Source organism: Takifugu flavidus, chromosome 17 (genome assembly GCF_003711565.1).
Source record: "Takifugu flavidus isolate HTHZ2018 chromosome 17, ASM371156v2, whole genome shotgun sequence".
Lineage (NCBI taxonomy): Eukaryota > Metazoa > Chordata > Actinopteri > Tetraodontiformes > Tetraodontidae > Takifugu > Takifugu flavidus.
The window spans coordinates 9,362,986-9,435,074 of record NC_079536.1 but is presented as its reverse complement, the minus strand read 5'-3'; the positions used below and the strand labels follow the sequence as shown (position 1 = coordinate 9,435,074).

Below are 72,089 nucleotides of genomic sequence, written 5' to 3'. Positions count from 1 at the left end.
TCCCCATCACAACTCCAGAACTTTAAGGTGATTGCGTTAACCTCTAAATCACTGTGATTAATCAGAATCTTGGGAAATGAAGAATGTATTATGTAACTAAAGATGGGAAAAAAAGTGTGTGCAATCATAGCTGATTTATTTTATATGATTATGTGTTTATCTAAAAGGCCATGATCCGTATGCTGATGTCATGCAAAATAATTTAAAAAAAAACACGTATCATGTGGCTGTAGTACATAGTATGACTGTAGGGAAGTTGAATGTGGAGCTGAAATTCATCAGTTAGGAACCCTCCCTCAGCTCCCTCATTCAACCTAGATGGTAGCCTATTAAACTGACATGGCAAATGGAATCTCTTTGCTCTACAAATAATCAGCATGTGGGCGTATACTTAAAGGCTGTTGCTATAATTATGATGGATGCCTTTTGTTGCTGTTCTTATGTCAAAGTAATGCTCCAAGGCAAAAAGTGCCTTGTGAGACACTGTGCAGTGTGAAGTTCTGCAGAAGAGTATCTGGATGCAGATCTGAGTGTGAGTGTTAAGAGAGAAGTCCCCCACATTGGAATAATTATTTCATTAAACAAAATAATATGTTGAATTACACACACTCTGACAATAGTACATCACTTGATGATGGTGCCTTAACAAAAACATTCAATAATTCAACAACCATTGAAAAAACGAATTGCCTCAGTGTAAACAACAACCCCCAAATCCCCCTATACAATAATATACCAGTGGAGCTGTTTGTAAAAACCTCTCAGTTTTCCCAAATATGTAATTGCAGAGGACACAATTCCTTCTGATAAATTTGTCTTGTGTTGGAATAGAAAAAATCTTATCTGTCATTAGTGTTCCTGTTTTGTTTGTCTTTACTCCATATTGCAACAGTCCCTTGGAAAGGCAAATGTACTGTGTGGCCTCAAATCCCCAAATGGCCTGTTTATACAATTTCTTGTTGTTTTTAAACCCAGAAAACTTATGACACAACTAATCATCACACTATGAATCCTGAGTTTCTTTTTTTCCTCCAGTGGACTACTTTCATTGTATTCCCAGGCTCAGGAACTTTGGATATCTGGCTAATGTTGATGAAAACAAAGTGCTGAGCAGATTAAAACCTATACAAGAGCAGGCGTCCAAGCATTCCTCTCTGCAGTTTCAATTATTCCCTGCAAAACAGTATCAGAAAATATATACCAATGCTGACTTTGTACAACTTGAGTCAATATTTTCAAACCCGTCTCATTCCTTGTTTGATTTTGCAGACATCAGTGGACATCTATGGTAAAGCCCTGGCGGTAAAGCCCTTTAATACTCACTAACTGGGAGGAGAGTGGGGAGGCAGTGGAAAATGACCGGTAAACTAGCCCTCTAAAGGGTCTTTTGCTATTTTGGTGGTCCTTCCACCCTCAGATTTTATGGAACAGTCTAGTCTCTATATACTCGTGGGGTTTTCTTCGACAGCAAAAGCAGCCAGTAGAAGTGGAATGCTGTAATGTCTTGCATATGGGGAGGAACCCCACAATGATGGTCTATTCTTTTGTTAAACAATGACAGTCCTGGAGCTCAGAGTGAAGTAAAGACTGGCTCAATAGGCTTAAAACACAAAAGAAAACTGAATCCCATTCTACAAAAAGTCCATCTTCCAATTGAGTATCATGGAGGTCACTGTCCCTGAGCTGCAGCTGGACTGCACATTATTGCTATTTACAGAGGAGCAGGGAGGTGGTGGAGGTGGCAGCTGGGAGAGTTGGTTACTGGCGCCAGATCACAGGTTGTATTTACAGAAACCTCAGAGCAAAGCAGAGCGTGCCAAGCAGCTCAATATCTACCCTGCAACATGAAGCCATTCTGCTCCATTCATGATTTCAATGTCACAGCACTGAGGGCTCCTGGCCCAGAGCTGTCAACCAGAGAGCAATGTTATGAAAGATCCCCCCTGCTAGCACACATTTCTGTGTGAAATTTCAAAATAACAACAAAAAACAAAAGGATGTGTGTAGAGAAATACCACAGGCCTGTTTGTGTTCACTGACAATATACTGGGGCTCAGTTCATCTCACATTTGGTGCCTTTTCCACATTCACAGTTTCACACATGTCAGCTTTTAAAAATTACTTTTACTCAACTGCAAGTGAAAACAGATCTGGTCAGACCATGCAAAGAATGAGAACGCGTTTCAATTCAAACTCAAATTCAAATGTTTATGTGTATGGTACTTTTCATACATTAAGTAGCATAAAGGGCCTCACAGAGAATAAAAACAACAAAGAAAAACAACCCCCCAAAAGTATACATTTACAGAGATCCACAAAAACATATACAACCTCATATACACATGCATACTATGGTTAAAAAGCCAGCTTCAGAGTACCTCTGGGTCTGCGAGGGTTGATAGAATAAATGTAGGTCAGATAAATAAGAATGCTCGAGACTGTTAAGACATTTAAAAACTAATAAAAGACCCTTAAAATCAATCCTGAGGTGCACAGGGAGCCAATGCAGTGACTTTAAAACTGGTGTAATGTGCCATTGCCTTCTGGTCATCATTATCCCATGTGTGGCTGAATTTTACAGTAATTGTAGATTAGAACGCTATGTTGCAAAGACCAGAGAAGAGGGCATTACAGTAATCTAAGCAACTGGAGATAAAAGCGTGCATCAGCATGTCTGTAATGACCTGAGAGAGAGGCATCCGCATTCTGACTGTATCCATAATATGGTAAAAACATCAATTTCATGTTTTTGATGCGTAATATAAAACTAATTTCAGTCAAACATCACATCCTGATGTTTCACAGATTGTGATTGTTTAGGATCCTGTAGTTTTGGTTCAAGTATCTCTCTGGGTTTCAGGACCAATGACTGTATTCACTGTTTTTTCCTGGTTGAGCTGTAGGAAATTTTCTGACACAAATGATTTGATAGCTAAAAATGCAGTTATCCAAGGTAGTTTTCTCTGTCAACTGGACTGTGTTTTTTCTCTGTGAAGACGTTTCGCCTTCTATCCAGAAGGGGTCTGAGAGGGGTCCCTGGTTTGTTCTGAATTCAATGGGGACCGAGCTTGAAAATATAGCCCCTGTGGACCACTGGCATGTTAATGATCTGAGTGGTCACCTGAGAGTCGTTGGCAGGGTCGTTGGTAGGTTCGTTCACCTAGTTTCGGTTGAGGCAGACCCTTTGTCTGCTGGCTCACATGGTGGTGAGTCACCGGGTCTCTTGGAATGGTGTGGACATTTGGTTTGTTGTTGGAAGGAGTGGAGGACTGCATTGTACGTGGCTGATAGGAAGTGCCTCAGCTCACCACCTCTGTTTAAGGATGGTTTTTCCAATTTGACATGGATAGCTTCCAGCGACACCCCTCTCAAACCAGCGGTCTTCTCTGGCCAGTATCCGTACTTGGCTGTCCTCGAAGGAGTGCCCGCTCTCCTTTAGGTGTAAGTGGACTGCTAAGTCAATCAATCAATCAATCAATCAATCTTTATTTATATAGCGTCTTATACAATCAAAATTGTTTCAAGGCGCTTTCCAGAATCCCAGGGCCTGACCCCAGACAAGCAACAGTGGCAAGGAAAAACTCCCCTTTAACAGGAAGAAACCTTGAGCAGGACCAGGCTCATGTAGGGGGACCCTCCTGCTGATGGCCGGCTGGGTAAAGAGAGAGGAGAAGGGGGAGGACAGGTAGAGGATAGGATAGGTAGGAGAGGAGAGGGGTAGAGGAGAGGAGAAGTAGAGTGAAGGCGAGGTAGAGGAGAGGAGAAGGAGGAGGAGGGGAAAGAGGAGAGGAAAGAAGAGGAGAGGGAGAGGAAAAGGAGAAGGAGGGGGAGAGGAGAGGAGAGGAGAGGAGAGGGAGAGGAGAGGCACAGAGCACAGAAACACACACAAAAAATATGATGCACAATCACTTCAGCGGGGCCGGAGGTCATTATGCAGCTCCGAGGGCGGCAATACCTGTAAATAAATAGGGGGGGCGGGGGAGGGAAGCAGAAAAACTACACAAGAATCAGCATAACTAGTCTGCTTGATGAGGAGAGGAAAGGAGAGGAAAGGAGAGGAAACCATGACCCAGTGTAGTGACAGAGGCCTGTCAGTCCTGACCTGAGGAGGTGGCACGTCTGTGTTGTGCCATTCTCCTGTGGAGAGGTTGTTTGGTTTCCTGTCTTGGCCTTCAGGTGTACCAGTCTCTGTCTCAGAGTGTTGCTAGGTTTGACCTGAACCGGTATGTCGTGTTTCTGGAGGATCCTCCTAAACTTCTCAGAGACCCCGGACAGATAGGGGATCGAAACGTTGTGGCGTTTGTTTCTCTCCTCTTCTTTGCTGGGGTCTCGTTTTCTTGAGGTCTTGGTGAAGGCCCGTTCTGGGTAGTCACATGTTTTGAGAGCTGTCTTAATGTGGTCCTGTTCCTTCTTCCTGGCTTGGGATGTGGTGGGTATTTCTTTTGCCCGGTGTTGGAGGGTTTTTGATCACTCCCAACTTGTGTTCCAGTGGGTGGTGAGAGTCAAACTGGAGGTACTGGTCAGTATGGGTAGGTTTTCTGTAGACTTCAATGGTGAGGTTTCTGTCCTCAGTGAGCTTGCCCGCGCAGTCCAGGAAGGCCAAACTGTTTCCTTTGACATCTTCCCGGGTGAATTTTACATGTCCGTCTGTTTTGTTGAGGTGATTTGAGAACGCTTCCAATTCTTGTGTTCGAATTTTGACCCAGGTGTCGTCCACATACCTGAACCAGTGGCTTAGCGCAGTTCCTGTGAAGGATGTCAGGGCCTGGGATTCAACCTTCTCCATGTATAGATTGGCAACTATGGGGGATAATGGTGAGCCCATGGCACAGCCATGTTTCTGCATGTAGAAGCCTTCTCTGTATTGGAAATAGGTGGTGTTCAAACACAGGTCCAGCATGGTGCAGATTTGGTCCGGTGTTAAGGTTGTTCTTTCTGGAAGATTCTTGTCCAATAGAAGGTGCTTGTGGATGGTGTCTATTGCGCTGGTGGTAGGGATGCACGTGAAAAGTGACGTGACGTCGTAGGATACCATAGTCTCTTCTGGATGTAGTTTGAGTCCACTGACCTTTTGAGCAAAGGGAGTTTTTGATGTGGTGTGGGCTGTTGTCAACCATGGGAGACAAGATGGAGGCCAAGTATTTGGAAATGTTATATGTTACAGAATTGATGCTACTTACTATTGGTCTGGTTTGTGGATCTTGGGCAATCCATAAATGCAAGGGATTGCTTCTCCTGGATATAGATGGTAGTATTGTGGTCTGTCAATGGCTTGCTCCTTTTCCAGTTTATGGAGTAAGTCCACCACCTTCTTCTTGTATGAGCTGGTCGGATGTCGCTTGAGTTTCTCATATGTATTGGTGTCTGTCAGAAGATTGATTATTTTGGTGTCGTAGTTAGTGGTATTGAGTAAGACCGTGCACCTACCTTTGTCAGCTGGTAAGATGGTGATGTCCTTGCCCTTGGCTAAGGATGCAATGGCTCTTTTTTCCACGTTAGTGATATTGGAGGTTGGAGGTTTAGCACTAGCTAATGCAGCTGTTACCTTGAGTCTAATCTGTTCTGCTTCTGGGAGTTTATTGTTTGTGATGGCTGTCTCAGTGGCTGTGTTGAGTTCGATAGTCGGTACCTCTTCAGAGGTGACTGAAAAATTCAGATCTTTGGCAAGGACTTCCTCTTCGGTTTGTGTAAGCTCCATGTCTGATACGTTTTTCACCTATTTCTCCCGTTGTGAAACTAGGTGAATGAACTTACCAACGACCCTGCCAACGACTCTCAGGTGACCACTCAGATCAGGGGTTATATTTTCAAGCTCGGTCCCCAGTGAATTCAGAACTGAAGAAGCCTTCTGGATAGAAGGTGAAACGTCTTCACAGAGAAGAAACACAGTCCAGTTGACAGAGAAAACTACCTTGATGACCTGGATGATTGAAAATCTACACAGACAAAAAAAATGCAGTTACAATAAAAAGGGCATAAATCACCCTTGTGTCATAAGCACATATAGTAATACACATATACATAGCGTAGCCATGAAAGCTGATGCCGGGCTTCTTGATAACATCCCCAAGAGGAAGCATGTAACGATTTAAATTAGTTGGCCCTAAAATTGCCCCTATGGGAGCCCTACATTTCGTGGGTTCCTGAGGAACATGTTTCCACAATTATGGAGACGCTTCAATCAGTAAGGTAAGAGATGACCCAATTAAGAAGGGAGGCCCACAATTTTCTTCATTTAGTATTTGATAAAATGTGTTGGCCTACTGCACCAAAGGGGGCAGTTAGATTCAAGACTGTAAGAGTGTGGTAAGTAAATTGCATTTAAACTGGATTTGGGATGATATTGTCTGGGTAATGTTTGCCAAGAAAAATAAAATGGGACAAGATTGTTAATACAGAACTACAGCGTTATACTAATCTGTACAGTTAATATATATCATACACACACACATATAAAAAAGAAATCTCTTCCTCGCCCTCCTGGGCGGTGCCTCCTTTGTAGTGGAATTTCCCCTACGCTAATACACTCAAACTTATGTTTTCATTAAGTCAATATACCTATGCCAGTGCCAATGAATTGAAGTGCGGGGATACCACAACAAAGTCGAATGATGAGTCAGGGTCAGCTGGTTCACGATCCAAACGATGGTTTATTGTCGATCCACAATTCACCATGCATGAGAAGTAGCCCGGGCTAAGTCTGAAGTCTAACAAGAATCACCCCTCTTTTATACTATTCGGAGTCTGGGGCTACTCCGCCCCGGACTCCTCCTTTTGGTTAGCTACGTCTAACCCATTTTCCACCCTTAAGTACCATTTAACATACTTATCAGAAGTCAGGTGTACCTTACAGGGTTTTTTTTAAACAGACGCCTCCTTATTCAAACAGACCATACCTCGGCTACCCTCCTACTTTTCTATTAACCCTTTGTTAGCTTCAGCACATGTTCAAACAGGGATACATACACATAGCAATTTACCGCCGGTGTTCAAATAGTGACATGCATACATACAGCCGGTAGTCAAACAGCAATAGTGACAGCTCGTACATCAAGTATGGTTCACCCATAGGCTATGTTGATTCTCTAAGTATGGTTCATGCATAGGCTAAGTATGGGTCACACATAGGTTATGTTGGCTCTCTAACTTCTCATGATTCTATATGTAATTTTAAGCACTCAACTGCCTTAATCACAAGGTCTACTTACTAGACCAAAGGGTAAATATTAAAACCACACATTTTGCCTCTGACGCCTTATGCCTTTTACCCTTTTACTACTTTTACCTTCCTACTCAGGTCCTCTACCAGAGGCCTGGGAGTCTGAGGGTTCTGCGCAGGATCTTAGCTGTTCCTAAGACTGCGCACTTCTGGACAGAGATCTCTGATGTGGTTCCTGGTATCTGTTGGAGCCATGTACTCAGGTTGGGTGTTACTGCCCCTAGTGTCCCAATCACTACTGGGACCACTGATGCCTTCATGCCCCACATTCTCTCCATCTTCTCCTTCAGCCCTTGGTACTTCTCCAGCTTCTCGTGTTCCTTCTTCCTGATGTTGTTATCACTTGGGATTGCTACATCTATCACCACCACTGTCTTCTGGTGTTTATCCACCACCACTATGTCAGGCTGGTTGGCCACCAACATCTTGTCAGTCTGGATCTGGAAGTCCCACATGATCTTGGCCTGATTGTTCTCCAGCACTTTCGGGGGTGTCTCCCACCGGGACCATGGGACTTCAAGTCCATACTTAGTGCAGATGTTCCTGTACACTATACCAGCCACCTGGTTATGCCGCTCCATGTATGCCTTGCCTGCTAACATCTTGCACCCTGCTGTGATGTGCTGGACTGTCTCAGGGGCATCTCCACACAGTCTGCACCTGGGCCTTTGTCAGCCACTGGTATGTTTCCTCGATATCAGCCACTTCCTCAATTTGTCGGTGGTACATTCCATGCATGGGCTTGTCCTTCCATGATAGCCCCTCAGGTTCCTCCTCCTTGGTGGGCTTTTGTTGCCTGAAGCATTCACTCAGCAGTGGGTCAGTGAGGGCCATCTTCTTGATGTACTCTCAGAGGCTTGTTGTTTCCTCCTGGACAGTCGTTCAGACACTTACTAGTCCAAGTTCCACAGCTTCATGGAGTTCTGGATGAACTCTCAAATATATATATAATATATATGTGTGTGTGTTTGTTTGTGTGTGTGTTATATATGTGTGTTTGTGTCTCAGATAAACATATTAATACTGAAACACCTAGATGCATAGATTTGCTAATTATCACATTAATTTGAGTTATCTATCTCTGTCATCCTGTGGTCTTTTTAATACATGCTGCGATGAAGATGACAGCTCTTAGGTGTGCCATACATTTTTATTGCATGACATATGTATTTAAACAAAGGCATGGCTCAGATCAGTTTTTGGGCAGTTAGAGCAGCAGTAATTGAGTCATTAGTATTCTGCAGTCTTGGTTTCAGCAGAGGAATGATTCATTGATGCTCTGTGTTTGACTGATCATGCTGCCTCCACTCTGTCAGTGGGCTCACGCTAAACACTGAACTGGCAAGAATTTGTAATTTCAATAAATGAGTTGCTGGAAGTCATGCCTGAATTCTGCATGTGCATCATTGGAGTTCTACTGATTCTAACTGGTATGCAGAGATGATTGCGTGGAGGTCACTGCACAATGGAACTTCCTCTCTGAGCTTCCCATGTCCCCTGTCATGTTGTTTACAGGACCATAAGAAGTGGTGAGGAAATTCATGAATTATATATCTGACATACCTCCACAGCACCATCTTACAGCGAATGGAGCAGATATAATGAGGGTGGGGGACTGGCCCTTTGAGAGTTGTGGACTAAGTCTTTGAGTCACTGCAGACCTCCAGAGTTGCAGCTCAGATGGGTTAGATTCCAGCCAGGATCCGCACAATCAAAAACAACAAACAATCCTACTCCTCTTGGCTCAAGTCTATGAGGGACTTCACCTCTACAAAAATACCGTCTTATATTTCTCTTTTACACACTGATTTGTATTTTGGGCTTAAAATGTCAACTCCTTTTTTTCCGACTCATGATACACATCTCTTGCTTAGTCCTTCCTTTTTCTTTCCACTTTGGTTTTGTTTCTCTCTTTTTGGCTCTGCCTCCATTAAATTTTTGCATCTGCTCAGGCAACATTTGCCAAGAACTCCTAATAATATCCCTAAGCGGAACATTCAGGTGAACATTTCTAAAGTGCTTGTCATGCCGACGGCTCTCACTCCACTCCTACAGAAGCATCCATTACAATAAAGTAAGCCATAAAACTGCTTTCCTGTGTCAAAGAGTCAAGATTTCTCTGCACAGACAAAGGTCTGGACAAAGGTTAAAGGTACTGTATGTCCTGCAGCTGCAGGAATGGATAAATACTGATATGTGACATGTTTACAGAAAGCGTAATATTCTCATTAAAGTGAGTTTAAACTGAAAGAAAATTCTCTGTATAAGCACTTAATGTTGGGGTCCAGGGTTCCGGGTTGTATGGTTTTTCCTGCAGGGAGCGTGGAGGAGTCGATGGGCAACAGCTGGCGCTGCAGGCAGGCGCACCTGTCAGCAAGTTCCATCAGGCCACCTATTTAAGGAGGGAGCGCCTGCCTACCAGTGTCAGAGCAGTTTGGTGTTTTTGGTGTCTTGTCGTTGGTGTGTTTCCTTGCCTGTTTGAGGTCTCCATACTGTCCTGCTACACTTGTGAAATGTGCAGAACCCGACTCCTGTGTTGGCTCTGTGCTGGATCTCTCTGTCAAATCAAATCAAATCAATCTTTATTTATATAGCATCTTTTACAATCAAAATTGTTTCAAGGTGCTTTCCAGAATCCCAGGGCCTAACCCCAGACAAGCAACGGTGGCAAGGAAAAAACTCCCCTTTAACAGAAAGAAACCTTAAGCAGGACCAGGCTCATGTAGGGGGACCCTCCTGCTGATGGCCGGCTGGGTAGAGAGAGAGGAGAGGGAGAAGACGGGCACAGAGCACAGAAACGCATACAAAAATACACTATTTATACAGCGGGTCAGTGGGGCCGGAGGTCATCATGCAGCTCTGAAGGCGGCGATAGCTGTAAATGAATACAGAAGGGGGGAGAGAAGCAGAAAAACTACACAAGAATCAGCATAACTAGTCTGCTTGATCATTGTATCCAAGGTAGTTTTCTATGTCAACTGGACTGGGTTTCTTCTCTTGAAGACATTTCGCCTTCTATCCAGAAGGCTTCTTCAGTTCTGAAATCGCTGGGGAGAGAGCTTGAAAATATATAGCCCCTGTGGACCATTTGGTCGACCCTGCTAACGACTCTCAGGTGACCACCCAGATCATTAGCATGCAAATGGTCCACAGGGGCTACACTGTAAAAACTATAACTCGTAATTGTTGATTTAATTAAAGTTTTCAAATTAAACTGACTCAGAAATAAAGCTTTCCATTTACAACCTACAAAAACTTGTTTGCCCAACCAATTTCTCTCGTTGTCCTAACTAAGATTTTATAAGCAGCACAATAAAGATTATCAACTTTTGAGTAGATTTTAAGAGTTAAGTTGGGAACCAGTGGGAAACCCCATAGATGACTGACGTGCGCATGCGCACATGGTCTCAACAAGTTTGAATTTGCTGTCGACCAAACGGACCTTCTACCGAACCTTAGCAGACCGGGAACTGAACTGATTCGTCCATTACGGATTTTCGCCTGGTCTGCAGTTTGACTGTCGTGCTTGGCCATTTTCTGGACAGAAGCGGGAGCTGACGACCATTTTGCCCTAGCAGGTAAGCTAATTAGCTTAAGTATGTTGTTAGCGTTTTCTACAAGCGCCTAACGACATTTCCAGCCCTTCACCTACTTCTATGCTAAGGTTTTATTACAGAGCATCGGCCCAGCTCGTTCGACCCCCGCAAAAAGTAATGTTTGATACTGTTTAATGTTAATCACGACTTTCATCACTAAATGGCGGTATCTCATCTTTACTGCACGTCGGCCGTGGTAAATTCAATGGTAATTCAATTTCCCCACGGGGATGAATGAAGTCCATCTTAATATCTTAAAGCTTATTAGCTTATTACTCGTTTTTTAATGTGTTTTAATGTTATCCTTGTGAGGAGACATGATGTTAACATGACCAACAAACTCCCGCCCATGTAAGCTACGTGGTGCAGGCAGGCGTCCTCGTGCACACGCTTTCATGGGTCGGTGTATGGCAGACATGTGCGCCAATTATACGACACTGATGTAAGTAACTTGCATATTAGCTAACGTTGTTTTTCTTTTGTTCAATAGACACCGTTTATCCGGTGCTGCACTGTTACTTTACAGTAATGTATAAAGCTAACTTTAACTTTACAGTTTGACAGCTGGTGTGACACTGTCTAATGTCCTTAATTACTGTAAGTTAACTGTTACATACAAATTAAAGTTGAGCTTCATGCTCTGTTATAAGATTGCTACATTTTCAGAGCTTTTTACATAATGGGGAAGGAGACAGAATATTTGAGGAATAATTGTGTGTTGTTGATGTCACATTACAGATAGTATTAATTTTTCATAGTTATTGTGTTTTTATCATAGTAACAAAGACAAATGTTTGAATTCACATTTGCATTAATGTTACACGTCACGTATGTTAGCAATTATATGCCTGATATAGTAGAAGATATAGTAGAAGAGTGGTCATATATAAGTTAATATGATTCCCTACATACTTTTTCCGTGTTGTCTCTGGTTTTGGCTTGTTGATGTGTTCAGCTCCTGCATCTAGGTATTCCTTCTGTGTGTTATATATGGATGTTTTATCCCATAATGACTGTTACAATTAGATTTCAGGCAAGTAGGGCTGCAGGCAATATTGATAAAATTCTTATCATGATATATATTTTTTTCATATCAGGAGATTTCAATCCCAATAATAAGTTTAACTTAATAGTCTAATATGTAATACTTCAAAGTCTCTTTAAACTTTTAAGTTTTCTTATAAGTACATTCAGAATATAATGTTTTTGACCAAATACTTTTATTAATATTGCAACAATATTGTAGTGATGACAGTTGGTGCTTTCACAAACTATGGACATAATGAGACTTTAAAATCAGTAATCATTAGTAATATGGATATAACAACTAAATGGGTAAAGGAAAATAATAGAACAGCAAGGACAGTCTGGTAAGTAAGGAATTACATTGGCCATTTGATATATCCTCTTCTCCCTGCATGACAAATTCACCCTGGATATTGCCTATTCAGTAATGGAGCATCACAAATTGGTTAAATAAAGCTGTATTGTTATTTTATGTTTACAGGGACTGTTGCAAAAGTGCTTTTAGCAAAACTGATTGTGTCCTATGGGTCTCTTGTGTTTCAGGGGTGGATTTCATGCAGTGCAGATTTTGCAAATTCACAAGCTCCAGTCAAGAGACTCTTCTGAAACATTTTCGCCTTCATCACAGACAAGGTGCACATTGGCCTTGCATTCACACAGACTGTGTATGTGTATATAAAACACCTGGAGCATTACGATCACACCTCTCAAGATCACACTCAATAGTGAAAATCCACAGAAATTCAACATTTCAATGTGAATTGTGTGATTTTAAGGAGATTTGCAGTGTGTCACGAATACTTGGCTCAAGGTAGCCATGACATACAAATGGGGAGACCAACGATGAGGATTTTCAACCCAACATAACATTTATTAAAGACCCAGTGGAATATAAAACAGAAAAGTCCAAATAGTCACAAAGAGGGAAACTCCAAACTCCTGCGGCCGTGACAAGCTCCGGGCTCATCTGACGAACTCCACTGCAGCACACCAGATAGGACGAGAGGGGGCCTCCTCGACGCTCTCCAGACAGGTTTTATACCTGGTCCCGTCAGGCAGCCAATCCCAGCAGATGGGCCACAGGTGAGCAGGTGAACATGCTGGGTCGACTGGAAACGCTTGGCACTCTCCTGCAGGTCAGCCAGGGAATTACTCTTCCAGCCAGCCCCGACAACAGTGAGGCACAACAGAGCCGTCACAAGTGAAAAAACTTTTTGGAACCATCTTGGACATCATTTAAAGAACCGAGAAACTGTACAATGTCCCTTTCTAAGGTGTACCTTTAAAACAAACATTCGCCCAACCCTCAGTTCTCACAGAAGTCGAAACCATAAAAATTGTACACTTGAGGATTTTCGAACAATTGCAAGAACTGTTCCTGAAGATGAGATAATTGAAACTGAGCAATCTGATAGTGAAGCAGGAACATCAGCTTATGATATTGTGAGACCAGATGAGGTTGAAGAGATTGTAGAGGATGTAGATAGTGAGACACCAGCAGATTAATATGGAAAAAGGTCCTCATTTGCAGCCGTATGGTATAGGTGTCAACTGTTTTCTAATCAGGTTTGACTATTCATTTTCTCCCACCTTTTCTCTCTCCTCTTTTCAGACTTTGTTACTTCGGGTAGTTCTTTCCTCCAGAGAAGCCCGGCGAGTCCAGCTTCCTGAAGTACCAGCATCTGTGGGGCAGTTGATTGATATACTTAAAGAGAGACTCGAACTTCGAGGTGATTTCTCACTACAGTTTGAGGATCCAGAGTTTGGAAATGCACTATGCAACCTGATGGCAATATCTGAATTACCAGCTGAGCGTGCAGTCCTGCATATAATGTGGGACTGTGATTCATCTCCACTTAACCAGTCCACTGCTTCAGTGTCCTCTTCTTCAGTCTTTTCCCAGGACACAGTAAGTGTTCATTCTGAAGATTTCAGGCCTAGCTGGACCGATTCTATCCAGATGAACTTAAGGCATGTCTCAGAGTGGCCCTCTCCATTTCCTATCCCCAAGTTTTCATATGATGTTGAACTGAAATTGTGTAAGGCTAATGTGACATACGAAAAATCTAAGAAGGGCCTTGCAGTGACAAGAGACATGAAGATGGAGATTTTGGATAAAATTGCAGCGGCAGTTTTTGAAATTAAAGGCTACCCCGAGAAAGATGAGCTTGAGTCAGTTGCTTCTGCGCTGGTTCTCAAGTATCCATGTCTGAAGGAGCCAGGTAGCATCACAGGCTACGAGGGATGGAAAGCAAGTATCAAGTACAAACTTGGAAACTACAGATCAAAGCTTCGTAGGGCAGGCTGTAATGAGGTAAATGTAAACAGGAAAAGAAAAGGGGGAGATGGAGAGGACAGTCCTTTCACCCTTAAAAAGCCCAAACGTGGAGAGGTCAATCATGTCCCAGATTATCCACAACACCATGATGATTCTACTCTTGAAGAGGAAAGAGTTGCTCTGGTCAATGAAATGCAGAAGAAACAAAAGAACATGACAGTCATACGGCAGAAGATGGCGCTGACATTTTCCCTCAGGCGGAGAGAGGTCGTGGAGTGTCAACCTTTGGTGTCTAAGGTCCAGGAGAGGTGGCCTGCACTGTTTTCCTCTGAGGAGGTAAGGCTGTCCTAGGCACAAGTTATTATACTAGATTGACTATAATTGAAGAAGTACAGTACCAGTATTTGCTGGGGTAATGTATTGGCAAACTTTATTCTACCTTGCGCTACCACTCCACTCAAGGCCCCTCCAACACACTGCACCCACTACACCCACTCCAAAAATGTGCAATGCCAGTGTTTTTGTTATGTTCTGTCCTCCCAAGGAGTGCATCACTTACTGCAACTGTAACGGGTGTCAAAATGGTCAATTTTTTATTGAATTGTCAGTCCTCAAGGTCCATGTTAACAAATGCCATAGATTTGTGACCTTTCCTAATATTCTTACCCTAAACATTTCACTCCTATAAGAGCCCATTTCTGCCTGTACAAGAATAAAAGAATCCCCATGCTAAATCGAAATTGGGAAATAAAAAGACATTATGAGACAAAAATTTAAAGTACCTGGAGAAAAACGACCAAATTTGGACTTTATCTCATAATTTTGACTTGGCATGGATTTTTTTTTCTTTTACTGGTGGAAATAGGGCTTCTGTAGACTGAGATGGTTCGGGAAAGAATACTAAGGCAGGTCACAGAATCTGATTGGTCACAGATTTCGGTGCAACACTGGAACATGATAATATGCATTTGCATATTGATACTGTTTTTTGTGGAGGGTATTTCCATTCCTGTGCAAAAGACGGATTCACAAGAGCTTTTTGAAGTAGGTTTTGCTGTTGATCACATGGTCAGGCATTGAACATGGGGCAGACTGCACAAGACAGCTACCCAGGAATTTTCTGTGCTGAATAAATGGCAATATCTTGTTGATTGTCTTGTTTAGATAGCTAAAGAATTTCATCGGATCACAAGCAAAGACCTCCTGGGGACTTTTAATGCATCCCTTGGCAAATTAGTGCCTGGCCTGCTGAAACTCTACCGGTCTAAGAAGGGAGCTCTTGGGGAGAAGATGGAAGACCTCCTGGATAAACTTGATGAACAGGTGAGTGAAGTGCTCCTTTGCCTGACATTTTTAGAAGAGTATGAATATACTTCTCTCATAAGAGAAACAGAAAAAGATGTTAGCTTCAGCAAAAACACATTAGTGGATGTGTGTCAGTAAAAATGAATGTCAGCATTCATTGCTTTATGTTGTTATTTGTGTTTATGTTGGTATTTGATTTAACAGAATTTTAATTTGTAAAAGTGAAGTAAAATTGTTAACATGGTTGCAGTGTTGTTGTATTTTTTATTTTTTTTTAAGTTATACATGTTGCTGGGTCCTTTATCTTCATTACTATAAATGAGTCCTGATTTTGCATTGTGTTTAAGTACATTATGTATATAATATTATATATAGAATATACTAATTGAAATGCTTGTTTTCCAATGAATACTCTTTAGACATCTGACATTGTGTCCCACCGAAAGACAGCAGCACTGAGAGGCCTGCCCATTTTCCTCCGAGAAGATGCAGCAAAGGTTTTCCTGAAGTGCTTGGTAAGTACAGACAAAGTAATGCAAGTAAAACTAATTCCTAATTCCCATGAGATGTTTTAAAGGATGAGTTCATCCAGAATGGAAATATACACCTCCTCAGTGCAGTCCAGATAATTTTATAGTGAGGATTGCAGTTGTCTATAACTCTCACTCCCTTTTTTCTGCTGAGAAGCAGCTGGGCATCGTTGGTGGGTGTTCCGTAGCAGAAAATACTTTTGTACAAAACTCATCACAAAGTTGGCAGGTGAAAGCTACTGTGTCATTAATTAAAGAAAAAGATGCTTTTTCTTATTAAAACCTCCATGAGTCAAATGACCAGCATGGTACAGAAGTTTAAGTTCATATCAGTAGAAATGTATTTTGTCTTTAGTTTTTCTTAGCTCTCAATAATACATCTGTTTTCTTCAGGACACTGACAATTTGGAACCAGTGCTGAACGGTGCATCTGTTGCCATCCTCACCATCCTACAAGATGACGATGCCGGTACATCTGTGTTAGAGCAGGTAGTTGTGTTGGAAGGGGAAATCGTGCTACATGACATTCCTGACCTCTCTACTGCCTTGGCATACCTCTTTGGCCTTCTGTATGCCCTCAACATTGATTATCCAAAGCAGACGAGGCATACCTTTGAAGCGATTCAGGCCATCTTTTTTGAGCTTGGCGGTTCTCGATGCTCACATCGCATAAGGGCCTTGAAAACAAAACTTTTGCTCTGACTATTAATGGGGAAGCCAGACATTACTTTAACTGTGTTCCTTAGCCTGTTCAAGTTTTTTTAGTTGAAAACAGTAGTTAAACCCCTTTGCCTCTGATATAATCATTTGCCAGTTAACAAGAGTTGCATATTTAGTGTTTGAACTGTTCATTATTGTCTATGTTGTTGACAATATATGGTGAGATTTTGCCATGTTGCCATGCCATTTTGCACTGTTCAACAAAATAAATAAGATTTCAGACAACATTCAGTTGTGCTTTGTTTTATTCAATATCTATTTATTGAGCATTTTTCAAATATAATGACAACAACATACATTTTCCTTTATTTATATAGGTAAATTTTCAACTCACTGGAGTAAAAATTGTATGTTTATTCAACAAGAATATCTGTGTTTGGTGAATTTAGGAATACATGGCATTGAAGGAATAATTGTATGTTTATTCAACAAGAATATCTGCATTTGGTGAAGGCAGAAATACATGGCATAGAAACCAGAATTTCTTTGTTAGCCTTCCAGGATTATCCTAATTAGGTGAACAAGAAGATCCAAGTTGGCAGAACTCTTGTCAGAACTTGTAAACCTTAGTTAAGTCAACAACAGTAGGCAAAAGTTGAGAAAACTCAAAAATCTCTTGCATCATGTTGCCTTGAAATTTTACGTTTTCTCAACTTTTTCTTTTTTACAGTGTATATATTTTCAAGCTCTCTCCCCAGCGATTTCAGAATTGAAGAAGCCTTATGGATAGAAGGCGAAATGTCTTCAAGAGAAGAAATCCAGTCCAGTTGACATAGAAAACTACCTTGGAGAGGAGAGGAGAGGAAACCATGACCCAGTGGTGTGACAGAGGCCTGTCAGGTGATCATGTTTCTGGACCCCGGCAGCCTTGGCCTATAACAGCATAGCTAAGATGTTAACCTAATGATTAGAAGACCCCTTAAGTATGATCATTTGTCTGCCTATAATAGCAACTGGAACTACAGAATTAGTAACAATAAGCTTTTTCAAAGAGGTAGGTTTTAAGCCTAATCTTAAAAGTAGCGATGGAGTCAGCCTCCCGTACCTGGACAGGGAGTTGGTTCCATAGCAGGGAGGCCTGGTAGCTAAATGCTCGGCCCCCCATTCTACTCCTAGAAACTCTGGGAACCACAAGTAGACCAGCATTCTGAGAGCAGAGCGGTCTATTGGGCTAGTAAGGTATTACTAGCTCCTCCAGGTAGGATGGAACTAGGCCTCTGAGGACCTTGTAGGTCAAAAGAAGAGTTTTAAAAATTATTCTAAATTTAACGGGCAGCCAATGAAGAGACGCCATTACAGGAGTTATGTGATCTCTTTTGTCAATACCTGTCAGAACTCTGGCTGCAGCATTTTGGATCAGCTGGAGGCTTCTTAAAGAGTTGTTTGGACATCCTGATAATAAAGAATTACAATAGTCCAGCCCGGAAGTAACAAATGCATGGCCTAACTTTTCAGCATCATGCCGCATCAGTAGTTTCCTGATCTTTGTGATGTTTCTCAAGTGAAAAAAGGCACTTCTCGAGACTGTTTTAATGTGTGAGTTGAAGGAGAGATTTTGGTCAAAAGTTACTCCAAGATTCCTCACAGAGAGACTAGATGTTAATGAAATACCATTGAGACTGATCATGTGATCTAATCTATCCCTGAGAGGTTCAGGACCAAACACCATGACCTCAGTTTTTCCTGAGTCAAGGAGGAGGAAATTTGAAGACATCCAGGACTTTATGTCTTTAAGACAGGTCTGAAGCTTCACTAACTTCTCTATCTCCTCTGGTTTCATGGATAAATAAAGCTGAGTGTCATCAGCATAACAATGAAAATATATCCCATGCTGCCAAATGATGTTCCCTAAGGGAAGCATGTACAAGGTGAAAAGGATTGGTCCAAGTACAGAACCTTGAGGAACTCCGTGGCTAACCCTACTGTATGAGGAGGGAACACCATGGACATGAGCAAACTGGTATCTAGCAGATAAATGTGATCTAAACCAGTCTAGTGCTGTCCCTTTAATCCCAATCACATGTTCCAGTCTCTGTAACAGGATGCTGTGATCAACTGTATCAAAAGCAGCACTGAGGTCCAGCAGAACCAGCATAGAGACCAGTCCATGATCTGAAGCTATAAGAAGATCATTAGTAACTTTAATAAGTGCTGTTTCTGTGCTGTGATGAGCTGTAAAGCCTGACTGAAACATCTCATAACAGGCTGTTTCTCTGCAGGTGCTCCGGTAACTGAGTCACCACCACCTTCTCAAGAACTTTAGAGATAAAAGGAAGTTTGGATCTTGGCCAATAATTTGCTAAGACATCAGGATCCAGTGATGTTTTTTTTAGCAACGGCTTAATCACTGCCACCTTGTAGGACCAGGGTACATAACCTGTCACTAAAGAGCCATTGATCTGGTCCAGGATAGAACTGCCTATCAATGGTAAAACATCCTTCAACATGTGTTGGGATGGGATCTAAAAGACACGTGGTGGACTTGGATTTCTGAATTAGCGAAGACGCCTCAGAAAAATATAGGGCTGAAGGAGTTTAAGGGCTCATTGGAGAACCTGTATGTTCCCACAGTCAGCATGTCTGGTGATGGTCCAGTTGTAGGGATGGCCTGGTTAGCTTTTTCTCTGATAGCTAGAACTTTATCAGTGAAGAAGCTCATGAAGTCTTCACCACTAAGGAAGAAGGGATACGTGGATCTAAAACACTGTGACTTTTGGTTAATTTGGCCACAGTGTTCGGACTTTTGAGTCTAGGCCCTCCGAAAAGGCCCACAGGAAGCACACGGAAGTAATAACTCGTGGTTATTTATGGTGTTCTTTTATTTTTAATCACTGTGACCACAGGTCATAAACCTGAAATTAATCCAAAATGTTATATAAAATTGTCACTAGACAGTAATCATTTAACTGCACATATAGTCTAAATGAATTATACTGGATCAAAATCACTAAATTATACAGCACAAAACCAGTATTTACCAGTAAAAAGTTAACATTTTACATGCAGAAGAAAGCTGGCTAAAGGTAGCCTGAGATGCTAACTAAGTTAGTTTATCGCGCTAGCGCGAATTAGCGTAAACGCTAATTAGCGATCAGCTTCTAGCAGTAATAACATGCTTACTAGAACAAACATTCTGTAAATATCACAGTAAACAGTTATCATCTTTTACATGTACAAATTATACTGTTATACTATTAACTAACTTAACATTAGCTCACCAATGGGCAGTGTGCTCCTGTATAGCTCCAAAGCAAATTTAACGGCTTGAGAGTAACCGTAAACCCGGAAGTCACTAAGCCCCTTTCACACTAAAATGCTAAACTTCAAAACAAATGAAAGAAGACTAAATCTTCAAATATCCTATTTAAACCTTTATAATAATGATAAATAACACAAAATTTTAAAGGACTTAACACAAAATTCAGAGGACTTAACACACAGTGCTGAAAAGAAACCTGGGGTTGTTCTTATTATCCTCAATTAAAGAAGAAAAATAAGCTGTTCTAGCCTTACGGAGAGCCTTTTTGTAAATTAATAAACTGTCTTTCCAGGCTACATGATAGCTGTCTATTTTACAAGAATGCCACTTTCTTTTTTAGTCTTTGTCATTTCTGCTTGAGGGTCCTCATATATGAATTATACCAGGGGGCACACCTCTGATTTACTATTTTCTTTTCAGGGGGGCAACAGAATCAAACGTGATTCTCAGTGAGGTTGCTGCACCTTCAGCAATAGAGTCAACTTCAGCAGGGCTAAGATTATAATGATTGATCCCTGGGGAAACACACAGTGGTCCTGGGATTAGCACAGGGATTGCTTCCTTAAACTTAGCTACAGCATTATCTGAAAGACATCTGCTATAGTAAGACTGTGCTCTGAGCATAGAAGAATCCTTAATCATAAATGTAAATGTGCGACCCGGAAGTTTGAACTAGTGCTTCCCTGCAGTCCAGGAGGACTGCTGTTTTTGTATTTGTTAAATAACTTATTTTTGGACTTTTTATCACTGCGTTCTTGCTTGCTTTTGGGTCCTGTTAAAACCCAAACCTTAACACTAATTTGGAATAAAAAGATATCAGTGCGATGGACTAAACCTTTTCATAACATCAGAAGAAAAGCTGTACCCATAAAGCACAAGTAATTTGGCTATTTAGGTGCTTGCCCTCTTACTTTCAGCCAAAATAACATTAAAATTAAACTTTTCTTGTTTGTTGTACTTATGTTTTAAGGTGCAGATTGTTTTAGATAGAAACATTTGTGTCGGCGCAATTGTCCTTTGTGATACATTTTGCAGCTCACTACCTCCTGCCTGCCTTCCTAACTGAAGCATGCATTTGATTGACGCTCAGTCACCACTATGTGACAACTCTTTAGACATCATGAGAGAGGATCTCCCACATGCAAGCCCGTTACAAACACAACATGCACGCATACACACACACACTTGTTCATTCAAGTACTTGTGTCTTTTCAGGACTTCAGGACATGATGCATTACCCTGCTCCTGTAGTGTGTCTATACATGCAAAACGATCTAGGGTAGCTGCAGCCTGCAGCTGCAGTGTTTTATGTCGCGCCAGAGTTACAATCTCTTGTTTTCTGATTAAAGGAAGGGAATTCAAAGAGCAACAAGCTGCAGAAGACAAGAATCGAGCCAACTGTGCAGCTCAGCAGTGACAGGTGAGAGAACATCATGGTAATTAAATAGAAAAATACTGTACAAAAGAAGGACAAAAAGGCAAAATATGATCTCTCCAATTTTTGTGGACTAGTTCCTTTGAGTTGGAGTAGCGCTATACTAAGAAGAGATGAAATTTGGTTCAGAATTTCATATTTCAAGAAATAATTGTAATAATTTGAATTCAACATGTGAACGAATCAGCGCGCATTTTAGTCCACCCTTAAACTCAAACTTCCGACATCTCCTTTTGGATATGACTTGTGGTCATTGTTGTGTAATCCAATTCATTAAAACTCCCTCATGTACAGGCAGGAAATAGACTTACAATCTCAGAATGACTAGTTTAGCCAAAGTTTGAGCTCAGTAAATCAATCCTTGAAGGACAGTTGCCAAATTTGACAGATTGTGAAAACACCTCTTTGATTACTTTTTACACTCCTCCAGCAGTGGCAGATAAATGCTGTTGGCTGTATAGGCAGTAGCAGATGCAGTTTGAACATAAGGCATTGGAAGAACTTGTCAATCATTCACACAAAACATACAAAAATTGGGGTTAAATGAATAACTAAAGCAGTTTTCAGCAAGATACTAAATCCATGGTAACAAATGTGAATGTGTCTTTCCTATTTGTTAATGTATAAAACAGACATGTATCGTCAGGACAGCCAGCGGAAAAAACACATTCATTATTCTGTTCTTCTCAATAGCAATACAGTTGCTTGCTGTGAGTGGGTCAGCAGCAGGTTCTATTCATGTAAATACATTCTCATCACCCTCAGTTATTTTGGAATTTTGTTTTGATAGCAAGGCCTGTGCAGACATTCTGGAATTCTGTGGTTTTGGTCGGTTTCAACATTCCAACTATGTGCTTGTCTTAAATTGCAGACTGGATGGCTAGTTTTTAGAGGTGCTTTCAGATAATATATGTTCTGTAGCTGGCTAAAGTCAGCATTAATGTCCTCTTTGTGGCTTATTAGTGGCTCCATGCTCTCTGTGTGTCTCCAGCTGTGAGGTTTCAGACTCCATGTCAGTGGTCCAGCTCATCCTCACCCCCCTGCTGGATTTACTAAGTTGGAGGAGGTGAAGTGGGGCTTGATAGGTAAAATGGGTGCCTGGTACTAGTCCTCCTCCCAGTACAAAGATCTTCAGCTTTTAGGCAGTTTAGCTCAAAAAGAAATGTTTAACCTACTTTTTTCAACCTCCATCCTCCTTTGTTTATGCAATAACAGTGGTTGAAATACATTTTAAGAACACATTAAAATAACATTTCATTATTGCCTGTATTTTACAGTTATATGCAAGATTTCTTTGTTTTGCCCACTGACTATTAAAAGTGGAACCTATTACACAGGTTTATGACTTCCTGGTTGTCTGCAGTAGGTCTTTAGAAAACACTAACTCATTAAAAGGCATGCTTAAAACTCTATTTGTACACCCATATTTTCTGCACCTGTAAGCCTTCCACCACAGCTGAGAATATATGTATTTGCCTGCCAAATGTTATTAAGAAGAGTGAGTGGTGTGATGACTGACCTGTAGTCAGTGCAACATGAAGCAACAAATTGAAACTTTCTCTTCCAAAAAACTCGGTTGCAAAGATAACCCAAGAACAAAATGTACTGACTCATTAAAATAACAGACTGTTTGCTGAGTGGAATGAGTGGAAGAGCAAGTAGCAGTGCAAAAAAAATGTGGACTTTTTATTATCAAAATGACTTAAGTGATGAAACAGTACTGCCATCACAGTAGAACACAAAACATCAGGGACTGCCTGCTGTTTAGGATTATTTTTATCAGTTCTTAGTGCTTTCTTCTGTCCACCTATCTTCCCTGCCTCTTTCTCCTCCTTGTCTCCTCCCTTCCTCCCTTCTCCTCCTGTCTCCTCCCTTCCTTCCTGAACCTTAATTACCTTCATGTGTCTCACCTGCATCTAATTTTCCCTAGTCCTTTGCATGGATTCCACCTCTCCTTCTCTCTCCTGTGGATGGCTGTCTTTTGTAAAAGTGTCCAACTTTAGCCCTCCTATTCATGTTTTTGTGTGCGTGATGAATATTGCTTGGAATATTGACCTGAATCTCTTTCTGTGCTGATTTAAATTTGTTTGCTGAATTGGACAGATTACTTGTAAAAACCCTGTTAAATGAATTAATAAAACTTTCCCACTGGTGCCTTGTCTTCCACATTGACTAAGTGCTTCTGACAGCCATTTCATTGGTTGTTGAGAAGTGGTGCACTTTGTAATAAAAGTAAAATAAAAAAAGGAAAAAACAAACACTCTAAAAATTCTTTAGTCATCATTTTATCATCCTGACATCCTTACACACTTTCTCTGCATTTTCAGACTGATAATTGGGCTAGCTGTGCTATAATTACTCATAACTTTCTGGATACAGCAGGACATCTACACCATAATCTGTATTTCCCCTTTGGCAGTCTTTGCTTTTCCATGTCTGGATTATTGCAGCTGTCTCACTGTCTGCAGTTCTCTTCTCAGATCCAAGAAGAATTGGGATGGCCTCTGAGTGTGTGTGTGTGTGTGTGTGTGTGTGTGTGTGTTTATTCTTGCTACATAGGAAGGATGTTTGTAGAGTTTACCTGTAAATTGAGGACATTTTTGGGAAATTAGGACACTTTAGCTGCTCATTACAACTTCAAAGGCCTGTTTGAAGGGTTCAGACTTGATTTTAGGCTTATGGTTAGAATTTGGCTGATGTTAACATTAAGGGGAAAGCGCCTGTATTTTGACTATCAATGTCCATAAAAAGACAAATGAAAAAAAACACAAATGAAAATGTGATTGTTTACACACAGATGAAATAATGCACACTGAGTGGAGTTCTGTAATATTTGCTGACAGACTACGTGCTCCAACACTGACGTCCACATAATTTGTGGCTAAATGACTAAAACATGATATTAAATGAAGGATTGTGTAGCGCACGCCCGTTATTACCTCTAGAGAAGCATCTTAAACCAGATTAAATTAAATCTGAGAAAAGAATAAAAGAGGCTGATGCAGTCCACAGCTCATGATTTTATAGTTTAGCTAAATATCCAGTGAAACAACTAATTAACCACGAGGACTGTATTTACGTGAACTGTTTCCTCTCAGAGGACTACCCGAGTTCAAAGAAATTCCATCAGAAAGTGGACCAGAGTGTAGTTAACAGTTAAAAGTTAACAGTTGATTCACAACATTCAAAAGAGAAATTGCTGTAGATTAAAAGTAGCAAAAGAGTACTTGTTTTTCCGCATATGAAGTAGCTATGAATTATAATGTATCTTTGCTCTCTCTCACCTTTAACATCAAGCATGCATATCCAACTGCACTGTTCTGTATACCATAAATGTACAAGGTGACTTTCTGATTAATATTTGAAGGGGTTGTGTTGGTGGCTAAACCTAAACATCCTTTTAGCCTTGAGTTAATTAATAGTTTTAGGTCAACGGTCAACAACATAATGGTGTGGAGAGGTGATTTATTTTATTAATTCTATGACAGATTTCAGCTTGTTTGACCCCCCCATCCCCCCCAGTCTTACGCGATTTCATCACAAACAATCAAACTTAGGTTAGTTGCTAAAACAAGAAGCTGGTAGCATGTTAAGGAGTGACTGTGATCTGGCACAGAAAAAAAATGCATCTTGTTTTAAGCTCAAACCAATGTACGTCCTGCCCACTCACACTGTTGCCTTATTATTAACCTTTTCTGACCATCTTCTTGTTCTCGTTTGCATATTTGCTTCAGATATGCACTATTCAGAAAGCAGGAGCACATAGTGGCTCCAATTTAAAGTTTTAATGAAGACTGGAGGTAATTAATTCATGAATTTAATTCTTATTCAGTTAGTTTTATGACTCTTGGTTAATTTAATACACTTTTCTTTGATATGGGCCAGGATGGTCAGTGCAGGGTCTATGGACACTCCAGGGTACAACTAAAGGTCATATTCAATGTCTGGACCTGGATCTCTGGTCTGGTGGTTTCTGCTCCGTTGAATAAATAAGTGAACTTTTTGTGTTTCATGTGCCCCTCTTCAGAATGACCTGTGGGATCTTGTCTCTGGCTTTGATCCCTGGTCCTTAGTGAGTTGGCTGGTGTGTTATCATCGATCGTCTGGCACTCTCACCTAAAATGTGGGAGCTAACCGATGGCCCTTTGCCACATCATTGTTTGTCTTCAGGACGGTTGGCCTCTAATTCTGTCCAACTCTTTGGAGATCAGGGGGAACTCTGCCCATGAACACTCCTGGCTGCCTTCTAATGGATCCACTGTGGTGCCACAGTCGTTAAATTAAGTGTCAAACTAATGATGTGATTCTACTAGGTTTGTTTTTTAGGTTGTTTATTAGTTGTCAGCATGCTTATAAAGCTGTATAAGGAATTATAGAAGGTAGAAAAAAAGCTCAGTTGCACAACCAGTACCTTTTTTGGCTCAATCCCAAGAATACATTGATGAAAGGAGCTAGTTGAAGATGAAACATTCAAAAGTAACTCCAAAACAAAATGAACCCAAGTTTGTCTTCACAAATCCAGCTCAAGGTGGATCAAAGTGAGTCCATGGACCAACACAAAGCACATCGCAGGTTCAGAAATGTGGGGCTTTACGTCACCCTCAAGCCCTCTTCCTTACACATATCTTAGGTTGTAATAATAACCACCAGTTGGGACTCAACTGGCCAACCCTTCAGTTCAGATCTCTGCTGCATACCATCAGACCTCATATAGATTTGTTTTTTCCACATATGTCCTAAGTTACGGTAGACCAGCTGGATAAAACTTTGCTACTTTACAATGGTGCTGAGTTAGTCTAATCACAGCTGTGTTATGTGTCCTTAAAATGGTATTTGAACAGATTTGGTGCCTCTGTTTGTGCAAAACTGAGTAACTGAGATAAGAGCTGCTGTGATGACAAATTGGCCTCAGTCTTTCGCGTGTGTGAAAAGCAATCATCTCAAATTGTGTGACGCACTTTGTTTTTTTTATTGCTTGTTGCAGACAAATACATCATCCCTGACCATAAGTTCATCATCACCTCCCAGCATGGATAGCTGCCTACTGTTGATTCAGTTTGATTATAGGGAGTATGGAGGAATGTAACAGTCAGGTTTGTGTTGAACTCACACTGTGGTGCCGTTGTTTGGGTTCAGGGCAGCTCTGTTAGGTAGATTCATCCCAGACAGGAGAGATTTTGGTCAAAAGTTACTCCAAGATTCCTCACAGAGAGACTAGATGTTAATGAAATACCATTGAGACTGATCATGTGATCTAATCTATCCCTGAGAGGTTCAGGACCAAACACCATGACCTCAGTTTTTCCTGAGTCAAGGAGGAGGAAATTTGAAGACATCCAGGACTTTATGTCTTTAAGACAGGTCTGAAGCTTCACTAACTTCTCTATCTCCTCTGGTTTCATGGATAAATAAAGCTGAGTGTCATCAGCATAACAATGAAAATATATCCCATGCTGCCAAATGATGTTCCCTAAGGGAAGCATGTACAAGGTGAAAAGGATTGGTCCAAGTACAGAACCTTGAGGAACTCCGTGGCTAACCCTACTGTATGAGGAGGGAACACCATGGACATGAGCAAACTGGTATCTAGCAGATAAATGTGATCTAAACCAGTCTAGTGCTGTCCCTTTAATCCCAATCACATGTTCCAGTCTCTGTAACAGGATGCTGTGATCAACTGTATCAAAAGCAGCACTGAGGTCCAGCAGAACCAGCATAGAGACCAGTCCATGATCTGAAGCTATAAGAAGATCATTAGTAACTTTAATAAGTGCTGTTTCTGTGCTGTGATGAGCTGTAAAGCCTGACTGAAACATCTCATAACAGGCTGTTTCTCTGCAGGTGCTCCGGTAACTGAGTCACCACCACCTTCTCAAGAACTTTAGAGATAAAAGGAAGTTTGGATCTTGGCCAATAATTTGCTAAGACATCAGGATCCAGTGATGTTTTTTTAAGCAACGGCTTAATCACTGCCACCTTGTAGGACCAGGGTACATAACCTGTCACTAAAGAGCCATTGATCTGGTCCAGGATAGAACTGCCTATCAATGGTAAAACATCCTTCAACATGTGTTGGGATGGGATCTAAAAGACACGTGGTGGACTTGGATTTCTGAATTAGCGAAGACGCCTCAGAAAAATATAGGGCTGAAGGAGTTTAAGGGCTCATTGGAGAACCTGTATGTTCCCACAGTCAGCATGTCTGGTGATGGTCCAGTTGTAGGGATGGCCTGGTTAGCTTTTTCTCTGATAGCTAGAACTTTATCAGTGAAGAAGCTCATGAAGTCTTCACCACTAAGGGAAGAAGGGATACGTGGATCTAAAACACTGTGACTTTTGGTTAATTTGGCCACAGTGTTCGGACTTTTGAGTCTAGGCCCTCCGAAAAGGCCCACAGGAAGCACACGGAAGTAATAACTCGTGGTTATTTATGGTGTTCTTTTATTTTTAATCACTGTGACCACAGGTCATAAACCTGAAATTAATCCAAAATGTTATATAAAATTGTCACTAGACAGTAATCATTTAACTGCACATATAGTCTAAATGAATTATACTGGATCAAAATCACTAAATTATACAGCACAAAACCAGTATTTACCAGTAAAAAGTTAACATTTTACATGCAGAAGAAAGCTGGCTAAAGGTAGCCTGAGATGCTAACTAAGTTAGTTTATCGCGCTAGCGCGAATTAGCGTAAACGCTAATTAGCGATCAGCTTCTAGCAGTAATAACATGCTTACTAGAACAAACATTCTGTAAATATCACAGTAAACAGTTATCATCTTTTACATGTACAAATTATACTGTTATACTATTAACTAACTTAACATTAGCTCACCAATGGGCAGTGTGCTCCTGTATAGCTCCAAAGCAAATTTAACGGCTTGAGAGTAACCGTAAACCCGGAAGTCACTAAGCCCCTTTCACACTAAAATGCTAAACTTCAAAACAAATGAAAGAAGACTAAATCTTCAAATATCCTATTTAAACCTTTATAATAATGATAAATAACACAAAATTTTAAAGGACTTAACACAAAATTCAGAGGACTTAACACACAGTGCTGAAAAGAAACCTGGGGTTGTTCTTATTATCCTCAATTAAAGAAGAAAAATAAGCTGTTCTAGCCTTACGGAGAGCCTTTTTGTAAATTAATAAACTGTCTTTCCAGGCTACATGATAGCTGTCTATTTTACAAGAATGCCACTTTCTTTTTTAGTCTTTGTCATTTCTGCTTGAGGGTCCTCATATATGAATTATACCAGGGGGCACACCTCTGATTTACTATTTTCTTTTCAGGGGGGCAACAGAATCAAACGTGATTCTCAGTGAGGTTGCTGCACCTTCAGCAATAGAGTCAACTTCAGCAGGGCTAAGATTATAATGATTGATCCCTGGGGAAACACACAGTGGTCCTGGGATTAGCACAGGGATTGCTTCCTTAAACTTAGCTACAGCATTATCTGAAAGACATCTGCTATAGTAAGACTGTGCTCTGAGCATAGAAGAATCCTTAATCATAAATGTAAATGTGCGACCCGGAAGTTTGAACTAGTGCTTCCCTGCAGTCCAGGAGGACTGCTGTTTTTGTATTTGTTAAATAACTTATTTTTGGACTTTTTATCACCGCGTTCTTGCTTGCTTTTGGGTCCTGTTAAAACCCAAACCTTAACACTAATTTGGAATAAAAAGATATCAGTGCGATGGACTAAACCTTTTCATAACATCAGAAGAAAAGCTGTACCCATAAAGCACAAGTAATTTGGCTATTTAGGTGCTTGCCCTCTTACTTTCAGCCAAAATAACATTAAAATTAAACTTTTCTTGTTTGTTGTACTTATGTTTTAAGGTGCAGATTGTTTTAGATAGAAACATTTGTGTCGGCGCAATTGTCCTTTGTGATACATTTTGCAGCTCACTACCTCCTGCCTGCCTTCCTAACTGAAGCATGCATTTGATTGACGCTCAGTCACCACTATGTGACAACTCTTTAGACATCATGAGAGAGGATCTCCCACATGCAAGCCCGTTACAAACACAAACATGCACGCATACACACACACACTTGTTCATTCAAGTACTTGTGTCTTTTCAGGACTTCAGGACATGATGCATTACCCTGCTCCTGTAGTGTGTCTATACATGCAAAACGATCTAGGGTAGCTGCAGCCTGCAGCTGCAGTGTTTTATGTCGCGCCAGAGTTACAATCTCTTGTTTTCTGATTAAAGGAAGGGAATTCAAAGAGCAACAAGCTGCAGAAGACAAGAATCGAGCCAACTGTGCAGCTCAGCAGTGACAGGTGAGAGAACATCATGGTAATTAAATAGAAAAATACTGTACAAAAGAAGGACAAAAAGGCAAAATATGATCTCTCCAATTTTTGTGGACTAGTTCCTTTGAGTTGGAGTAGCGCTATACTAAGAAGAGATGAAATTTGGTTCAGAATTTCATATTTCAAGAAATAATTGTAATAATTTGAATTCAACATGTGAACGAATCAGCGCATTTTAGTCCACCCTTAAACTCAAACTTCCGACATCTCCTTTTGGATATGACTTGTGGTCATCGTTGTGTAATCCAATTCATTAAAACTCCCTCATGTACAGGCAGGAAATAGACTTACAATCTCAGAATGACTAGTTTAGCCAAAGTTTGAGCTCAGTAAATCAATCCTTGAAGGACAGTTGCCAAATTTGACAGATTGTGAAAACACCTCTTTGATTACTTTTTACACTCCTCCAGCAGTGGCAGATAAATGCTGTTGGCTGTATAGGCAGTAGCAGATGCAGTTTGAACATAAGGCATTGGAAGAACTTGTCAATCATTCACACAAAACATACAAAAATTGGGGTTAAATGAATGACTAAAGCAGTTTTCAGCAAGATACTAAATCCATGGTAACAAATGTGAATGTGTCTTTCCTATTTGTTAATGTATAAAACAGACATGTATCGTCAGGACAGCCAGCGGAAAAAACACATTCATTATTCTGTTCTTCTCAATAGCAATACAGTTGCTTGCTGTGAGTGGGTCAGCAGCAGGTTCTATTCATGTAAATACATTCTCATCACCCTCAGTTATTTTGGAATTTTGTTTTGATAGCAAGGCCTGTGCAGACATTCTGGAATTCTGTGGTTTTGGTCGGTTTCAACATTCCAACTATGTGCTTGTCTTAAATTGCAGACTGGATGGCTAGTTTTTAGAGGTGCTTTCAGATAATATATGTTCTGTAGCTGGCTAAAGTCAGCATTAATGTCCTCTTTGTGGCTTATTAGTGGCTCCATGCTCTCTGTGTGTCTCCAGCTGTGAGGTTTCAGACTCCATGTCAGTGGTCCAGCTCATCCTCACCCCCCTGCTGGATTTACTAAGTTGGAGGAGGTGAAGTGGGGCTTGATAGGTAAAATGGGTGCCTGGTACTAGTCCTCCTCCCAGTACAAAGATCTTCAGCTTTTAGGCAGTTTAGCTCAAAAAGAAATGTTTAACCTACTTTTTTCAACCTCCATCCTCCTTTGTTTATGCAATAACAGTGGTTGAAATACATTTTAAGAACACATTAAAATAACATTTCATTATTGCCTGTATTTTACAGTTATATGCAAGATTTCTTTGTTTTGCCCACTGACTATTAAAAGTGGAACCTATTACACAGGTTTATGACTTCCTGGTTGTCTGCAGTAGGTCTTTAGAAAACACTAACTCATTAAAAGGCATGCTTAAAACTCTATTTGTACACCCATATTTTCTGCACCTGTAAGCCTTCCACCACAGCTGAGAATATATGTATTTGCCTGCCAAATGTTATTAAGAAGAGTGAGTGGTGTGATGACTGACCTGTAGTCAGTGCAACATGAAGCAACAAATTGAAACTTTCTCTTCCAAAAAACTCGGTTGCAAAGATAACCCAAGAACAAAATGTACTGACTCATTAAAATAACAGACTGTTTGCTGAGTGGAATGAGTGGAAGAGCAAGTAGCAGTGCAAAAAAAATGTGGACTTTTTATTATCAAAATGACTTAAGTGATGAAACAGTACTGCCATCACAGTAGAACACAAAACATCAGGGACTGCCTGCTGTTTAGGATTATTTTTATCAGTTCTTAGTGCTTTCTTCTGTCCACCTATCTTCCCTGCCTCTTTCTCCTCCTGTCTCCTCCCTTCCTCCCTTCTCCTCCTGTCTCCTCCCTTCCTTCCTGAACCTTAATTACCTTCATGTGTCTCACCTGCATCTAATTTTCCCTAGTCCTTTGCATGGATTCCACCTCTCCTTCTCTCTCCTGTGGATGGCTGTCTTTTGTAAAAGTGTCCAACTTTAGCCCTCCTATTCATGTTTTTGTGTGCGTGATGAATATTGCTTGGAATATTGACCTGAATCTCTTTCTGTGCTGATTTAAATTTGTTTGCTGAATTGGACAGATTACTTGTAAAAACCCTGTTAAATGAATTAATAAAACTTTCCCACTGGTGCCTTGTCTTCCACATTGACTAAGTGCTTCTGACAGCCATTTCATTGGTTGTTGAGAAGTGGTGCACTTTGTAATAAAAGTAAAATAAAAAAAGGAAAAAACAAACACTCTAAAAATTCTTTAGTCATCATTTTATCATCCTGACATCCTTACACACTTTCTCTGCATTTTCAGACTGATAATTGGGCTAGCTGTGCTATAATTACTCATAACTTTCTGGATACAGCAGGACATCTACACCATAATCTGTATTTCCCCTTTGGCAGTCTTTGCTTTTCCATGTCTGGATTATTGCAGCTGTCTCACTGTCTGCAGTTCTCTTCTCAGATCCAAGAAGAATTGGGATGGCCTCTGAGTGTGTGTGTGTGTGTGTGTGTGTGTGTGTGTTTATTCTTGCTACATAGGAAGGATGTTTGTAGAGTTTACCTGTAAATTGAGGACATTTTTGGGAAATTAGGACACTTTAGCTGCTCATTACAACTTCAAAGGCCTGTTTGAAGGGTTCAGACTTGATTTTAGGCTTATGGTTAGAATTTGGCTGATGTTAACATTAAGGGGAAAGCGCCTGTATTTTGACTATCAATGTCCATAAAAAGACAAATGAAAAAAAACACAAATGAAAATGTGATTGTTTACACACAGATGAAATAATGCACACTGAGTGGAGTTCTGTAATATTTGCTGACAGACTGCGTGCTCCAACACTGACGTCCACATAATTTGTGGCTAAATGACTAAAACATGATATTAAATGAAGGATTGTGTAGCGCACGCCCGTTATTACCTCTAGAGAAGCATCTTAAACCAGATTAAATTAAATCTGAGAAAAGAATAAAAGAGGCTGATGCAGTCCACAGCTCATGATTTTATAGTTTAGCTAAATATCCAGTGAAACAACTAATTAACCACGAGGACTGTATTTACGTGAACTGTTTCCTCTCAGAGGACTACCCGAGTTCAAAGAAATTCCATCAGAAAGTGGACCAGAGTGTAGTTAACAGTTAAAAGTTAACAGTTGATTCACAACATTCAAAAGAGAAATTGCTGTAGATTAAAAGTAGCAAAAGAGTACTTGTTTTTCCGCATATGAAGTAGCTATGAATTATAATGTATCTTTGCTCTCTCTCACCTTTAACATCAAGCATGCATATCCAACTGCACTGTTCTGTATACCATAAATGTACAAGGTGACTTTCTGATTAATATTTGAAGGGGTTGTGTTGGTGGCTAAACCTAAACATCCTTTTAGCCTTGAGTTAATTAATAGTTTTAGGTCAACGGTCAACAACATAATGGTGTGGAGAGGTGATTTATTTTATTAATTCTATGACAGATTTCAGCTTGTTTGACCCCCCCATCCCCCCCAGTCTTACGCGATTTCATCACAAACAATCAAACTTAGGTTAGTTGCTAAAACAAGAAGCTGGTAGCATGTTAAGGAGTGACTGTGATCTGGCACAGAAAAAAAATGCATCTTGTTTTAAGCTCAAACCAATGTACGTCCTGCCCACTCACACTGTTGCCTTATTATTAACCTTTTCTGACCATCTTCTTGTTCTCGTTTGCATATTTGCTTCAGATATGCACTATTCAGAAAGCAGGAGCACATAGTGGCTCCAATTTAAAGTTTTAATGAAGACTGGAGGTAATTAATTCATGAATTTAATTCTTATTCAGTTAGTTTTATGACTCTTGGTTAATTTAATACACTTTTCTTTGATATGGGCCAGGATGGTCAGTGCAGGGTCTATGGACACTCCAGGGTACAACTAAAGGTCATATTCAATGTCTGGACCTGGATCTCTGGTCTGGTGGTTTCTGCTCCGTTGAATAAATAAAGTGAACTTTTTGTGTTTCATGTGCCCCTCTTCAGAATGACCTGTGGGATCTTGTCTCTGGCTTTGATCCCTGGTCCTTAGTGAGTTGGCTGGTGTGTTATCATCGATCGTCTGGCACTCTCACCTAAAATGTGGGAGCTAACCGATGGCCCTTTGCCACATCATTGTTTGTCTTCAGGACGGTTGGCCTCTAATTCTGTCCAACTCTTTGGAGATCAGGGGGAACTCTGCCCATGAACACTCCTGGCTGCCTTCTAATGGATCCACTGTGGTGCCACAGTCGTTAAATTAAGTGTCAAACTAATGATGTGATTCTACTAGGTTTGTTTTTTAGGTTGTTTATTAGTTGTCAGCATGCTTATAAAGCTGTATAAGGAATTATAGAAGGTAGAAAAAAAGCTCAGTTGCACAACCAGTACCTTTTTTGGCTCAATCCCAAGAATACATTGATGAAAGGAGCTAGTTGAAGATGAAACATTCAAAAGTAACTCCAAAACAAAATGAACCCAAGTTTGTCTTCACAAATCCAGCTCAAGGTGGATCAAAGTGAGTCCATGGACCAACACAAAGCACATCGCAGGTTCAGAAATGTGGGGCTTTACGTCACCCTCAAGCCCTCTTCCTTACACATATCTTAGGTTGTAATAATAACCACCAGTTGGGACTCAACTGGCCAACCCTTCAGTTCAGATCTCTGCTGCATACCATCAGACCTCATATAGATTTGTTTTTTCCACATATGTCCTAAGTTACGGTAGACCAGCTGGATAAAACTTTGCTACTTTACAATGGTGCTGAGTTAGTCTAATCACAGCTGTGTTATGTGTCCTTAAAATGGTATTTGAACAGATTTGGTGCCTCTGTTTGTGCAAAACTGAGTAACTGAGATAAGAGCTGCTGTGATGACAAATTGGCCTCAGTCTTTCGCGTGTTTGAAAAGCAATCATCTCAAATTGTGTGACGCACTTTGTTTTTTTTATTGCTTGTTGCAGACAAATACATCATCCCTGACCATAAGTTCATCATCACCTCCCAGCATGGATAGCTGCCTACTGTTGATTCAGTTTGATTATAGGGAGTATGGAGGAATGTAACAGTCAGGTTTGTGTTGAACTCACACTGTGGTGCCGTTGTTTGGGTTCAGGGCAGCTCTGTTAGGTAGATTCATCCCAGACAGCAGTGACCACTGCCTAAAATTATCCCAATTATAGGTCTGGAGTTAGACTCTGATGGGAAATGGACCATTTCAGCCCACAAGGCCCCATAAATGTAGACATTTCAGTGGAGCCAAGTAAGGCACATTCCTTCAGTATGAAAAAGCCTCTGAGTTTGAAATCTGCTCAACAAATGAAAGAGCAAATCATCCAGGTGATGTTAAACAAAATCCATCTGGGAAAGGTTCCACCACTCTTTAATCTTCCTAATGGCCTGGTGTGTTTTCTTTTATTGTCAACATAAATTAAATTGAAATCACAATCGCTAATTCGTCAAGTGAGGACTCAGAGCTGAGCTCCTGGGAGCCCGTTGGGTATAAATGATCAGAGGATGGTGTTTGTCAGACGCTCTGATGGCCTGATAATGTGGGTGGTCATGCCAAGCTTTAAGAGGTGGCCACATTATTGCTACCAACATTGTAGCCTTACAAAGCCCATTAGCTGCTCATCTATTTAAACCTACTTCATAGCAAGTCTTCCCCCAGAGCCTCACTTTACTGCTTGCAATTTAAAACAAATATGCAAAGATTTATGATCAGATGATCTCATATGATTTCCTGCATATACATTTCAGCTACACAGTCTTTTTAGAGCTGCCTGCCCCGTTTCTGGAATAAATGACACTATCCGTAGATGACTAGAGGTTGATATGAATACTGACCCAAACTGCAGCAGATTTCACCAAAGTTACAAATACTCAAAACCACGAATGACAACATCATCATCCCTGCACCACATTTAGCACAATGCATGGGAGCTGCATATGTTGGGCTCAAGTGAAAACAGACATGGTGTTTGTGGTGTTGGGTAACCAATGAGGCAGGCAGCAGTAGTGTTACTGATACTGAGTAGAAGGCAGTGGCACCCTGGCCAAAGCAAATTATATGCTTTTTCCAAGCTAACACAGACAATTCACTTTCTTCTATCGCATTCTCACTATTCTTGCCGGTTTCCTATCCCCAATTTCTCCACACTACAAAAGGTCAATTCATCCAGTGTGCTAATTTCAACATTTCATACAGTCAGACTCATGTACATGAACTACAGCTGTTTTCTTTGACTCAATTACTCATTAGAGATGTTTCCTGCTTATGTGACCACATGGAATTTGCAGCACAGGAAACAATAACCAAGCAATACAAAGTCTGGATTTTGTGCCGACATGATAATTTTTTAATGTGTTACCAGATATGATCAGGTGAAGATGGAAAACAATGTAAATAAGGGTGTATTTGATTTGTGTCAATGCAGCAACAAGATACCAAATAGAATAGAGTTCTCATCACTATGCCCAAAGCTAAGTAATTACATTATTGATCTTGTAACAGTGAATAGAACACACATAGAACACAAAATGCAGGCTAGGCCATGAGTTAAATTAAATTTGAGTGGCCTTTAAAATACTTCCTGCTGTGCAAATGCTTTCTCCTTCCAGCCAGCCACTAGTTTCAGGGAGAATCTGCTGATAGTCAACATCTGTGTCAATATTATGGAACTTTTAAGGTCCTTTGTTCTTTTCAAGACTGTACACCCCGTAACACTGCAGCCCCACAACCACATGGAGGGAAACTAGGCAAACTTATCTCTCTCTCTCGCGCTCGCATCGGGGCCATGTCGAGCTGAGTCGCCCCGCCGAGTGGCGGTGGTGATGAGGCAGCGGCGGTGGCGGCCAATGCAGGAGGAGGTCCTAGTGGACAGGTAGAGGAGCAAGGAGGAGGTGAATGTTTAGCTGCAGTTAGGGCAGGAATCGAAGGAGCAACAGAGGAGGTGCAGACAGGGATGAGTGTTGTGACGGGAGCAGTAGAGGAGGTGCAGATGGGAGTGAATGTGCAGGCAGGAGCAGTAGAGGAGGTGCAGATGGGAGTGAATGTGCAGGCAGGAACAGTAGAGGAGGTGCAGATGGGAGTGAATGTGCAGGCAGGAGCAGTAGAGGAGGTTCAGACAGGAGTAACAGAGGAGGTGCAGATGGGAGTGAATGTACAGGCAGGAGCAGTGGAGGAGGAGGAGGAGCAGACAGGAGCTGAGGGGGTCAGTGGTGACCAAGGTCAGGCTGCTGGTGTGCAGCTTACTGATCAGCCAGTAGAGATGCTGCTTATTGATGAGGGAGGGGAGGAGGTGATGGAGTCTGACTCTGACTCCGACTGTGGGTCTGTCGCGGACTCCCAGTCCCTTAGTGGGGACCTGTACACCCTGGAAGACGTCACCAGCTTCCTGGATGAAACCTTCGGCGAGTCTGTGAAGGTGGCTGATTTTTTCCCAGACCCAGAAAAGTTTTTGAAGAGTGTACTGATGTTACAGAAGGCTGTGGGAGTCGACCTCCTCGACGAAAGGAAACGGTACCGGCTAAAGAAACACATGACGGCGACGAGAAAGATACTAAGTCAGAAAAGAAGAAAAAAGGCTCAAACATGCTAAGAGCTCCCAAATAGCTGACCAGAGTGTGATGAGGAGGCACGCTGTGGACTTCTACAGCGCCCTCTACAGGGCGGAGGACTGCACCAGGGAGGACGAGCTACTGCAGGGACTTCCTCAGCTGAGCCAGAGGGACCGGCCTACCCTGGACGCTAACGTCTCCTTGGACCGATGGCTTCTGGTCCACCTCCAGGACTGGATGGATTGTTCACAGACTTTTATAAACATTTCTACAGAGCCACAGAGGTGGTTTCTGGGGTCGGGGGAGGGTTTTTCTTTCAGGCTGTCACATCGGGGACGGCTAAGCTATCCCTATGGAAGACCGTGGGATCTTTACTTAGTTTCTATGAACTGACAGGCCAAATTAGTCCATTTGAAGACATCTGGGGAGTGAGAGACGTCCTGTGTTTAGTGAGGAAAATTGTTTTGATTTTGAATTGTTGAAGATCTCCAATGTCTCTCTCTGAAATGTGTAAATGTAATTCTGAAAAATACATGTAAATAAAGGTGTTGTTAAATCTCTCTCTGTCTCTCTCGGATAGTGTGTTGAAATTGTATTAAAGCTAAACTTTGGTACTTCACAGAATGACCCCCACAGATCAGAGAAAGACCTGAAACTACAATATTATGAAAACATGATGATAACATGGGTCTTGTATTCAGTTAGTGGCTGGCCCCTTGAGGTTCACAGACAGGCAGACAGGATAAGTACATGTGTGTTGAAATGTGACGCTGAGCAGGGTCCAGCTGATGTTTCCTCCCCGCTGTGTTGTAGTGGAGAGGGGCTGTTCTCTCGCAGAGCTCAGCTCAGTCCGTCACAGCAGCGGTGGGGATGAGGCTGCGGACTCCGCGTCGACGCAGCGACGGATTTTCTCAGGTAAGAGCGGCTCCAGGTCGGTCCACACACCAACTGCGTGTCGCCCCCTCCCCACTCCCACCCCTATCCGTCCGTACGTCTGTCAGCCGAGTTTCCGACTGTTCTGACATTCGACTGTCGCAGGCTGTGAGCGGCTGCTGTGAGGAGCACACCGCGGCGGGGAGAGGCGTCTTACCCGCTTTCAACGTTTCCAGCTCAGCTAAACTTAACCAGCGAACCAGATCAGAAGTCTTCCTTCTTCCACCATCTCCTCCGTGCAAGCTTTCGGACGGTCACACTGGCTCTCCGAGGACGCGACATTAGAAGGTGAAGCTACGGGAGAACGCTGCCTGTATTTGATCCCTTAAGTTGACGCGTGTGCGATGCGCGTCGTGTTTGCGGACGCGCTCCAACCAGCTGAAGGTTAAAGATTGCTGATGGAGCTAGCCGGGGCTAGCTCTAGCCCTCAGAGGCCAAACTCCAAATTACGCAGTTTAATATGCCAGAGATCATGAGGGAGGAGCTGCACCCTGATTATACGCAGCACGGGTTCACTTTGAAGTTACCTTCAGCTTTCATCTTCCTCTCTGCGAAGAGCTGCAGTTACAGATTGGAGTTATAAAACAATACATCATCATCCTCAGTCTGTCGAACCGTTCAGCGGACACATGTTGAACGGGGCCAGTTGGGACCTGATGCGTGGGTGGCTGTAGGTTTGTGTACTTTACCAAGGACCCAGCAGGGGAAACGGATCGGTTCAACGTGACGCATCTGTCAGTCGTTTCACACGGGCCCGCTGTTGGTCCGTTCCAGTTCGTGTAGGAAAGAATGGATCAGAACTCCAATGCACCTTTTGATGTTTGCATGCTGTAACTTTTTTTTTGTTTTTGCATGATAATCATCATCGGGATAATTGGTAATGAACGGTGGTGTTTGATCCCGCACACGCACTCCTCCTTCTCCCATCGTGCATTCTCCTGCACGTGCTGCTTCATTACCTGACACGATGAAGATTAGGATGCGTCTTGGTGCATCTGTCTGCCGAGATCTACGTTTTAACACGGAAATAGTTCTTACACTGGAGTAATATTTAATAAGTGAAACAAATATTTAACAGGATGTATGTATTGTGCTGCCACACATTTAGCCATCGAATGGGATGAATTTTAGATGATATAAATTGTTTCAGTCATTACCTCTATGGCAATATTAAGCCAGCTTCACCTGCTGAGTTCAGGTTCCACATTGTACTGTCTGGTTTTTTTTTTTTTATTTTTAGGCAGTTAACAGCTGGAAAGAGTATAAATATGGCTCTTCTACAAACATTTCACTCAAATTAAAGTTTGACCAAAAACTTTTTGGACTAAAACCTTACACAGATACATAAAGAGCATTTGTTTACAAAACTGGTACAGTGTTGAAGGTTTTGCACCAAGACTTTCCACAATCCCACAGCTTCACCTTTCAGCATTTAACATCATCACTTGTCAATTGTGTTACATCAGGTAACATAACTCTTACTGAGCTTGCACATTCAGTCAGATTCTGAGGTTTGATTTGAGCAGGTAGTCAAGACACAGAAACTTTAATCGTTGTTTAGCCATGACGATAAGTCTTGTTTTGTTCAGTGGAAACCAGTGTAAAAAGACAAAACAGAACAGCAGCTAGAGGTGGAGAGCTTGCTTGCACATGTGCTGGCATATGATCACCAGACTCTGCTGGATGCCCTAAGGAGGGGGTGGGGTGGGTGTTCAAAAGGAAGCGGCCCATTAATTCCTGCAAGCAGTGGAGGAAAGGGTTGGTCAGAGAGAACTGGAGTGAAGTGAGTCACACCATTTCAACTTTCTGGAGAGCTTCACAGCGATAAGAGTGCCTGGGAGGGATTCCTGGCAGGCAGAACACTGGTTAACCAGAGGCTACACTTTCCCTTTCCAGTAATCATGTTTTGTGTGTCTGTGTGTGTGTGCTCATATGCCTGTGTTGATTTCCTCCAGGCCACATGCATAGAGCAGATCAGTTGTACTGAAGCCTTAGAAGGACTTGCCATTTTTGCCCAGCTACAGGGATCCCCCTCGGATCTCCTATGACGTCACAGGTGAAGCAGGTGGGAGGAGGGAACAGCCAGAAACGTATGAAAGCTACTGACGTCAGTTGCTAGTGTGTCAGAAAGGGAGAATCTGCCTCATGTTTCATTTCTTCATCTGGATGCAGCTGCCATCAGCATCCTTCCTTGAGATCTCTGACACCTTTGTGCTCTGATCTCAGACAACCTTGATTATTCTTGGCTTTACTCTGCACTTTTCTATCCCCTTTGTGTGAGAAACCCATTTCATCTTAATCAGCAGCATCTGCTAACATAAATGTGATGTTGTCACTGATGGTTTTTATCTCATTTATTAATAAATTATAAAGATAAAAGCCTTCTCCATGAAGTGTTGTGCTTGAGGGGTTTGTATTTTTATGTAAGCTTGTGCCAAATTCCATGTGATTAGCATTTAACTAGAGTGTTCTAGGACTTTGATCAGCGTGTTTCTGGCTGATAAACCATGCCACTGTCATCTCTGGTGAAGCTTGGGCCTTGACAAACACTAATTAACACACTTTGGTTGTCGTCAGAACCAGCGTGACTCAAAAATAACTGCATGCAGGTGATGCCTACTGTATTTCAGCTCAGTGATGGTTTTTTGGTGAGGGTGCTGGCAAAGGCATGTTCGATCTGCCTACCCTTTTCATTTTCAACTCATGATGGCAAATTGCTACATTTCAGCAAATTAAGCCAGTGCCACAATAGATACTCTGATTTGTGCCAGGTGGATGTTTAGAAAAAAATACATGATTGTCCATTTATCCTCTCTGCCCTACTTGATAGATAGTGAATGTTCTGAGGGCAGTTAAAATGCATCCTCTTTATGTGGCTGAGTTATAATCTACCTACACTGTACTTTTTGGGGTCAGCGTGGGCTCAAATGTGACTGCAGGCTGTTTAGTTGTTTATTCTTCTAAAAACAGGCCTGCTGATGACAAACAGGAGCCCACAGAGTGCCTGATTGGAAACAGTTGCGACACTGTCAGCTCTTGTCTGTCTCCTGCGGCGACGCACTTCCTCAGGAAGAGAGACGGCCCCTCTGCTGGATGCAATGATGTCAGATAGATAAACAGTGTCGACTGCTGCTGTTTGCTGAATGTGATGGGCTGTCATCCTTGAAAAATTCCTGCGCGTGCGGTATTAGCAGATGCAGGCCAGAGACCAGCCAAGTGCACTCCCACTCCAGTCAGTTGTTATAGATCTGACGAGACTGGGAACAATGTGCTGGCGAGATGCGGCTCTTGTGGAATATTTTAGGAAGCAGGGTAATCGCCATCTTGGTTCAGGGCTTTGCAGCTTGACATTCTTTTGTTCTGCTGGAGATTCATCATTTCATGTGTCATCTCAACACATGTTAAATCCTTCTGAAAAATTCAATTTCATTGTCATTAATGCTATTGCATTAATTGTTGTTGTTTGAGATCAGATTTTTGCTTTGCAATTTGGATTTTTGCTAAAAATTAATAACATTGATGTCTGATTTCCAAGATGCAAACAGTATTGCACTATCCTTTATAATTGTTGTTAGCCTAGTGTGACGGGTGCAGTTTGGACCCAAATGCAGCACTCTGGAAAGCTGGACCGTAGTAATGACTTTTATTAACACACGGGCAAACAGGAACTCAGGCAGACAAGGAAACACAAGAAATAGTCCGTTCTTCAGGCTCTGGGCCCGCACAAAGTCTATGGGTTGCAGGCTCGGGGAGTGGGACGAGCAGCAGCGAAGTCGGGGCCAGGCGGAGAAGTCTAAACCAGGTGAGCAGACAGGAACCAGAGACGCTGAGGCAGAAGTCGTAGTCAGAGGCAGAAAGCAGGTAGGTTGTCCGGGGAACAGGCAAGGCAGGCAGAACGAAGACAGGCAGGGTCGGTAACGGGTAATCCGGCAGGGAAACAACGCTGGAAAGTCTCACATGAAAGCAGAAGAACAATCTGGCACTGAGTGAGTGTGAGGCTGGAGAATATACTGTATACACTGGTAGGTGAGCTGATTGATGAGTGAGGGCAGGTGTGTGATCAGTGACTGAGAGCAGGTGTGTGATCAGTGACTGAAAGCAGGTGTGGTGATCAGTGACTGAGAGCAGGTGTGGTGATCAGAGGGTGTGGTGTGAGCAGGGCAGTGGAAAAGTACTGGGACAGGAGGGAACTGGGAAAAAGGGGCTGTGACACCTAGAGCTTTGAGCTTTGTAGCTGTACATTACCAAAAAAAAGCCTTTCATGTTTTGGGATGATACAAGGATGGGTAATTATCAGCAACAGTTTGACGCAATTGAGTTTCTATTGCCTGGTTTTTGTATGGAGAATAGAAATGTGTTTCCCAGGTTGCTGGGACAAAGCTAATTAATAAAGGACAAGGAAAAGGTGGGATGGTGTTGCAGAGCCGGATAGGCCAATTCTTCCGTATTTTTGATCAAATACTATAATAACCAGTGTGTGACAAGATGCCTTCACGTGTATGCAAGTATGAGAGGTAGAAGGTTGCAGAGACAAAGCTAATTAATAAAGGACATGGTAAAGGTGGGATGGTGTTGCAGAGCTGGATAGGCTAGACAATTCTTCCGTATTTTGATCAAATACTATAATAACTTGTGTGTGACAAGATGCCTTCACATGTATGCAAGTATGAGAGGTAGAAGCTATACAGAATATTTCAGAGACCTTAACACTTTTGTGTAGACTTCAACTCATTGATGTGATCATAATGTAGATCTGAAGGCTGTCATGGTCGAGCAGCCTGGCATAGGGTTAAGCGGCAGTGCGAGACCTGTTTCACACAGCTAAAATAAAGCTGTTTTTAATAAACAAGGCGTGGTTGTATCAAGCTGCAGTCTGACATATTTCACTGAGCAGTTAATGAGAATGATGTTTATAAAGAATGTGGAGGCTTCTGAGAGGGTTTGTATGGAAATGCCACCTCTCTGGTGTTTCTCTTTATTTTTAGCTTACTTTGCAGCATATGTTATTCACACACTGTATCATTAATTTTCGTGCCTGCATGAACAATGTCATTAAAATGAAGTATAATGTGTCTGCCCTTTTTTCTAGTTGTCAGATCCAAGGGCCTATAACAACAACCCTTCTTTTTTCCACACAGGAAAGCATTGTAGCGAAACACAATGTAGTTGTGTTTTGGGGGATGAAAGCCAGCCATTGTTGTATACCAGGGCACGAATCCAAGTTTTTATTTGATATAAATGGGTAATTCTGTTGCATAAGAGCATTAGCAGTAAACTGAGCTTGTCATGGGAAGGAATGGGCGGGGAGGGGTACCGTATGAGAGAAGGTGACTTTACATAAGGAAATCCTCCCTTTTTTTCCAGAGATGAGGTAGATAATCCTCATTTATGATAACACTGAGGGCAAGTGCCTCAGATTAAAGGTGTAGCTGGATTAGACAGCATATGGCACTAAAGAAGGTTAAATGCTCACAAAAAAACTATCCTGATAGTACACATGGATTTTTGGCCATATGATACCTTTTACATAAGGTGACAACATTGGGGTTGAAGATTTTTCAAGGCTCAGATGGGATTAGAATTAATTCCCTGCTATATCATTTCCTGATGAAAAAAAAATCCTGATGAATACTTTTATCACTTAAAATTACATTTGAAGATTCAGTCAATGGTTGAGTTCTACTGAAGCTTCATTTACCCCCAGCTGCTTTTATCTGGAGCAAGATGTCTGGTGTCAATCCTTAAATTACAGTGCAAAGAGAAGTTTGATCAAATAATCTGTCCTGATAAACAGTCACTTGGATTCCATTTTGCTGGCATTAATTCAGGGATGTATTGAACATTCCTGCCCTGTTGCCCAGCACAGGTTGAAATGTAGTTAATGAAAAAAGAGTGTCTGAATGCTGCCTTGTTCCCAAAGCAAACATAAATGAAGCAAGGTTATTTGCATTGAGATTCCATGATGAGATGTGAGCTTTTCTCCGTTAGATTGTGCCAAATGAAAAGGGAATGAAGTAGTCAACTAAACTGGGTGAGTGCCAAGAGGCAATCCTCCACAACTAACAGGTTTAAGGTTTTAAATGAAAAAGATAATCGCATTAGAGTGCCAGACATACAGAGAGAGTGGTATTTCATGCTCTTGGATCCTGTTAATCACCTAGTCAGCTGTCCCAGTGTTCAGGTAAAAGGAAGCAAGAAGAAGTGGAGCAGGGAAAAGACTCGTCCCACTGACTCATGATCCCTTTTTCATTTCTGGGGTTAGAGATCAGAGCTAAACAAATGCTAAGACTCAAAACAAATGCTAATCATCTGAATACATTGTGTTGGAGCTGCTTATGCTGCTTTGTTGTTTAGAATGAAAAAAAAATGCTTCCGTCTTTTTACAATTTTGCAGTGATTGACTTTTGAAGTGGCTGACCCACATTTGTGTTGGCAGATTTCTTATTAAGGTCCACTAGGTTGTTGGGAATTTGCTTCAGTGAGCAGTGTTGAATGTGTGGGCTGCAGCAGCATCTGTCCTTTTGACAAGGCAGCAAGCATGACTTCATCAAGGGCATCAGACTAAGATGCACCTGGAGAATTTCTCAGTCCTTCAGACTGTTACAGATTTGCATTGTCCTTTGCCTTCTTTTAAACATACATTTGGATGTCCATACTTCTGCTCAGAATACATCTTACACATGTTTTTGTAGTGTGAACCATAAAGGGAGAAATGGTTTGACAAATGGTCAGAAAGGTGCAAATTTTGTAAAATATATGAAATACTTATTCACCAACTTCTACAGATTGAACACAATGAATTACTGGTGGCATTACGTCTTGATCAGGTTTCACAGTTATACAGTTTATACAGTAAATCAGCAAATAAATGTGCCTCACTGATATTAGGGCCTCTCGTCATATCAGTTCCTGTGCTGATCTTTGGTGCTGGTTCCTGTGATCGTTGTCAGGGTTCAATGGGGAAAATGCTTCACGCTGCATGTCAATCAATCAATCAAGCAATCAGTCAGTCAGTCAATCAATTTTTATTTATATAGTGTCTTTTACAATCAGAATTTTTTCTAGGCACTTTACAGAATCCCAGAGCCTAAACCCAAACAAGCAACAGTGGCAAGGAAAAACTCCCTTTAACAGGAAGAAACCTTGAGCAGGACCAGGCTCATGTAGGGGACCCTCCTGCTGATGGCCGGCTGGGTGGAGAGAGAGAAGGGGGAGGACAGGTAGAGGATAGAATAGGTAGGAGAGGAGAGGAGAGGTGAGGTGAGGTAAGGTGGAGAAGAGAATAGACATAGCTTATAGAGAATAAATCCAGAAATACATTATATTAAGTAAATTGTGCTGCTGGTGGAGTCAAGTTGAGTGGGTCAACGGGGTCGGAGGTCAGTATGCAGCTCTGGAGGCGGCGATACCTGTAGATGAATACAGAGGAAGGGGGGGGGGAGCAGAAAAAACTACACAAGAAATAGCATCACTAGTCTACTTAAGGAGAGGAGAGGAGAGGAGAGCATTTCCCAGTGGGGTGACAGAGGCCTGTCAGGTGATCATGTTTCTGGACCCCGGCAGCCTTGGCCTATAGCAGCATAACTAAGATGTTAACCTAATGATTAGACGACCCCCTAAATATGATAATTTGTCCGTCTAGGATAGTAACTGGGACTACAAAATTAATGACAATAAGCTTTTTCAAAGAGGAAAGTTTTAAGCCTAATTTTAAAAGTAGAGATGGAGTCAACCTCCCGTACCTGGACAGGGAGCTGGTTCCACAGCAGGGGGGCCTGGTAGCTAAATGCTCGGCCCCCCATTCTACCTCTAGAGACTCTGGGGACCACAAGTAGACCAGCATTCTGAGAGCGGAGCGGTCTATTGGGCTGGCAAGGTTTCACTAACTCCTCCAGGTAGGATGGAGCTAGGCCTCTGAGGACCTTGTAGGTCAAAAGAAGGGTTTTAAAAATTATTCTAATGAAGACACGCCAGTACAGGAGATATGTGATCTCTTTTGTCAATACCTGTCAGAACTCTAGTTGCAGCATTCTGGATCAGCTGGAGGCTTCTTAAAGAGTTGTTTGGACACCCTGATAATAAAGAATTACAATAGTCCAGCCTGGAAGTAACAAATGCGTGGACTAACTTTTCAGCGTCTTGCCGTGTCAGTGGTTTCCTTATCCTTGTGTTGTTCCTCAGGTGAAAAAAAGGCACTTCTAGAGACTGTTTTAATGTGTGAGTTGAAGGAGAGATTTTGATCAAACGTTACTCCAAGATTCCTCACAGAGAGACTAGATGTTAATGAGATACCGTCTAGACTGATCATGTGATCTAATCTATCGATGAGAGGTTCAGGACCAAACACCATGACCTCAGTTTTTCCTGAGTTAAGGAGGAGGAAATTTGAAGACATCCAAGACTTTATGTCTTTAAGACAGGTCTGAAGCTTCACTAACTTCTCTGTCTCCTCTGGTTTCATGGATAAATATAGCTGAGTGTCATCGGCATAACAATGAAAATTTATCCCATGCTGCCAAATAATGTTTCCTAAGGGAAGCATGTACAGGGTGAAAAGGATTGGTCCAAGCACAGAACCTTGTGGATCTCCATGGCTAACCCTACTGTATGAAGAGGGAACGCCATGGACATGAGCAAACTGGTATCTATCTGATGAATACGATCCAAACCAGTCTAGTGCGGTCCCTTTAATCCCAATCATATGTTCCAGTCTATGTAACAGGATGCTGTGATCAACTGTATCAAAAGCAGCATTGAGGTCCAGCAGAACCAGCATAGAAACCAGTCCATGATTTGAAGCTATAAAAAGATCATTAGTAACTTTAATAAGTGCTGTTTCTGTGCTGTGATGAGCTCTAAAGCCTGACTGAAACATCTCAAACAGGCTGTTTCTCTGAAGGTGCTCCAGTAACTGAATCACCACCACCTTCTCAAGAATTTTAGATATAAAAGGAAGGTTGGATATCAGCCTATAATTTCCTAGTACGTCCGGATCCAGTGATGGCTTTTTTAAGCAACGGCTTAATCACTGCCACCTTGTAGGACTGGGGTGCATAACCTGTCACTGAAGAACAATTGATCTGGTCTAGGATATATCTGGCTATCGTTGGTAAAACATCCTTCAACAGGTGTGTTGGGATGGGATCTAAAAGACATGTGGTGGTCTTGGATTTATAAATTAGCAATGACGCCTTAGAAAAATATATAGGAGTGAAGGGGTTTAAGGGATCGTTGGAGACCCTGTATGTTCTCACAGTCAGCACATCTGGTGAACCAAACCCGTTCGTATCCATCCATGGCTTCTTCAGTTTGGCCCCTATTTTTATCCACCTCTGAAGATCTTGGTCAAGGGCCACTTCTACAACTACCATTCGTCTCAGACCAAACCTTCTCCTCCAGATTATTTGGGAAAAAAATCCCTGGCCATTATTATCGAGTCTTTGGAACACACTTGTTTAAAATGTTTTAGTACTTTGTTATGCCATCATCTTGCTACAGATGTGGTGAGAAAATAACCTGACAAATGACCCCTTCTCCACAGTTTGGATTTTCTTAGCATGTCCATATGGTGTTTTTGTGAACTGCACACTATGACCCTTCCTACTACTCAATGAGTTTTTTTTGAGTGTGTGCCTAGGCAGGGCCCTTAGAACATGCAGTAAAATCATGTAAAATATATTCAATTCACAAAAAATAGATTTTATTTAACATGCTATAGATAAGCAAATCTGTTCTCTTCCTGTCACCAGAAAATACTGAAGTTGAAAAAAAAAAGGATCTGGAGGTGAGAGGAAAGGAATCCAATACCCAAGTTGTCACAATGGCACACACAAGTGGGGATAGCTTCCGGCGGAACTGTGTTGAGGTCCATAGGGAGAATATTGTGAACAATATTTTTCTGCAGCAGCAGTAATCAACAATGATCTGCTTACCTCCTCCCTTCTGCCAGGGACGGGTTTAGGGTTAGAGATTTATTGCAAGGACTGACTACTGACAAGTCGATTGGAGTTCGGTTTTGTGGTGATGGCTCAGAAATTATGTTCTTTTTTTTTCTTCTTTTATTCCATCCTATAAAATGGCTGTAGAGGTTAAGACCCATGAGAGAAAGTGGACGTGGATACCATGGATGATGCTTTTGCGGTCACCTTTTTCACTTCATTATATACTGCGCTCTCTGTTTTCTTTTCCAGTGATGGCCTCAGCTGTGCTGCTGTGCCAGTGATCCTGCCGCTGCATGTAGAGGAGAAGAGAGGCCTTGACAACTGACCTACCTTCCTCTCCTGAAAACATCAGCCAGCGGAGACAGACAAAAGTAAAACACCAGCATAAACAAATGCGACCATGTACAGTGTGGAGGACCTTCTCATCTCTCATGGATACAAAGTGCCCAAGCACACCACCTCCTCCACCACCTCTACCCCTGCCCCCACATCCTTGTCCCACCAGGCTCCCTCATCATCTCAGCCATCCTATAACAAACACCATGAAATCTTGGAAATTGTGCCCAGCCCCAGGACAGTGAATGGCTATGAACAAGGTCCCTATGGAAACAGTGGTGGAACCAAGCAGCCACATGTGTACCACTGTCCTAATAACAACAATAATGTACCCAGGGACAGGAGTCAGTTCAGACAAGAGGGCGGGAGCCGGACCGACACCCACTCACTGACCTCAGACAGCGGGTAAGACATAAATCCAAATCCGCTCCTCCATCATTGCAAGGGTGCTGTGTTGATGAGGATTAATGAAATTAATTTTCAGGCGAATTAGCTTTGCCCTTATGTATAACTTCCTCATTTTTCATCTCTCTTTTCATCCACAATCTTTTCAGTCAAAGTTAGATGCTTCATACATTCCTGTGTGGGTTTTCCCTTGGTGCTCCCATTTTACGACATGTCTACAGTCCAGAAACATGGAGAGGAAGAATGCTCTTTAATACGTTTTGACATTTTGAGGACATGCAAACATTTGAAATTAATTATTGGGGCCGTATATTAAACAGCTTTTTCATAAATAGGTGATATGGTCTGAGCTCTTGCTGATGTAATATGTGGGTTTCTTTTTTAGTTGTAGCCACTGGGGCATGCACAGACTTATGCTTTTAACTGCCCCTACAGTATAATATGTGGTGCATCAATAAAACAGGGCTCATGTAGGGATTATTAAAATATGTATATGGAGAAAGGCTATATTTAGCTCTGTCTGGAATTATGCAACCGATCCCCTGATGATTTAAGGTGGGTTGTAACATATGATACTATCAGAAATATAGTCAGGCTGTAGTCATTGTGTTGTGTCCTGAAAATAGAATTATTTATTCTCCCTGTTTGCAGCAGTTCAGAGGGTTAGTGTGCTGTCACTGAGACAAAGTCAATACAGCTGTTCTTATGTCTACACAATTAGGTGGCCTTTTTCCTTTTATTTTGTTTTGCTGACTTTCTTTTTTCTTTACACTAATCCTGTTTGCCAGAAGTCAGTGACAGAGCGTCTGAAAATAATCAGATGACCTTGAATAATGTCAGTGATTTCAAGCGTGTTTTTTATTTCATTTTTCTCCAGTAATCCTCATTTTAATGTCACAGCTCTGCCAGTAGTATCAGGGCATTCTGTTGGGAATGAGGGGTTTTGCTGAGACATATGTTCTGCAATTTTAGTCGGTTGTTTGTTCATCCCTCGTTTTTCCCTCATCCAAATCCATTTTGCCTGGCAGCTTTAGTTTAAATAAAGAACGAGCCTATCACAGTTCTCCCATTAGGCACTGCTTCTAAGATCCAATTAGACTAATGATGGCAACTCATCTTACATGAGATGTCCTCAAATTTAGCACAATGACAAGGCTAGCCTCCTTCCTCTTCTGTAGCTAGTGATGCTCATGGATTGAAATGTCAAGGACACTCAGTGGCCTTGGCCTCGGGGGTGTACACATGTGCTTGCGTCTTGTTTGCGTTGTCACTCACTCAGTCACTCCACAAATAGAATAAAATGATCAGGGAGCATGCAGAAACCCATTTTTTGTCTTTCACTGCATGTGATTGGTTAAAAACAACAACCAAACAAACAACAAAGCACATTTTCATACAGATACAAAGACTGGATTTGTAGAACTATATAATGATGGATTTGTGCTAATGACGTATTGTTGATCTCCTGAAGGACTCTCACAATGTCATTGTGTAACGTGTTCACGTTCCATTGAAGAGGAGATCCTACGCGTTCTTGTCATTTTCATGATCGTCTGTCGCCATCTAGTGATGCATCACTCACACATGTTTTTTAATATGTACACACCGAATATTCATTCACATCGTTTGATTGTAATGTGTTTAAACAATTTTACAGTGTCACCTATGTTGCTTGTACATTTTCTAAAAGCATGTATGAATGTAAAGAAGTTAAGATTTTTCTATAGTCACTGTGTTGTGTAAACTATTGAATATATTCATATATTCCTAATTCTAGGTATAGTTTTGTGTTGTAAACTAAAGAGGGTCGGGATCTTGGCTTCATCATCCCACCAATTTTAATTGAATTAAATTTCATTAAAATTTCATTTAATTGCAAATGAGCAAATAAATTTGTTCATTTACTCATATATTGTGTGAAATTGAAATGCAGGGACATTTCATCAAGAGAATTTCTTCTGACCTTTTAAAAAAGCTTTCATTATTTTCTTTGTTCTCATGATTGTTTGACTGTATATTATACTGTATAATATTGGCTCTTATTGGCTCTCATTTGTGTGGCCTGTTCTCTACAGAATTATATAGATCTTCCTTATCAGGTGTCACCATGCATTGACTAACAATTAGCATTACCGGTAATGTGTCACTAACAACAATGAGGAAACACTCTCTAATGGTGACAATATATTTCTGTATTTTCACAGGGTCTGCGATGGCACCAAAGGTCTGCAGTCACAGGCAAAGGATGTCTCTTACTGGAGAAGGAAAGGTCAGGACTTCACAGTGCTACTGGACTACACTGATTTTAGAGAGTCCCATTGTGGAAGGCAGGGGGATTACTGTAGGCCAAATGGGTCTCAACAAGCTAGAGGCCAAGAGATGTCTGAAATTGAACATCAAAGGGGAGCTCATGAGAGGAGGCACTGGACAGCCCAAATCCAAGGTCAAGCCCCCTCCAAAAAAGAGCTACACTCTGGAGAAAGGGAAGCTGCTCTTCAGCAGTGGAGAATGGTGACCGAGAGGAAATGCCAGAGTCTAGGGAATGACAACTGGCGACCCGCTGTTAACTTTGGTCGTCAGCTGTCACAAAGTGAGGGAGAGCGATGGACACAGGAGAAACAGCGGCTCCATGTCAGAACACCAGAGGGCGTTATCATTCACCCCAGGACCAAAGTTAAATCCCAATCTTTGCCCAGGATGCTGCAACCCGAGAGTCTGCATTATGTGGACATAGCCTCACCTGGTCAAGGTTTGTACAGGCGGATTAATGGCCACCCACTGACACACCATGATTTTTATAGGGCACCACATTGGCCAGAGAATGGGAGGCCAGCTAGTGCCACTCAGCTCTCAGTAACACCAAAGCCCCGCTTCACTCGACCCCCCAGACCTCCATCTTATGAGATGCACCAGCAGATTAGGGGAAGCTGTGAAGTGTTGTCTGGGAGAGACTCAGTTATTCCCCAGGCCAGGGAAAGAACACCAATACCAATATCGAGGACATGTGAAGCACAATTGGACTATTTTGCACAGGACTCTGGACCTCCTGGATACATCCCTCCACCATCCTATAAAAGAGCACCTGTTATGGGAGGTGGACACCGGGGTTTTGGTGAAATTCCTGTTGATTATAGGTAAGTTTTTCTTTTTGCATTACTTAAACTCCAAAACTGAAAGCAATTTATTGTCTATTTTTTATTTCAAAGTGGAGGTCATAAGTTTTTCATAATGAAATTATTTGTAAGTTATTTATGGATGAAACGTATATCTCTGTTGTTTTTTTATGCTTTCTCACTCTTTTTGACCTTGTTGATTTCACTTGCATTGAATGTAATATTAATCCTTCAGGTATAAAGGGGGTGTATACCAGCAAATCCACATGGCTCCAGATGGTTCCCACTGGATCACGAGGCATCCAGTTGGCTTCTGGCCAGATTTGCAAAGAGAAAGAAACATGTCTGGCCAGAAGCAACTTTACCCGGTATATACATCCCAGGAGCACCATGGTGGGGGAATCCAGTATATTCCCTTTGATGACCCACGCATTCGTCATATTTCATCAGCCCTCGGTGGCAACTCTTTGACGGATGCTGACAAGATCCGCCATATTTGCAATGAGCTTCCCAGTGTCACTGTGTCAGAACCGTCAACCATCAACAGTGCCTTTTTGCCCCCACCATTGGCGCCTTCCATCACTGCCAAACTGGCTGCTGATGCTAATCAGACTTGTTCTACCAACTTAGACAATGACAGTAACAGGTGGCACAGTGATTTGCACAATGAGACTGTTGATAATTTCCAAGCAATTGACCAAAACTGCAACAACAGATATCCCAAAAAATGGCGTCCTCCTTCATCTCCCTCATCTGCCTTCCAGGTACCACTCACAAGGATTTGTTCCCAACAGGGAACTAGCTTAGATCATGTCTTTGCAGAAACCATCACCCAAGTGAAGAAAATTGTCCCAGATTCAGGGACAGAGAACAACAGCAACACCAAGAGAAGAGTTAGTGAGACCATCTTCTGCCTTGTGTCTGTACCTGTTCACACCCCTACTAACGTCAACAAAGACCTAGCAGCAGATCAGAATAACAATGAGACTATACAAGGTCTGACTGTCACCACGGACACATTTGCTGTGGGCCTCAAAGAGAGCCTTAATATAAGGAGTAAATCTGTGAATGAGATGCCCATGAAATCTCACTACGCTCGCTTTCACACCAGCAGCACATCATCACTGAAGAACTACAAGAGGGCTCCTTTAAGAAAGGAGATAATAGATGCTTGGATACTTCAAGCCAATGAAGAAAAAGAAATCTGCTATACTGCGTCCTGGCCTGGAAACCAGTATCGTAACCAGGAAACCCAGACGGGTTCACCTTTAACAGTTCTGAAAAGCCCTGAATCCCAAAGTCCACCTCCACACGGACAAGAACCTGTTCAGTCTGTATCGGGCAAAACCACAGAGAGTGACCTGAGTACAGAATATTGCCATTCTTATGGTTATCCTATGGCGGGACAGAAAAACCTCCAGCTTTCTAGTAATAGCGCCTTTTCTCGTCTTAGTCTCAGCCCAACACAACTGTCATTAACCCAAGTCCCATCATCCCCTTCTAAGACCCAAACTCAAGAGAGTGTAGAGCAAGTGGCCTTTGGTCAATTTCTTTTGAAGCCTGTTAACCGACGGCCCTTTGATGCCATTGGTGAACTAGAGAGTATTAACAAAGAAATGGAAGACACAATCAGTAAGAGACCCAATGTTGCTAAACACCATGATGGATTAAATGGGCTGAATGATAGATTTCAACAGTTTAAATTAGCTAATTTCACTGTTGGTCTAGATTTGAACAGGGAAGCAATTAGCCTTCCTCCAATGCACACAGACAAATCCAGTGAAGAAAAAGTCAGATCAAAGTCATTTGCTTCTACTACTGATCTGGCTTTTATGGACAGGGAGATTGTTTTCTCAAAGATACAAACTACCAGCCTCCCACCAGCAAATGAACTGTCCCTGCCCACAAACCAATGTGTCAGTGATAGCTGCCTCTTGCCTTTGCATTCTCCTCAAAATGGGTCCAATCAGCTCTATAGACAGGACATCCCAGTCCTTCAAGAGTCTTTGCTTAGGGATGTAGGGTTAACAGTCTACACAGAAACTCCTGGTGGCCCGGGAGAACCTATTAAGCGCTCACTTTCAGTTCCATCTCCGCTAGATTTGAACAAGCTTAGTGAGTCTGTACAGGAGCTATGGGAGAACAGAACAGCACAAGTCCAAAGTAGTGGTGGCCTCAAAGACAATTCCGATAAAGATCTTCCAGATAGGCTACAGACTAAAAGAAATGCTAAGTCAGACAGTGATGTCCCATCCAGTGGTCATGTGAATTTAAGGATTTGTCGAAGTGACAGTGACAACACATGTAAAAAACATATTTCTTCAATTATCACACAAAGAAGAAGAGAAGTCTCGTTTGTTTTTAAGACAAATGATAATGATGTGAGATCCACCATTTCTGAGCCTCCAATATATAAGATTGAGTCAACCATAGCAGATAAGCACCTGCAGAACCTACTGATTTTGGAGAAAGCAAATTCTTTATCTGCCCAGGACCTCAGCAATCTGTATGAAGTCAAGTGTGCAAAAGGTATTCCTGAAAATGAATCTATTGAGCAAAGGGCTGCCAGAATCCTGGGTATATCTGTCCCAGTAGAAGCCTTGGGTGTGGGAGGGAAGCAGTCAGAGAGAAAGCATGATGACGATGAAGAAGATGCCACTGTAAGTGACAAACTCAGAAATCCACCTGAGGAGACAGAGAAGCTGATAGAAGAGGGTAAAAAAGTAAAAGAAGATGTTCTTAATGTGGAAGCAACAATCGAAGAGGTAAATGGGACTGAGGGGAACTGTGAAGAAGTCATACAAAAGCACAGTGATGATAATGAAGGCAAAAAGAACCTAGATATTGAGTTTCAGTCCATGCTGGTACTGGACCTGCCTGAGTTTCCACCCAGCAAGCTTCCCCTTTCCCTACCTGTCACCCCTAATGAAAAGCAAGTGCTTGGCATGTGCACGGGTGAGAAGAGGGGCCAAAATGGAGCCTGTAAGGCCACCAAATCACTACAATATAAGATAAACTGCTTGGCTGCATCTCTAGGCAGGTCAGCTACAGACAGAACAGCCCGTCTGAAAGAGTTGGGCTCAGTGTCCAGAATAAGACAGCTCAGCCTCAAAGGTTCCCAATCTGAGAAAAAGGAGAGTGAGAAAAACCCAAGTGACATACCAAAACAGAAATTAGAGGCTGCAGATGATGGAAAGGCTGAACTGGAGCGAGAAAAGAAGGGGGAGATGAATGAAAAAGAGCGTCCTGTGGGATACCCTGATGTCGCCTGCACATCAAAAGAAACAACTAAAGAGACTGATGGGAAATGGCAAAGAAAAGAAGAGAAGACCAACGAGATTAAAGACATGATGGCAATAAAATCAGAAAATGAAAGTGCAAAAGGAGATGTCAACTTTAAGTCAAAAGGAGCCGTCTTAGAGCTCAGTCTGGCAGAAGATGACAAAGTAAAGCCTTTGAAGAAGGAGGAAAAGAAAACATCAAAGGTCCATAGAGTTAAGGGTGTTGATAGAGAAATAACGCCCAAACCAAGGCAACGTACCAAACTCCAAAAGCCTCCACTGCTTCCAAAACCTCTCAGTGTTCCAAAGAGAGAAATAACACTGCCTCTCCGTACCAGCATGTCCACCTGCAGCCCCTCCAGTATGGACGATGAGGAAGTGCACTCTTTCTCAGGTGGGTGTACAGTCCAAATATGCAAATCTAGGGAACATGTTATGTGAGATTTGATGTGTTTAAATAGGACTTTGTTAAAATCATGGAAATAATGCTTCTTTCTTTAAGAGAATAGTTTTTTTATTGGCTCTTGCAATACAAAATGTATTGCGACACAAAATGTTTTTGTGTTATGACACACTGAGCAGAAGGCTCTGCAGACATGATCATGGTTCCATCTCTGAGTAATACCTACAGTTTTCACCTTATGGGGGCAAATAAACAAAAGAAACCTGTTTTTATTATTTTTCCTTTCACTCCCTTCTCATTAGACTCCTACGACCCCACGCAAGTGGAGCAAGTGTGACCTCCGACACAGCCTAAATCACCATGCAAACCCCATTTTTCTGACTCTAATATCTTTTCCAACAACAAAAGGCTTTGATCTCACTTCACAGCTGTGTCTGCAGTGACCCCACTATCGTGATTCCACTTCCAACTGACTGTGCCAGTGCTGCAAGGGCATTTTGCAGTCAGATAATGGTGCTGCCAGTGCCAATACTCCAGGCTTCCTTGGAATTGTCTTTTAATTTTTCTCACCTCTCAGTTCATTTCTCTATTATTGCTTTAGGTTTAAAAATCTTGCATGTCATTATGCTTGTCTGCTCTCAGGCTCCTTCTGGAACTTGAGTGTTGATACATGAATGTAAGTTTTGATCAACAAAAGAATTGTAAAAGAAAAAAAGAAGTCAACAGTATTGCATAACAATCAGTATTAATCTACACCAAATGTACATAGGATTTTATTAAGAACACAAAAAAAAAATCATTTAAAACATTTAAGTACTGGAAAGTACTGTATATTTTCTTACATATTATAGAAAATGCTAGATTTTTGGAAGTTTAGTGTATAGGTGTATGACTAATAATAATTGTCTTTATTCTTATACTGGTTTAGAAGAGAATGTATTCAGAGAGACTGGATTGCAATGACAAACACTGTGGTCCTTGAATTGTTTATCTCAAGAGCAATATAGCTATTATAATATATACTAAGATAAGATATTTGTGATATGATTCCAGCAGTTTGTCTCACTTTGAGGAGCTGACTGTGGTTATACATCATGATTCAAAGCTCCATTCGTTGGTACTTGTTTGCTTTGCACTTCTGAGATTATAGGCTTTGTGCTACCTGATAATCTCTTCAAACTATCTCTTCGACTACAGTTGGAATGATTCATGTTCTCCTGTCCCCATGGTTCTCCTGCACCATCAATCCCATCATCAGCGATCAACCCGAGTCTGAATGTCTGAGTGATGTTTTCCTCACTATCATACTGTAGAAAATTTGTTTTCTGCCATTAACAGAAGTACATATCTGCTGTTTTACTGTGTTCACATATGTTTATGTGTGATTGTGGATAAGACAGATATAGCTACAGTAAACTGAATGCAGTGTGCCTCCTTCACACTGGTTTTGTACGGGATTTTGTTTGTGCGTAATACATCACATATTGTTCTGGAAAATGAATTTTAAATTTTGTGAAAAGAGTTATTGTGGCAATAATAATGATAACAATAAAGTATTAGCTGACAATGCTTAATGTTGTTCAGAACTTTGCTCTTAGGATAGTAATTGCAATATCTAAATGTGTTCAATAGTTTAATATTGACACTAGGTTGTGGGAATTGGTTTACACTTGCATCATTTATGAGAAAGCAATATGGCAAGTAAAAAAAACTATACCAAACTAAACTTTATGCTATGCATTGGACCTCTACATTTCCTAGGTTGAGTACATTTAAAGCTAAACCTTGCAGGTGGCTGTCAGTTGTTGATCCATCTGTATTTGCGTTTTTTTGGTTGGATCTGGTGGTAGATTGAAGTGACTGGAGTTCATTACACCAGTTTTCATTTCTGTCCTGTTACAAGCTCAGTAATTGTACAGTACCTCCATGTTCCAGGAAAATTTTTATCTGGTTCTTGTAGATTTTTTTGTACTTCAAGTTATTTGTAACATGATATAGACTCTTGCACATGTTGCTTTGATATTTTCTATTTTCATACTGACTTTATGTACAGCTTTTTATGGCAGCACCGTTTCTTCACTTTTGTGTGCATGAAATGTGTAAATCACAGAGCATAGGTGTATTTGCATATAGTTGCATTTGGTACAAAATAGTCTATCCAATAACAATGTTATTTTTCATATAATGTATATTTTATTTTCAAAATATAAGCAACATATTTAAAAACAGAATTATTGTGAAAAGGGAACAGTTGGTGAAGGAACAATGTTTGTCTGCAGAATATTAGTAATGATCGTTGACATGGTCAGAAACAGACAAGTGTCTGCTCCTGTACAGTATTACAGACTATTCATAAATAAAAGTCTTTGCATGAAATGTGTTTGTTACTTCATATTCAAGAATAATATTCTTTTTAAAATAAGGCTGAACAGTCGTGCAATGCAGTGTTTAATAATATACAACAAAGAAGCTCCAATTCACAGGAAGCAAGAATGCATCTACTACTCCATATATGATTCTCCATTAGCAACATAAGTATATTCTTAAAATTGAAAAGGTTGTGTTAAAATTTTGATTATTGCTGAAATTGATTGATTGGTTAATTTGGTAATATTTTTTTTACTTAACTATTTATTTTCAAATTTTGTAGAGAGACAATGTCACTGGTCTATTGCAGCATATGATCAACTTGCATCATTACGCACAATAACCAAGTGACATCTCCACTCTTTCTGTATCGGTGGAAGACACGACTGTTTACCTCCACCTCTTTGAATACCTTGGTAACGGACTTCAGCATACATTATAAGCTGTATCTATTCTCTTACTTGTTGGGTGTGTGATGGCTTTTTAGTTGTGAAATGCCCTCCACTAAACTATTGAATACAGTAAAAGTCTACTGGAATGTCCTATGTAAAGGTGTACAAGGCTGGAGATTGCAGGATGCATATATGTACCATCTTTATTTGTCTCTCTTTTTTGGCTATGATGACATGTATATGTTAGTACGTGATTAAAAAAAAAGGTACATTCAGTGTAAAGTACAAATGTATTAATTCTGTATCTGAGTATAAAAGTGAGCCACAAGCAGCATTGCTGTCCTTAAGTCACTATAACTCAAACAGTATGTGTGATTAATCCAATGGGTCAGTTGACTTCCTCATACAAGGAAGGAAGATCCTTGAAAGAGAAATGGTGGTTTAAGAAAATTCAAGTGGACTTCATTTCGTTTTTCAAAGACAGTTTACCGCTTATGCAAAAGGCTTTTGTTCTAAATGAACTAATGCCAGAGTTATACGTACTGGCTTTGTTTACAGAGTGCCCTCCGTTAGTGGTCATTGGTGGGAATTTGCAAGAGTTGTGGGTCATCCCAGTCATGGTGTGATGATGAGTCTGAACGACTGTGAAACTTTCTGGGGAGGGTTAGCAGGACAGCATTGTAGGTGGCTGGCAACTGCTTCTCCTCTTTTGAGTAGATGTGGGTCCACGTGTTCACTCTGGTTAGTCTCACCAATTTACAGATGTATACATTTGTGACTGTGCTGGACAGCATATATCATGTGACTCTGTTGGTGCCTGGGTATTTTGTCCTTCCTGTTGACCAGTGTGTGCTAGTGTGGTGCCATGTTTCAAAGTGACCACTTTGATTTCTTCACCTATAATAATTAGGTATTGCAGCTGCAGTTCACTTTTGCTCTCATCTAGTTTGTCAGACACAATGTAGCTGGTGTCTTACATCATGTAAGTGTAATTGTGTACACTCATGTGTACATGTAATAGGTGCATAATCCACCAAAATCCAATTGTTTTATTGTATTTTCATTGTACATTCCGTTTTGAATGGCTTCTTATATTTGTAGGGGAGGTTATATTGTTAGTTGTCTTTTATTTTGACGCTAGTTTTCAGCAGCGTTACTTCCTTTGTATTCGCGCCACTCTTCTCAATCCGAAGGAGGCGTTGCTGAGGTGAGGTAAAATGTTGTTGTTACTCCTGTCATTGTGTAAAATACAGAAAAACGCAATACAGGGACTTATATATCACTTTGCATATGGTCCTGATGCAATCACTTCTGTTTTGGTAATAAAGTGCATCCATGCAACATGATCATCTGAAAACTCATGCTGCGGTCACATTATGATGTTTTGACGTCTTCTCGTGGGGAAACCATCACTTTTGCTCAGGAGACACAAGTTTCTCAAAACAGAGGTGAATGCAACATGATCATCTGAAAACTCATGCTGCGGTCACATTATGACTTTTTTGACGTCTGCTCGTGGGGAAACCATCACTTTTGCTCAGGAGACACAAGTTTCTCAAAACAGAGGTGAATGCAACATGATCATCTGAAAAGTCATGCTGCGGTCACATTATGACGTTTTTGACGTTTGCTCGTGGAGAAACCATCACTTTTGCTCAGGAGACACATTTTCATCAAAACAGAGGTGAATGCAACATGATCATCTGAAAACTCATGCTGCGGTCACATTATGACGTTTTTGACGTCTGCTCGTGGGGAAACCATCGTTTTGCTCAGGAGACACATTTTCATCAAAACAGAGGTGAATGCAACATGATCATCTGAAAACTCATGCTGCGGTCACATTATGACGTTTTTGACGTCTTCTCGTGGGAAACCATCACTTTGCTCAGGAGACACATTTTCTCAAAACAGAGTGAATGCAACATGATCATCTGAAAACTCATGCTGCGGTCACATTATGATGTTTTTGACGTCTGCTCGTGGGGAAACCATCACTTTTGCTCAGGAGACACAAGTTTCTCAAAACAGAGGTGAATGCAACATGATCATCTGAAAACTCATGCTGCGGTCACATTATGACGTTTTTGACGTCTGCTCGTGGGGAAACCATCACGTTTGGTCAGGAAACACAAGTTTCTCAAAACAGAGGTGAATGCAACACTGATCATCTGAAAACTCATGCTGCGGTCACATTATGACGTTTTTGACGTTTTCTCGTGGGGAAACCATCACTTTTGCTCAGGAGACACATTTTCATCAAAACAGAGGTGAATGCAACATGATCATCTGAAAAAACTCTGCTGCGGTCACATTATGACGTTTTTGACGTCTGCTCGTGGGGAAACCATCACTTTTGCTCAGGAGACACTTTTTTATCAAAACAGAGGTGAATGCAACATGATCATCTGAAAACTCATGCTGCGGTCACATTATGACGTTTTTGACGTCTGCTCGTGGGGAAACCATCACTTTTGCTCAGGAGACACAAGTTTCTCAAAACAGAGGTGAATGCAACATGATCATCTGAAAACTCATGCTGCGGTCACATTATGACGTTTTTGACGTCTGCTCGTGGGGAAACCATCACTTTTGCTCAGGAGACACAAGTTTCTCAAAACGAGAGGTGAATGCAACATGATCATCTGAAAACTCATGCTGCGGTCACATTATGACGTTTTTGACGTCTGCTCGTGGGGAAACCATCACTTTGGTCAGGAGACACTTTTTTATGAAAACAGAGGTGAATGCAACATGATCATCTGAAAACTCATGCTGCGGTCACATTATGACTTTTTTGACGTTTGCTCGTGGAGAAAACATCACTTTTGGTCAGGAGACACATTTTATCAAAACAGAGGTGAATGACACATGATCATCTGAAAACTATGCTGCGGTCACATTATGACGTTTTGACGTCTGCTCGTGGGGAAACCATCACTTTGCTCAGGAGACACATTTCATCAAAACAGAGGTGAATGCAACATGATCATCTGAAAATCATGCTGCGGTCACATTATTACGTTTTTGACGTCTTCTCGTGGGGAAACCATCACTTTTGCTCAGGAGACACATTTTCATCAAAACAGAGGTGAATGCAACATGATCATCTGAAAACTCATGCTGCGGTCACATTATGACGTTTTTGACGTCTGCTCGTGGGGAAACCATCACTTTTGGTCAGGAGACACAAGTTTCTCAAAACAGAGGTGAATGCAACATGATCATCTGAAAACTCATGCTGCGGTCACATTATGATTTTTGACGTCTGCTCGTGGGGAAACCATCACTTTTGCTCAGGAGACACAAGTTCTCAAAACAGAGGTGAATGCAACATGATCATCTGAAAAGTCATGCTGCGGTCACATTATGACGTTTTTGACGTTTGCTCGTGGGGAAACCATCACTTTTGCTCAGGAGACACATTTTATCAAAACAGAGGTGAATGCAACATGATCATCTGAAAACTCATGCTGCGGTCACATTATGAAGTTTTTGACGTCTGCTCGTGGGGAAACCATCACTTTTGCTCAGGAGACACTTTTCATCAAAACAGAGGTGAATGCAACATGATCATCTGAAAACTCATGCTGCGGTCACATTATGACTTTTTTGACGTTTGCTCGTGGGAAAACATCACTTTTGGTCAGGAGACACAATTTTTATCAAAACAGAGATGTGAATGCAACATGATCATCTGAAAACTCATGCTGCGGTCACATTATGACGTTTTGACGTCTGCTCGTGGGGAAACCATCACTTTTGGTCAGGAGACACAAGTTTCTCAAAACAGAGGTGAATGCAACATGATCATCTGAAAACTCATGCTGCGGTCACATTATGACGTTTTTGACGTTTGCTCGTGGAGAAACCATCACTTTTGCTCAGGAGACACTTTTTCATCAAAACAGAGGTGAATGCAACATGATCATCTGAAAACTCATGCTGCGGTCACATTATGACGTTTTTGACGTCTGCTCGTGGGGAAACCATCACTTTTGCTCAGGAGACACTTTTTATCAAAACAGAGTGAATGCAACATGATCAGCTGAAAACTCATGTGGCGGTCACATTATGACTTTTTTGACGTTTGCTCGTGGAGAAAACATCACTTTTGGTCAGGAAACACATTTTATCAAAACAGATGTGAATGACACATGATCATCTGAAAACGTATGCTGCAGTCACATCATGACGTTTTTGACGTCTGCTCGTGGGGAAACCATCACTTTTGCTCAGGAGACACATTTTCATCAAAACAGAGGTGAATGCAACATGATCATCTGAAAAGTCATGCTGCGGTCAACTTATGACGTTTTTGACGTCTTCTCGTGGGGAAACCATCACTTTTGCTCAGGAGAGACACATTTCATCAAAACAGAGGTGAATGCAACATGATCATCTGAAAACTCATGCTGCGGTCACATTATGACGTTTCTGACGTTTTCTCGTGGGGAAACCATCACTTTTGCTCAGGAGACACAAGTTTCTCAAAACAGAGGTGAATGCAACATGATCATCTGAAAATCTGCTGCGGTCACATTATGACGTTTTTGACGTCTGCTCGTGGGGAAACCATCACTTTTGCTCAGGAGACACAAGTTTCTCAAAACAGAGGTGAATGCAACATGATCATCTGAAAACTCATGCTGCGGTCACATTATGACGTTTTTGACGTCTGCTCGTGGGGAAACCATCACTTTTGCTCAGGAGACACAAGTTTCTCAAAACAGAGGTGAATGACACATGATCATCTGAAAACTCATGCTGCGGTCACATTATGACGTTTTTGACGTCTGCTCGTGGGGAAACCATCACTTTTGGTCAGGGACACACAGTTTCTCAAAACAGAGGTGAATGCAACATGATCATCTGAAAACTCATGCTGCGGTCACATTATGACGTTTTTGACGTCTGCTCGTGGGGAAACCATCACTTTGGTCAGGAGACACAAGTTCTCAAAACAGAGGTGAATGCAACATGATCATCTGAAAACTCATGCTGCGGTCACATTATGACGTTTTTGACGTCTGCTCGTGGGGGAAACCATCACTTTTGCTCAGGAGACACAAGTTTCTCAAAACAGAGGTGTGATGCAACATGATCATCTGAAAACTCATGCTGCGGTCACATTATGACGTTTTTGACGTCTTCTCGTGGGGGGAAACCATCACTTTTGCTCAGGAGACACAAGTTTCTCAAAACAGAGGTGAATGCAACATGATCATCTGAAAACTCATGCTGCGGTCACATTATGACTTTTTTGACGTCTGCTCGTGGGGAAACCATCACTTTTGCTCAGGAGACACAAGTTTCTCAAAAGAGGTGAATGCAACATGATCATCTGAAAACTCATGCTGCGGTCACATTATGACGTTTTTGACGTTTGCTCGTGGAGAAACCATCACTTTTGTCAGGAGACACTTTTCATCAAAACAGAGGTGAATGCAACATGATCATCTGAAAACTCATGCTGCGGTCACATTATGACGTTTTGACGTCTGCTCGTGGGGAAACCATCACTTTTGCTCAGGAGACACATTTTCATCAAAACAGAGGTGAATGCAACATGATCATCTGAAAACTCATGCTGCGGTCACATTATGACGTTTTTGACGTCTGCTCGTGGGGAAACCATCACTTTTGCTCAGGAGACACAAGTTTCTCAAAACAGAGGTGAATGCAACATGATCATCTGAAAACTCATGCTGCGGTCACATTATGACGTTTTTGACGTCTGCTCGTGGGGAAACCATCACTTTTGCTCAGGAGACAAGTTTCTCAAAACAGAGGTGAATGCAACATGATCATCTGAAAACTCATGCTGCGGTCACATTATGACGTTTTTGACGTCTGCTCGTGGGGAAACCATCACTTTTGGTCAGGAGACACTTTTCTCAAAACAGAGGTGAATGCACATGATCATCTGAAAACTCATGCTGCGGTCACATTATGACGTTTTTGACGTTTGCTCGTGGAGAAAACATCACTTTTGGTCAGGAAACACATTTTTCTCAAACAGAGGTGAATGACACATGATCATCTGAAAACTATGCTGCGGTCACATCATGACGTTTTTGACGTCTGCTCGTGGGGGAAACCATCACTTTTGTCAGGAGACACATTTTCATCAAAAACAGAGGTGAATGCAACATGATCATCTGAAAAGTCATGCTGCGGTCACATTATGACGTTTTTGACGTTCTCGTGGGGAAACCATCACTTTTGCTCAGGAGACACATTTTCATCAAAACAGAGGTGAATGCAACATGATCATCTGAAAACTCATGCTGCGGTCACATTATGACGTTTTTGACGTCTGCTCGTGGGGAAACCATCACTTTTGCTCAGGAGACACAAGTTTCTCAAAACAGAGGTGAATGCAACATGATCATCTGAAAACTCATGCTGCGGTCACATTATGATGTTTTTGACGTCTGCTCGTGGGGAAACCATCACTTGGCTCAGGAGACACAAGTTTCTCAAAACAGAGGTGAATGCAACATGATCATCTGAAAACTCATGCTGCGGTCACATTATGACGTTTTTGACGTTTTCTCGTGGAGAAACCATCACTTTTGGTCAGGAGACACATTTTATCAAAACAGAGGTGAATGCAACATGATCATCTGAAAACTCATGCTGCGGTCACATTATGACGTTTTTGACGTCTGCTCGTGGGGAAACCATCACTTTTGGTCAGGAGACACATTTTTATCAAAACAGAGGTGAATGCAACATGATCATCTGAAAACTCATGCTGCGGTCACATTATGACTTTTTTGACGTCTGCTCGTGGGGAAACCATCACTTTTGGTCAGGAGACACATTTTTCTCAAAACAGAGGTGAATGAACATGATCATCTGAAAACTCATGCTGCGGTCACATTATGACGTTTTTGACGTCTGCTCGTGGGAAACCATCACTTTTGGTCAGGAGACACAAGTTTCTCAAAACAGAGGTGAATGCAACATGATCATCTGAAAACTCATGCTGCGGTCACATTATGATTTTTTGACGTCTGCTCGTGGGGAAACCATCACTTTTGCTCAGGAGACACAAGTTTCTCAAAACAGAGGTGAATGCAACATGATCATCTGAAAACTCATGCTGCGGTCACATTATGACGTTTTTGACGTTTGCTCGTGGGGAAACCATCACTTTTGCTCAGGAGACACATTTTCATCAAAACAGAGGTGAATGCAACATGATCATCTGAAAACTCATGCTGCGGTCACATTATGACGTTTTTGACGTCTGCTCGTGGGGAAACCATCACTTTTGCTCAGGAGACACATTTTCATCAAAACAGAGGTGAATGCAACATGATCATCTGAAAACTCATGCTGCGGTCACATTATGACGTTTTGACGTCTGCTCGTGGGGAAACCATCACTTTTGCTCAGGAGACACAAGTTCTCAAAACAGAGGTGAATGCAACATGATCATCTGAAAACTCATGCTGCGGTCACATTATGACGTTTTTGACGTCTGCTCGTGGGGGAAACCATCACTTTTGCTCAGGAGACACAAGTTTCTCAAAACAGAGGTGAATGCAACATGATCATCTGAAAAGTCATGCTGCGGTCACATTATGACGTTTTTGACGTCTGCTCGTGGGGAAACCATCACTTTTGGTCAGGAGACACTTTTTTATGAAAACAGAGGTGAATGCAACATGATCAGCTGAAAACTCATGTGGCGGTCACATTATGACTTTTTTGACGTTTGCTCGTGGAGAAAACATCACTTTTGGTCAGGAAACACATTTTATCAAAACAGATGTGAATGACACATGATCATCTGAAACGTATGCTGCAGTCACATCATGACGTTTTTGACGTCTGCTCGTGGGGAAACCATCACTTTTGCTCAGGAGACACATTTTCATCAAAACAGAGGTGAATGCAACATGATCATCTGAAAAGTCATGCTGCGGTCACATTATGACGTTTTTGACGTCTTCTCGTGGGAAACCATCACTTTTGCTCAGGAGACACTTTTCTCAAAACAGAGTGAATGCAACATGATCATCTGAAAACTCATGCTGCGGTCACATTATGACGTTTTTGACGTCTGCTCGTGGGGAAACCATCACTTTTGCTCAGGAGACACAAGTTTCTCAAAACAGAGGTGAATGCAACATGATCATCTGAAAACTCATGCTGCGGTCACATTATGATGTTTTTGACGTCTGCTCGTGGGGAAACCATCACTTTTGCTCAGGAGACACACAGTTTCTCAAAACAGAGGTGAATGCAACATGATCATCTGAAAACTCATGCTGCGGTCACATTATGACGTTTTGACGTTTGCTCGTGGAGAAACCATCACTTTTGGTCAGGAGACACATTTTCATCAAAACAGAGGTGAATGCAACATGATCATCTGAAAAGTCATGCTGCGGTCACATTATGACGTTTTTGACGTCTTCTCGTGTGGGGAAACCATCACTTTTGCTCAGGAGACACATTTTCATCAAAACAGAGGTGAATGCAACATGATCATCTGAAAACTCATGCTGCGGTCACATTATGACGTTTTTGACGTTTGCTCGTGGGGAAACCATCACTTTTGCTCAGGAGACACAAGTTTCTCAAAACAGAGGTGAATGAACATGATCATCTGAAAACTCATGCTGCGGTCACATTATGACGTTTTTGACGTTTGCTCGTGGAGAAAACATCACTTTTGGTCAGGAAAACACATTTTTGTCAAAACAGAGTGAATGAACATGATCATCTGAAAACTCATGCTGCGGTCACATTATGACGTTTTTGACGTCTGCTCGTGGGGAAACCATCACTTTTGGTCAGGAGACACAGTTTCTCAAAACAGAGGTGAATGCAACATGATCATCTGAAAACTCATGCTGCGGTCACATTATGACGTTTTTGACGTTTGCTCGTGGGAAACCATCACTTTTGCTCAGGAGACACATTTTCATCAAAACAGAGGTGAATGCAACATGATCATCTGAAAACTCATGCTGCGGTCACATTATGACGTTTTTGACGTCTGCTCGTGGGGAAACCATCACTTTTGCTCAGGAGACACTTTTTTATCAAAACAGAGGTGAATGCAACATGATCAGCTGAAAACTCATGCTGCGGTCACATTATGACTTTTTTGACGTTTGCTCGTGGGGGAAACATCACTTTTGGTCAGGAGACACATTTTTATCAAAACAGAGGTGAATGACACATGATCATCTGAAAACTATGCTGCGGTCACATTATGACGTTTTGACGTCTGCTCGTGGGGAAACCATCACTTTTGCTCAGGAGACACATTTTCATCAAAACAGAGGTGAATGCAACATGATCATCTGAAAAGTCATGCTGCGGTCACATTATGACGTTTTTGACGTCTTCTCGTGGGGAAACCATCACTTTTGCTCAGGAGACACATTTTCATCAAAACAGAGGTGAATGCAACATGATCATCTGAAAACTCATGCTGCGGTCACATTATGACGTTTTGACGTTTTCTCGTGGGGAAACCATCACTTTTGGTCAGGAGACACAAGTTTCTCAAAACAGAGGTGAATGCAACATGATCATCTGAAAACTCATGCTGCGGTCACATTATGACGTTTTTGACGTCTGCTCGTGGGGAAACCATCACTTTTGCTCAGGAGACACAAGTTTCTCAAAACAGAGGTGAATGCAACATGATCATCTGAAAACTCATGCTGCGGTCACATTATGACGTTTTTGACGTCTGCTCGTGGGGAAACCATCACTTTTGCTCAGGAGACACAAGTTCTCAAAACAGAGGTGAATGACACATGATCATCTGAAAACTCATGCTGCGGTCACATTATGACGTTTTTGACGTCTGCTCGTGGGGAAACCATCACTTTTGGTCAGGAGACACAAGTTTCTCAAAACAGAGGTGAATGCAACATGATCATCTGAAAACTCATGCTGCGGTCACATTATGACGTTTTTGACGTCTGCTCGTGGGGAAACCATCACTTTTGGTCAGGAACACAAGTTTCTCAAAACAGAGGTGAATGCAACATGATCATCTGAAAACTCATGCTGCGGTCACATTATGACGTTTTTGACGTCTGCTCGTGGGGAAACCATCACTTTTGCTCAGGAGACACAAGTTTCTCAAAACAGAGGTGAATGCAACATGATCATCTGAAAACTCATGCTGCGGTCACATTATGACGTTTTTGACGTCTTCTCGTGGGGAAACCATCACTTTTGCTCAGGAGACACAAGTTTCTCAAAACAGAGGTGAATGCAACATGATCATCTGAAAACTCATGCTGCGGTCACATTATGACGTTTTTGACGTCTGCTCGTGGGGAAACCATCACTTTTGCTCAGGAGACACAAGTTTCTCAAAACAGAGGTGAATGCAACATGATCATCTGAAAACTCATGCTGCGGTCACATTATGACGTTTTTGACGTTTGCTCGTGGGGAAACCATCACTTTGGCTCAGGAGACACAAGTTTCTCAAAACAGAGGTGAATGACACATGATCATCTGAAAACTCATGCTGCGGTCACATTATGACGTTTTTGACGTCTGCTCGTGGGGAAACCATCACTTTTGGTCAGGAGACACAAGTTTCTCAAAACAGAGGTGAATGCAACATGATCATCTGAAAACTCATGCTGCGGTCACATTATGACGTTTTGACGTCTGCTCGTGGGGAAACCATCACTTTGGTCAGGAGACACAAGTTTCTCAAAACAGAGGTGAATGCAACATGATCATCTGAAAACTCATGCTGCGGTCACATTATGACGTTTTTGACGTCTGCTCGTGGGGAAACCATCACTTTTGGTCAGGAGACACAAGTTTCTCAAAACAGAGGTGAATGCAACATGATCATCTGAAAACTCATGCTGCGGTCACATTATGACGTTTTTGACGTCTTCTCGTGGGGAAACCATCACTTTTGTCAGGAGACACAAGTTTCTCAAAACAGAGGTGTGAATGCAACATGATCATCTGAAAACTCATGCTGCGGTCACATTATGACGTTTTTGACGTCTGCTCGTGGGGAAACCATCACTTTTGCTCAGGAGACACAAGTTTCTCAAAACAGAGGTGAATGCAACATGATCATCTGAAAAGTCATGCTGCGGTCACATTATGACGTTTTGACGTTTGCTCGTGGGGAAACCATCACTTTTGCTCAGGAGACACATTTTCATCAAAACAGAGGTGAATGCAACATGATCATCTGAAAACTCATGCTGCGGTCACATTATGACGTTTTTGACGTCTGCTCGTGGGGAAACCATCACTTTTGCTCAGGAGACACATTTTCATCAAAACAGAGGTGAATGCAACATGATCATCTGAAAACTCATGCTGCGGTCACATTATGACGTTTTTGACGTCTGCTCGTGGGGAAACCATCACTTTTGCTCAGGAGACACAAGTTTCTCAAAACAGAGGTGAATGCAACATGATCATCTGAAAACTCATGCTGCGGTCACATTATGACGTTTTTGACGTCTGCTCGTGGGAAACCATCACTTTTGCTCAGGAGACACAAGTTTCTCAAAACAGAGGTGAATGCAACATGATCATCTGAAAACTCATGCTGCGGTCACATTATGACGTTTTGACGTCTGCTCGTGGGGAAACCATCACTTTTGGTCAGGAGACACTTTTTTATGAAAACAGAGGTGAATGCAACATGATCATCTGAAAACTCATGTGGCGGTCACATTATGACTTTTTGACGTTTGCTCGTGGAGAGAAACATCACTTTTGGTCAGGAAACACATTTTTATCAAAACAGATGTGAATGACACATGATCATCTGAAAATGAAAACGTGCTGCAGTCACATTATGACGTTTTTGACGTCTGCTCGTGGGGAAACCATCACTTTTGCTCAGGAGACACATTTTCATCAAAACAGAGGTGAATGCAACATGATCATCTGAAAAGTCATGCTGCGGTCACATTATGACGTTTTTGACGTCTCTCGTGGGGAAACCATCACTTTTGCTCAGGAGACACATTTTCATCAAAACAGAGGTGAATGCAACATGATCATCTGAAAACTCATGCTGCGGTCACATTAGACGTTTTTGACGTCTGCTCGTGGGGAAACCATCACTTTTGCTCAGGAGACACAAGTTCTCAAAACAGAGGTGAATGCAACATGATCATCTGAAAATCATGCTGCGGTCACATTATGATTTTTTGACGTCTGCTCGTGGGGAAACCATCACTTTGCTCAGGAGACACAAGTTTCTCAAAACAGAGTGAATGCAACATGATCATCTGAAAACTCATGCTGCGGTCACATTATGACGTTTTTGACGTTGCTCGTGGGGAAACCATCACTTTTGCTCAGGAGACACATTTTCTCAAACAGAGGTGAATGCAACATGATCATCTGAAAACTCATGCTGCGGTCACATTATGAAGTTTTTGACGTCTGCTCGTGGGGAAACCATCACTTTTGCTCAGGAGACACTTTTTTATGAAAACAGAGGTGAATGCAACATGATCATCTGAAAACTCATGCTGCGGTCACATTATGACTTTTTGACGTTTGCTCGTGGGGAAAACATCACTTTTGGTCAGGAAACACATTTTTATCAAAACAGAGGTGAATGCACATGATCATCTGAAAACTCATGCTGCGGTCACATTATGACGTTTTTGACGTCTGCTCGTGGGGAAACCATCACTTTTGGTCAGGAGACACAAGTTTCTCAAAACAGAGGTGAATGCAACATGATCATCTGCTGAAAACTCATGCTGCGGTCACATTATGACGTTTTTGACGTTTGCTCGTGGAGAAACCATCACTTTTGCTCAGGAGACACATTTTCATCAAAACAGAGGTGAATGCAACATGATCATCTGAAAACTCATGCTGCGGTCACATTATGACGTTTTGACGTCTGCTCGTGGGGAAACCATCACTTTTGCTCAGGAGACACTTTTTTATGAAAACAGAGGTGAATGCAACATGATCAGCTGAAAACTCATGTGGCGGTCACATTATGACTTTTTTGACGTTTGCTCGTGGAGAAAACATCACTTTTGGTCAGGAAACACATTTTTATCAAAACAGATGTGAATGACACATGATCATCTGAAAACGTATGCTGCAGTCACATCATGACGTTTTTGACGTCTGCTCGTGGGGAACCATCACTTTTGCTCAGGAGACACATTTTCATCAAAACAGAGGTGAATGCAACATGATCATCTGAAAAGTCATGCTGCGGTCACATTATGACGTTTTGACGTCTTCTCGTGGGGAAACCATCACTTTTGCTCAGGAGACACAAGTTTCTCAAAACAGAGGTGAATGCAACATGATCATCTGAAAACTCATGCTGCGGTCACATTATGACGTTTCTGACGTTTTCTCGTGGGGAAACCATCACTTTTGCTCAGGAGATACAAGTTTCTCAAAATAGAGGTGAATGCAACATGATGTCTGAAAACTCATGCTGCGGTCACATTATGACGTTTTTGACGTCTTCTCGTGGGAAACCATCACTTTTGCTCAGGAGACACAAGTTTCTCAAAACAGAGGTGAATGCAACATGATCATCTGAAAACTCATGCTGCGGTCACATTATGACGTTTTTGACGTCTGCTCGTGGGGAAACCATCACTTTTGGTCAGGAGACACATTTTCATCAAAACA

General features: G+C 41.7%; 1 protein-coding gene across 2 annotated transcripts; it reads left to right on the top strand.

Annotated features, from left to right (window-relative positions):
- The first annotated feature begins 38,027 nt into the window (after positions 1–38,027).
- Positions 38,028–58,050, top strand: jcada (junctional cadherin 5 associated a). Of its 2 annotated transcripts, XM_057013612.1 has the most exons (6): positions 38,028–38,177; positions 38,301–38,483; positions 48,386–48,877; positions 51,082–52,011; positions 52,226–55,665; positions 55,977–58,050. In XM_057013612.1, exons 3-6 carry the CDS (start codon positions 48,537–48,539, stop codon positions 56,009–56,011), a joined length of 4,746 nt encoding a protein of 1,581 aa, XP_056869592.1. In that variant the 5' UTR covers positions 38,028–38,177; positions 38,301–38,483; positions 48,386–48,536; the 3' UTR covers positions 56,012–58,050. The 2 variants fall into 2 exon arrangements, with proteins under 2 accessions (XP_056869592.1, XP_056869593.1); XM_057013613.1 differs by lacking the exon at positions 38,301–38,483 and having other exon boundaries at positions 38,043–38,177.
- Positions 58,051–72,089: the final 14,039 nt, after the last annotated feature.

Coding starts and splice junctions, on each gene's coding strand:
- jcada (XM_057013612.1), top strand. CDS start 48,537: ATGTACAGTGTGGAGGACCTTCTCATCTCTCATGGATACAAAGTGCCC. Junction 48,878..51,081: donor TCACTGACCTCAGACAGCGG/GTAAGACATAAA, acceptor GTATTTTCACAG/GGTCTGCGATGGCACCAAAG. Junction 55,666..55,976: donor GGAAGTGCACTCTTTCTCAG/GTGGGTGTACAG, acceptor CCTTCTCATTAG/ACTCCTACGACCCCACGCAA.